This window comes from Pistacia vera, unplaced genomic scaffold, assembly GCF_008641045.1.
Source record: "Pistacia vera cultivar Batoury unplaced genomic scaffold, PisVer_v2 Contig137, whole genome shotgun sequence".
Lineage (NCBI taxonomy): Eukaryota > Viridiplantae > Streptophyta > Magnoliopsida > Sapindales > Anacardiaceae > Pistacia > Pistacia vera.
The window spans coordinates 229318-301406 of NW_022195434.1; positions in this window are offsets into that span (position 1 = coordinate 229318).

Sequence of the window (72089 nt, forward strand, 5' to 3'; positions counted from 1 at the left end):
GCAAATGCATGCCTTCTTTGATTTTTGTTTTTGCAATATTTAAAAAGTACACCTGCTATTTCAAAAACATCGGTCCAACCAGTGTTTTACAGTCTGCATATTAACAGTTATTTATGTTTCATTAATATATTCATTTATCTGGTGTTTTTTTATTTAATGCATTTTCTATTTTTTTTAAGCTATGTTCACGCCCATTGTCTGTCCAACAAGCTATCAGCGTAATCGTTTCAGCTTTCTCTTGTGTCGGTGCCGATTTTCTTTCGAAGGGTTTGAAGCTTTCGTGTCAACATCTTCTACATTGCCGATTCAATTATTGTATATCTCACCCCTTTTTCAATACTATTCTTTGTTTTTGGTAGTAGTTTCATCTGTTTGTTTGTGTAATCTATCGTTAAAATTTGTTTAATGTTATAGTATACAGTTGTATTTGATGGGCATTCCTACGAATTGATGTTATTTCTATGCAATTATAGCACTTGTAAAAAAAATTTGATCAAGCCTTATTAAAAATGAAAACCTAGTTTTACCATTCATAAGAAATTAATACTTGAAGGGTCACAAAAAGGAAGAAACACAATTTTTTTTGTTACAACTACTTTTATAGAGAAATTTCTTGTTTCAGAATTTACATGTTTGAGATAACGATGTTTTTATTTTCTTTTGCCATTTGTTTTTCTTGTTAATATATTTCAGTTTCATATTTGATCTACTTTATTATGTAATCTTTGGTAGAATGGAAAAGACGAATCAATCATCAAAGATGGTAGAATCACAAACTGAGGGGAAAGAAAATGCAAAGAATTTATCTCCAAAAACTAAACAGAAGAAAGTTGGTAGAGGTCCTGGTAGGCGCTTTGCAAGACTCCAAGGAACAGTTGTGGATACTCACAATGACAATGTTCAGCGTGTGATAAAATCGGTGATTTTCACTGACAGTGACCACGAAGTCGAGCTGCAATCACCTCAACAGATGAAACAGGCTGAACCAAGTAATACAATTGAAAATTTGAAAGGAAAGGTTGACCATTTAATACATCTAATAAAAAATCAGCAAACCAGATATAGAGATTTGTACTTCAAATCCCAAAAGAAGTATAAAGATTCTGGTAGAATATTATTCGCTTTTCTAGATGATTTCAAATGTTATATCTATTTAAGTACTTGTTAATGATTTTGTTTTCACTCAAATTCAGGTTGAAACCTTAACAGAAGAAAATCATCAGTTGGCTTTGAAGCTACAAAATCCATTTGGAAAACTAGAAGTAGTATGACTTTTACAGATTATTAATCAGATACGCTGTTGTATCAGTTTTATAAACTCACAATATTTTTGTAGCAAAATAATGTCTTTCCACAAACTATATTTTATATGTGAAATTGGTGAAAAGAATTTGAACACTTGAGAAGATCAGAAAAATTGTGTTTATTTTATTTGCTTGTAGATAGAGAAGGACACTAGATTATGTCTAGAATTGATGAACAAACAGAAGAACACGGTCTTGCCAACAAATTCAATAGAAGTTTAATATACATTCAATGTATCCTCTCAACCAGCGCATGAGCATCAACCTCGTCGCAGAGGTAGATCCCCATCGAGCAAGAGAAAGAATATCCACAAATGAAGACCCAATTCGTTTATGTATTTAATCTATTCAATATGAAATAAGTACTTTATGAAAATTTCTATGTTGTTTCTTTTGGATTGCTTTTATAGTTTTTATGTGAACTTAAAAAATGTTTGGTTAGCTTTTTTACATGAATATTGCAATGTTATATTGTTTCTTTTGGATCACTTTTATAGTTCTTTTCCTCTTTTGTGATGTCCCTAATATGTTGTATAAAAATGGTCTAATTATATTTTCAGCATCATCCGCTTGTACAATTGATACTATATTTGCAGACATGTTTCTGACATTCGATGTCAGTATTTCGTAGTGAATTGTGCATGATATTTAATATTACCTGAATAATATTGAGACTAACTATTTAAATTTAAAATTTCTACTGACCTTCCATAATTTCTGTAACTTATAATAATTTTCAAGTTTGACATTGTCTACTAAAACTTTTCTCACAATATAGGATTCATATATTTCTTTAAAATCAATAACCTCCAGTCCAGTTCTCAAAACAAACTTCTATTCACACAGTTCATTCAAAAACTTTGTTTGTTTAATAATTGAGAACATGATAATCCAATTAATTTCTGGATTACTATATCAAACAAAATAAAAGTTATTTCGGCAATTCCATTAAACTTACTCATATCTATATTTTTCTTGTTATAACATTAATGAAAAATTTACTAAAATTAAATGGAGAATGGTCCTATTACCGGACCAACCATAAACATATGTTATACTTATTTTATTCATTTAAAACAGTAACAAAAAATTTAATAATTTGAAAACTACAATTGATTAGAAATTTCATAGTTTCATTATTATTATTTTTTTAAAAATAAAGATTTTCAGATATAAAAGTATTTCAAACTATTAATGTTGTGATAATTTATCTTAAAAATTTGTATTTCCTCAATAATGTATTACTATCAATTAACTATAATTCAAACAAATCTTATCCCATAAATAAATATTGACATAAAATCACATGAATTTCAGGGGACAGCATGCATTTAATTCTTTCATAGTAACATCTATGAAGTAATTCACTGTCTATTTCGGCTCAAAATATCAAAACTAAACCACAACGTTTTATACTAATTGTAGTAAACAATATGTCGAATCTACAATTATACCTGATTATTAATGACATTTTTTCATTTCTTTTGTTGTTATGCATTATATAATTTGATCATATTTCATATTCCAACCATACAACTTGATTGTTCATAGAGTCAAAGGTTCAATTTTGTTATTCATGAGTGAAGGGTGCGATATTTTTTTTTACACGAAATAGTTTGTTCACTGTTTTATACTAATTGTGGTTTAATGTTATATTTATTTATGTTGGCATCCATCAATCAAGATAAAGCATTTTCACAAACAAAGTCCCAATTACATTATATACTTAATCTATCAAATGTGACATGATCACTTTATCAAGACCTCAACTTTTTTTTTTTTAGATTGCTTTTTTAACCCTTACTGCTGCTTTTAACATTATGATAGTCACTTTATTTCTGCTCATTTCCTTGTTCCCTCTCTATTGACGTGTCTAACAAGTTTGTACAAGAATTGTCTATCATGTTTTCAGCATCATCAACTTCAACTTTTGCCACCATTTTTCCAGACACATCTTTGATTTTTTGTGTCAGTATTTCGTATTCAGTCACGCCTGACATCAAGGATTGTGATCCATATTCTCAATTATTTGCTTATTGTTTTTTACAAAACATTGATATCACTTCAATATTATGAAAATTAACTATCTAAGAATAACAATTATATTGACCTTTTGCAATTCTCGCAACTTATATTCATCCTCAAGATTCTCATCAATCGGAAAAAGTTTTGTGACAATATAAGATTTGTATCCTTCCTTCAAATCCATAATTCTCAACTTGATTTTGAAAACGAACATCTGTCCAAACAACTCACTCAAAACTTTTGGGATATTCTTCTGATCATTACCTTGTTTGTTCAACAGTTGAGAACATGATAACCCAACCAATCTCTGGGTTATTGTATCAAACAATATAAAAGTTGCTTTGACAGTTCCAGCTGACACTCTCATTTCTACCTTGTATATGTTATAACATCAACTAAACATTGTTACAAATAAATGTCTGAAATTGAATATACTTCTTATTGCATTGACAATACATAAGTATAAATAGTAAAAAATAAACAATGATATACCTCATCTAAGGAGATTTCGATTCCTTGTTGCATTTGTCACGATATAAATAGGTATTAATACCAGGAATTTTCTTCTTGCAATAGTTGCAGGAATTGTAACACCAACCATATCTATCATCAACTTTGGTTTTCTTGGCCTTAATTGTATACTCCATCACCTATACAATTGTAATTTCTGTTCACAAACTATGTTATAATAATCTATTTAACGTTTTAGTGAATACTGTACCTCATCAAAATCATGCCACATGAGATTGGTAACATGTTTAAGTGATGTTCTATTCTCAAACATTTCATTCTCAATCGAAACTTGATTTAGAATCTTTTTCTGTAATTGAATTACTGACAGAATTCTCATTCTAAAATAACAAAGAGTAGATAAAATTTTAAATATGATTGTATTCGTGAAATTACTTTAAAAAACTATTTCTCAAACACATACTCTTTCTGTAGAGAATGCACCTCCTTAATATCCAAATTTATATAAATTCTAGATGCCGAAGTTGTGTTGAGATATAATCTTCCTATATGGAAAAAAACATAAGTTAGTAATCGAAAATATATTAATTTCATGTAATATATTTTTATTACCTTTGAAATCTTTAACATTTGTTGAAGTGACTATTATGACAATTGGGTTGATACTTGCTAATTGCAAATCTTCACCTATTTCTTCAGAAAACTTTCCTCATAACGTAATGTCAATTGCTTCTCTGAAATTAATATTAGTGTAAACTATTTAAAGTGGAAGAAGAACGTAAAAATATTAACAAAAGAATTTACTCTGCCATCTGCAATCTGATGCCTCTTTTTTTTAGTCTTTGTCAACTTGATCTCTTCATTTTATCCTACTGCATTCAAAACTCCAATGATATCTACATATAATTTATCATATTTGATGTACAAAAATATTTCTCACGCATTTAAAATACAAATATTCAAATTAACTATACTTGATAATAACCTGGTATCATTTGTTCTATTCTGAAGATCATGAAGACCAATAAATTCAAATTTATATCTCAGAATAAAAATTCTCGGTTCTTTTATTTCTTGTACAATTGTGATCATGAGAAATTGTATACGGTATATACCATCAACGGGTTTGTAAGAGGTAGCAAATGGTATGACTTTTATATGTCTGATCAAATATATTGACCCTTCATGAAGCTGATTTTTAAACTTTGCAATCCTATTCTTTGGTATCAAGGCATGAATTACTTGATTCTAAAAAACCAACGAAAATCACAAATTTAAGCAAACCTATATAAATTGGAAATAAAAGTCTTAACATTATTTTCAGACTATATTTTATACCTGTTGATCAATCAAAATCATGTCAAGGCTCATAAGTTCGTAACCCATTATGAAATTCCTACATTCCCACAATCTAGATACTCTGACAGTGACTATCCAATCATCTCTTGATTCATCAATATCTTTAAGAAAATATTAGACATTGTTATGACTTGCCTGCAAAAAGAAATTCATCCTTAATACAATTTAATAAAAGCAATAAAGATTCCCAACTGAGATTTTACAACTAAAGCAAATGTTGTATCACAATTATAAATAAATAAAATAATGTTTCAGTTTTATAATATAATTCGTACTATAAATATTTCTTATCACAATTTAATAGTATGCAGAATTTTTTGTTCAGTATTGACATTTTAAACTCCAAGAAGAACTTACTGATTTATAATTGTCACTACAATATTGTTTATCAATTTCTTTATTACAATTCTATAATATTATTATATGCAAATTAATAGCTTTTATAGACAAATTCATAATCCAACAAATACAACTTTACAATAGAAAGATAAAAACAATTGAAGGTATCACATTACCTGTAATAGGAACTATATCTCAAATATGCCAGCAATTTGTTTGTTTTATTTATTATTATTATTTTTTTTTTTTTTTTGTTGGGAACAATGATCTAATGATGTACTCTCAAGTACCTTTACTTATTTCTCTTAATCGTGTGCGACAACATAAACAACTACATATTAATTTCAAGAGTTATGTATAAAACCTTTCACATTCAGATTAATGCTCCTCACACTTCACATTAATTTCGCATTAAACATAATACATAGCAAATACAATGTATTGATCTCTTTCAGATAAATATTTATCCACAAAACTGCATCAACTTCAATAACACTTAATAAACAGCGTAACAATAATAACAAAATTAAATAACCAGTGAGATTTTTTTATTTTTGTAATTTTTTTCTGTAGACAGCTATAATTCTTATTTAAGTTGCATTTGACACAAACTTATACTATTATGTGACATAAACGGTACCATTTATTTCATCAACACTTTAACAAAAACACTACATTAAGAACGACATTAAATATCAGAATACCAAACATCATTATAATACCGAACACATCAATAAAAAAGGAAGTACATTAACCCGTAATTAAACAAAAATTCTAATATCCTGACCATTAATAGTAATATCACATTGAAAGTATCACATAACAATACAATGCACCCATCGATTTTGGATAAATAAATAAATATATATATATATATATATAAATATTTGCAACGTCAACACATTGCACCTATAAAATTAATAATAGTACAAATCCAACGCATCAAAAAGGAGTAATTGTAAAGCTACAAAACACAATATCAAGAGACTAACACCATTAAGAACAACAATAAATATGAGAACGCAAAACATCATCAAAATACCGAACATATCAATGAAAAAGTAAGTGTACAAACCCATCGGGCTGCATGATTAGTTTCACAGTTTTTTTATTACAATTTATCCGCATACAATACCATGACTCAGAAACCACACCTTTGATTTATTGAATAAATTACAGCATAGCAAATGGTTTATTACAATGCAAATCATAAACTTTATCGTTTGTAGTCTGATACTGAAATTTTCAACTGAGAGAGACATTGAGTCACTTCAATTTTTTTTATTAATATTATAGTTCGGCAGCTTTGCTGATATAAACTAAAAGAGAAATTAAGCCAATTTATTTTTTATTAATATCATAGTTCGACATCTTTAAAAAATTGTCTAACAAATTGTATGGAATTTGTTGCCTAACCATTGTCCATAATTATGATTGTTCAAAGCCTGCTGTGGTCTATAACTTCACTGTCAAACCATCAATTTGGCTATAAAATGGTGATAGGGAAAATACCGATTGTGATATCATTTTTTAAGAATGCTTGGAATTTCGATAGATAAAGGTGTCATCGAGGTCTACATTCTATTGCCGAACCATAACCAGGATGTAATTAATTGCATTTATAATTTGTTACAACTTTTCTAGGATCACTGCTAACCCATGAATTTGAATACTTATCCATGATTTAAGGATGGCCAAAATTTGGATAGCTTGATATATCAGAAAGATAAACAATTCCATTTGTTCCTCTATTAGTCAGTCCTAGGTTATTTTTATAGTCAGACCAAGTATTAGGCAGCTTGCCTGATGCCAACTTAGAGAGACGTTAAGCCACTTGATTTTTTATTGATATTGTAGTTCGGCATCTTTAAAAAAATTGCCTAACAAATAGTATGGAATCTGTTGCCTAACCATTGTCCATAACTATGATTGTTCAACCTATCCAAATCTTTACATCATCAAACGGTTGGTATATCAGATGGAATTCGTAGTAGTCAATATACGGTGATTTGCTGGTTGTAGTCAATATACGATCCACAATTTATCCATAAGGTATCATTGAGGTCTACATTCCAATGCCGAACCATTATCAAGATATGATTCGTTGCATTTATAATTTGATATAACTTTTCTAGGAACACTGGTAAACTATGAATTTGATCGGAATTTGGACACCTTGATACAATTCCATTTGTCCCTATATTGGTCACATTCAGATAAATACTCCTCACACTTCACATTAATTTCACATTAACAATAATACATAGCAAATACAATGTATCAATCTCTTTCAGATAAATATCTATCCACAAAATTGCATCAACTTCAATAACACTTAATAAACAACATAACAATAATAACAAAATTAAATAACGACTGGGATTTTTTTATTTTTTTATATCGACAGATGTAATTCTTATTTAAGTTGCATTTGATACAAACTTATACTATTATGTGACATAAATAGTACCATTTATTTCATCAACACTTTAACAAAAACACTACATTAAGAGTGACATTAAACATTAGAATACCAAACATCATCATAATACCGAACACATCAATCAAAAAGGAAGTACATTAACCCATAATTAAACCAAAATTCTGATATCTAGACCATTAATAGTAATATCACATTGAAAGTATCACATAACAGTACAATGCACCAATCAGTTTTGGATAAATATATATCTATAAATATTTGCAGCGTCAACACAGTGTAGCTATAAAGTTATTAATAATACAAATCCAACGCATCAAAAAGGAGAAATTCTAAAGCTGCAAACATGATATCAAGTAACTAACACCATTAAGAACAACATTAAATATGAGAACACCAAACATCATCAAAATACCGAACACATCAATAAAAAAGTAAGTGTATTAGCCCATTGGGCTGCATGATTAGTTTAGCACTTTGTTTATTAAAATTTATCCACATAAAATACCATGATTCAAAAAACCACACATTTGATATGCTGAATAAATTACGGCACAGCAAATGGTTTATTACAATTCAAATCATAACCTTTATCGTTTATAGACTAATACTGAAATTTTCAACTAAGAGAGACATTCAGCCGCTTCAATTTTTTTATTAATATTATAGTTCGGCAGCTTTGCTGATATAAACTCAAAGAGAAATTAAGCCACTTCATTTTTTATTAATATTATAGTTCGACATCTTTAAAAAATTGTACTAACAAATTGCGATGATACATAACTAAACATGCACCCCTTTTATAACCCTTTCTTTAGACCATCCGAATACCAACACAGTTAAATACGAATTCAATACGAAGAAAGTTTTCCAATGTTAATACAATGCACCTATGTAATTATAGATAGCAATCCTAGACAAATGTCATTAAACCACAATTAGTAATAGTAATCCAATACACATGTATACTTGTTATTAATGCACATCTTTGGAATGCCAATGCAATGCATCTGTATTATTATTATTATTATTATTATTATTAATTATTAATTATTAATACAGATCCCATCTTTTAATTAATTAATAATGATAGATGGAGCAATAAATACCAATTCAACGTGTCAAGATAAAGCAATTTGATTGGGTTGTCACTCCAATGTGTCAAAATGGAGCAATTCTAGAGCTTCCAAAATGTACCATATGGCAAACAAACCACATGGGTATTCAGCTTTATATATATATATATATATATTGTATGGAATCCGTTGCCTAACCATTGTCCATAATTATGATTGTTCAAAGCCTACTGTGATCGATAACTTCACTGTCAAACCATCAATTTGGCTATAGAATGATAATAGGGCAAATACCGATTGTGATATCATGATTTAAGAATGCTTGGAATTTTGACAGATCAAGGTATCATCGAGGTCTACAAGCCATTACCGAACCATAACCAGGATGTAATTAATTGCATTTATAATTTGTTATAACTTTTCTAGGAACACTGCTAAACCATAAATTAGAGTACTTATCCATGATCTAGGGATGGCCGAAATTTGGATAGCTTGATATATCAGAAAGATAAACAATTACATATGTTCCTATATTAGTCAATCCCAGGTTATTTTTTTATAGTCAGACCAAGTATTAGGTAGCTTGACTGTTACCAACTTAGAGAGACATTAAGCCACTTAATTTTTATTGATATTGTAGTTCGGCATCTTTAAAAAATTGTCTAACAAATAGTGTGGAATATGTTGCCTAACCATTGTCTGTCAAACCATCAATTTTGCTATAGAATGGTAATAGAGTAGATACCAATCCACAATTTATCCATAAGGTATCATTGAGGTCTACATTCCATTGTTAAACCATTATTAGGATATGATTGGTTGTGTTTATAAGTTGTTATAACTTTTCTAGGAACACTGCCAAACCATGAATTTGATCAGAATTTGGATACCTTGATACAATTCCTTTCTAGGAACACTATCGAACCATGAATTTGATCGGAATTTGGATATCTTGATACAATTCTATCTGTTCCTATATTGGTCACTTTAGGAATATTTCATTGGCACGAGTCCAAAGGAGAGGATAGTAAATATTTTGTTAAACCTACAACCTAGAAAACATTATGAGAACGTCAAGATGGTTAGACCTTCCGGATGCCAATGCAATGCACACATACTAACAAAAGAAGTAAAAAATCGTCATCCATAATGGGCAGCATGATTTGTTTGTTGTAATTCATTGTCATAAGATATCATGATCCAGAAAGCAGACCTTTGATATATTGCCTGAGTATTAATAAATACATAGATGATTGGGACACATACAGTTGAATACATCAAAATCACTGTATATTGACTACAACCAACAAATCTTTACATCATCAAACGTCAAACCACAAATGTTCATGCAGAAAAAATAACTTGCACAATAACAATTATCATAATCCAACAACACCAAACCCGAAATAACCAAATCTCTTAATCAACATCACCATCATGTCGGGATACTAACCATGACACTCCCACAACATGAATCGTTGACACACACAATGACCAAATTCGATACAATAACATTCCATTCATAAATCACAAAATCGAATCTTAACTACTATCGGATTTTGCTACCTTGTGACAACAATGCACTGAGCAGCACAATTAGATGATAGTTGAGGGCAGATCGTGTCACCTGAAAACAGAGTTAGCAAAAACAATACTCACACGAGCCTTGTTAACATAAAACAATCCATAAATGTTTCATGTAGCTCCGTCCCAAAACAAATGCTTACATATTGGCTAGAACAAACATATAGCATGGTCCAAAAGACAATTCTTAATCTTTAGACAAAATACAAACCATGAACATTTAATGTTACTCAACGTCAACAATACATGGAAAAACTAATTGCCCCTCATATGAACATACCGATAACAAATACTCACTGTTTGGCCGAAACTGTAAGCTAAAAATAAAATTAGCAAACATCAGTGAACATATAATTCACGCTAATCGATTGCAACTACAGACATACCAAATCAATGACCTTACCAAAGACTTAATAAACACAACTTGGTACGGAACACGTTGGCCATTGTATGAACACGTCAACTTTTTTCCCAGTAACCTGAAAACGAAATCAACAAAGTCAAGGAATTCACATTTTATGGCGATCGATCGGTAGAAGAGATGCACCGAATCAATGACTCTACCAAAAAAATAATAAACACAAAATCCTTATTTCCTTGAAAACAAACATAACAAAATGTAATCGATCTTCATGTTAACATTGTTAAGGAACAATTATCCATTCGTATAAAAACTGGTACCTAAAAACGGAAACAACAAAAGTTAATTAATCTTCATATTAAAATTATCAAGGAACACACTTGCCGTTCGGAAGGAATAACACAATCAATCATTCAAATAAATTGGCTGAACAAAAACAATCATTCAATCTAACAATAACCATTAAAATAGTTGGGAGACATACTTACAGTTTCGCATTAAAAAAGTTAGAAGATATACTTACATTTCAGAAGAACAAATCAAAATAACAACTCATCTAACAGAATCAATCGGACATCCTACTCTATTCAATGACAATTCATGAATTTTTTACCTGTAAACAACAACAAAAACATACATAGATAAAAAACCATCGATCAAAATGCACATAAAGAACAACAATATTATTTTCACAAACTAAAATAACCTATAAACAATTGACAAAAGACCAGATGTATTGTTGACACCAACTAACAAATTGCGATAATACACAACTAAACATGCGCCCCTTTTATAACCCCTTATTTAGACCTTCCGAATAGTAATGCAATTAAATACGATTTCAATACAAAGAAAGTTTTCCAATGTCAATACAATGGACCTATATAATTATAGATAGCAATCCTAGACAAATGTCATTAAACCACAATTAGTAATAGCAATTCAATACACCTATATACTTGGTATTAATGCACATCTTTGGAATGTCAATGCAATGCACCTGTATTATTATTATTATTATTCATTATTAATACAGATCCCATCTTTTTAATTAATTAATAATTATAGATGGAGCAATAAATACCAATCCAATGTGTCAAGATAGAGCAATTTGATTGGCTTGTCAATCCAATGTGTCAAAATAGAGCAATTCTAGAGCTTCCAAAATGTGTCACATGGCGAACAACCCGCATGGGTATTCATCTTTATATATATATGTGTGTGTGTGTGTCTGTGAATCTCTACTTAATAATTTACGTTTTTGTATCAAAATGGTATCTTAAAATAGTATAAGAACTAAATGTCTCAAGTTCGAATCTCTTATGTTTTAAGAGAAAAAAAAATCACATTTCAAATGAGAAATATGTTAGATATGTCTTATTGATCAAGAAAGACAGACCATAAATGGTATCTTTAGGAGTAAAACACAAGTAATAGAAGAATGTTTTAGATACTTACATATGTCTTGATGAGGCTATAGTAAATTAAAATTTAACTTAAATTGTTTACACAAATTTAAGATTAGTTAGAAGATACAAGAATTAATGACAACTTTAAACTGTTGTTTTTATTTTACATCAACCACGTTTCTCATGTTTTGAAATTAATGTATTTAACAATTTGCATTGTTGCCATGTTGTNCCACCTGTCCTATGGGCCTAGACAATTTTTTTTTGTAAAGTTTCATTTTAACTCTATATTTATTATCAATTTCATATTAAATAAGGCGTTTGTATATTTTACAGTGGTTAAAAGGAAATTGGAGGAGGGACCGGCCCTGGGCCCGGGCCCTTTTTCCCTTGGGCTTGGTTCGGTCCTCTCAAGGACTAGTCCTAAGACTGGTTTTTTGGGTTGGGCTTTTTGGGTTCGAGCTAATTCTCACCCCTATGAATAAGTAAAAACTATGGACAAAAACTAATGGTAAGTAAGGTGATTGGATAATTTACATAATTAAAAGATTAACTTGTCAATTTCACAAACTACAACGGAGATGATTACAATAAACCACTTAAACTAATTGACAATTTTACGATTAAACCAATTATTGCACCACTTTTTAGAATGAGAGAATAAGAATTCAGATATAATTTATTTGAATAGTTAAAATAATCTTGAATATTATACAATAAACTATAAATTTTTATATATTTACAAAATTTAATAATACTCAATTTTATTTCTCAAAAGTTTCTAGGGTTTTAATAATAGAGCCACGTCTCAGTCCACCATTGAAATTTCAACGAAGTCCTATCAACTTTGTCTTCAAAAAGTTTATTTACCCTTCAAAAAATTTGAGGTATAATTTTGATATATACTAGAATAAATGGGGTTTAATTAACACTTCCCTTGTGGTTTTCAAAATTGACAAATTAGCTCCTTGGTTATACAGATTATCCAACCACCTCCTCTATACGGATTTTGACTACTAACAGACAATATTACCTCTACAAAAAATTTTAAAAAATTAAAAAAAGGTCTAAAACAAAAAATTCTTAAAAATACCGAAAAATCTTAAAATTATATTTAATTTTTTAAAAAACAAAAAGAATAAAAAATCATAAAAAGTTTTGGAAAAATAATTGAAAGCCTACCAAGTTTAAAAAATTTCTTAACATTTATTATTTTTTGTTTTTAATTTTGTAAAAACTTATTTTTAGGTCATTGCATAAATAAAAATTGTTTAACAGTTAGTGTTAACGTAAAAACTGACGATAGAGGAGGTCGTTTGACAATTCACATAACCAAGAGACCAATTTGTCAATTTTGAAAACTACGTGGGAGTTGATTGGTTTAGACCCATAATAAATACACTTCAGTAGTTTTCATATATATATATCCTTTGCTTTACAGTTGGATAGCCTTAAGACCAAGAAAACGTTTTCTCGCTTAAAGTGTTTCTGTAAAGTCACTTTAATTTTGAAGTGATGCTATGGGTACTAACAGATGGGTACTAATCTGTATACTAATTAAAGTATAGTATCTGTACTATACGTATAGTATCTATACTATACTTTAATTAGTACACAGATTAGTACCCATCTGTTAGTACCCAAAATATTATTCTTAATTTTGTGGTAGTAGAAAAAGGTAAATCATCGTTGTGGATAAACCCATAATAAATTTAATGATTAAAATTTGTCGACCCCAATTAAAGCTGAGTTTCTGTCGATAAATATCAGCTTCTATACAGTATATTTTAAATCATTTCGTGGTCCATTGGAAAAGATATTGCAGCTAAATTTAAAAGAGTTTGGAGCGATTTTGTTTAGGACTTTAGAGAGTTGGAAAGTGTAGGGGCCATCTTGTATCATTCTCAAATCTAATTATTTAATTTGAAATTTATTGTCACTGCACACAGCGAGATCATACGTAATTATGTCTATGAATTATTTAATATAGTGTAAAGTGTAAACAGAGGATTATTTAATTTGGTGTAAACACGCAGAGGATTATAGCTACTGAGAGTTGGTACTTTAACAGGAAATACATGCATGCCATTTCCATAGAAAGCAAAATTTAACATCTTTCTATGGAAGCATGCTCTGTGTTCACNAGAGGATCTAGCAAATCCCTCTTTGGTTCTTTTAAGATTGTCTTCGTGTGGACTACGCAGGTTCGATCCTACACTTGGATCGGTAGCAAAACGTTCGTCGACAAATTTGGAGGAGCCTTCAATGTACGTTTGTTTCTCTTAACTCATGTTGAATATTTATGCAGATTTTATTTAATATAAATTGTTAAAATCATACCCTTGATCTTGGCTCATGTAAACGATCCTGTTATTTTATTTTTCGTTTCCGCTGCGTATACGGGACCGTTTACTAACAATAATTGTGTAGGTGTAGAAATTTAAGAAAGAATAGAGAATAAAGAATAAAGAATAAAGAAAGAAAGAATAAAACACTCTAAGAATAAAGAGAAAGGAAGAATAAGCATTAAAGAATTAAGGAGTGGTAAAGAAGAGAAAAGAATAGGTTGTTGTGATGGGGAACCGTGAGTGCTAAGAAGAAATTCCCACATACACGCCACCTTAATTGAGTGGCATAGGAAGAAGAAGAATTGTACTACCCGTAAGAGTGTATGTGGATAAGGGTTGTACCAAGAAGAATTCATACATGCGCGCCACCTTAATTGAGTAGCCTAAGAAGAAAGAAGAAGTTGTACGGTCCGCAAGAGTGCATGTAGATGAGGACTGTACTCACTCACACAGCCAAGGTTCCAAATCCATGCATCAACCGAGTCCGGTCGGCAAAGAATAAGAGAGAAAAAGAAAGAATAAGAGAGAATAAGAAAGAATAAGAGAGAATAAGAAAGAATAAGAATGAGAAAAGAAAGAATGAGAAAAGAAAGAATGAGAAAGAATAAGAATAAGAAAGAATGAGAATAAGAAAGAATGAGAATGCTTGAACAAGCCAAGAGAAGAAAAGAAAAGAAAAACAAGAAAGAAAAGAAAAGAATAGAAAGAAAAAGAAAAGAAAAGAAATAGAACAAGAAAATAGAAATAAGAAAGAAAAAGCATTATTGCATATGCATTTTATTCATGCATATTGCCATGAATTTCATCATGGTTAGGAAGAATAGAAAGAATAAGAAAGAAAGAACAGAGAGAAATAGAAAGAAAGAAAAGAATAGTGAGAGTAAGAAACAGAGGAAGAAACAGTGAAAGAAAAGAGAAGGAATTAAGTAAGGAAAGAACCAAAGAAGGAAAAGAGTTAAGAGATTTACTTACTGAGCATTTTTATGCTCACCCCGTTGGTTTTCCATGTTTTTGCAGGACATAGGTGAGCAGCGATCGGAGGGACGTCGACAAGCGGAGAGGATTGGCATTACTGTCCACCGTTGCTAAGTTTTTGTACTAGATATTTTGATATATGTAAAGAATTATGTTTTGTAAGTAAAGAAAAATTTGGGCCCAACTATTTTCATATACTAAGTATGTATGTTTTATTGTATATGTTATAAAGAATACTAGTTGTTTTATTGTATATGTTATAAAGAATACTAGTAGAAAGAAGTCATTACATGCGGAAAATAAAGAACACGGTCATATACATGGTTTGGCTAAAATCTACTTTTAGCCTACATCCATAGGACCTTGTCCAGATCGAAGCAATTCACTAAGTTAAAAACACATTACAGGATAAAGTTCAAAGTTGATCTAAGATACAATAAAAAGAACTCTTTGTTCAACTTTACACTTAGCACCACACTCTGAATCATTAACGTGTAGCAACTCCTTGGATCTTCTTCTCCCTGGAAACACACCTGAGAATAGCTTGTGAACCACCAAGCTTCAAGCACCGACGCCACACACCAGCATCAGCAAAAAAACCACATTCCAAGAGCCATCAAGTAAATGAATGATATGGTGAGATTTTGGCACACAATGGAAATGAACCTATGAACCTTAAGAGAAACAATACTCTAAGAAATTTCAAAGTACAATGAAATAAAAGATCAAAAGGTTAGATTCAAAGACGCAAGATGAGATGATATATAGTGTAGGGTTTCTTGCTTAACACATATGTGCCACGTCAGCCAACAAAGGGTTGACCCATGTGTTGTCTAGATAAGGAAAGTATTCCTTTTTTTGGTTTGGACCACAAAACGGATCAGGAAAGATAACTTTATTCCCTAGGACCACTTAAAGATACTATGACACATGTAAAAAGGTCCTAAAAAGTTAGAGACAAAGATAAACAATGTCTTTTTCACTTTATCAAACATACAACTCGTGTTGGGTTACAAATATCTGAAGCGAGAGTGTAACCACAAACTATTGTGTACAAACACTCGAAACGAAACAAGCCAAGACACAAGTCTGGCAGCCAATATGCACGCAGAACTAATGTGTACACATACGACAAAAGAAGCAAGCCAAATCATAAGATTGGCAACCAGTGTGGACACATAACTGTTGTGCACACATAACTCATAACTTTGACAAATATGAATATTCCACATTCTTATGAACAAAGAACATAATAAAAGAGATCAAGGGCAAACCCATTTCAATCAACCAATCAAACCTACAGATTTGCAAGAAACAAACATACAAACAAAAAGAACCAAAAGCAACACAAGTATGAACACAAGGTTAGCCAATGAAACATCAAGGTAAAATAACTAAAAGGTTCTACAGAAAGATAACAAAAATAGCAGAAAGAAAAATAACTAACTCCCCCATGGAGAGATAACAGCAAAACAGTTCATAGTTTAGCAATAAACAAAACAATTTTTTTTTTTTTTTTTAAATTCACTCCCCTATAATGCTTACTCCCCCTCTTTGTTCATAAGTCTTGAAGACTTTCGAGAGGGTAACGATGTACTATTAGCTTTCCTCTTGACTCTTCTCTTGGGAGGAGTAGTGATGGTGACATGAGTATCCTCCACTTTAACATTTGGGGCAGCATTAGATGTGGTTTCAGCAGTTTCATGAGAGGATTCATCTTCTGTCCAAGTTCAGTCTAAACAGGGGAAGCTTCATATCAGACTCCATTTTGTCCATCCGAGCATTGAAGGAAAGATGAATCTCCTTCACATATTGGAGAACATTCTCCATGGAAGTCTCCAAGTCCTGTATAGCAACAAAAAGCTTAGACTGTCAAGTGTTAGTCCTTATGTGTTCACTCGAGGAGGTGGAAAGAACGTTCCCTGATGGTTGACGAAAAGATTTCTTGGTGACAGTCTTTATTTTCAGCAAGGGCTCCACTTCATAAAATTTTGGTTTGTAGGTGGAGATGATCTTGTAAATGAAGGAAGAAAAGGGTAAAATCTAGAGAGAATGTGCAGATTGTGCAGCCACCCTAACACTTGTGAAAATCAATGCGGCTAAGTTTATTTTCTTCCCTTGTGCAATCCCATATAGAGGTTGTGCTCTTTCTAGTCTAACAGTGGAATTGTGCATTGAGGGAGACCGATTAGTAAGAGAGATCTTAAACAACAGGCGAAAAAAGGATGTGAGTGCACTAGGCTGAAGAACTCCACTTCTTGGCCATACAGTAATTGAACCACTAGTTATAACCTTAACAATTTGGTCTAATTCCAAACTGGTCAAATCAAAATTTTTCTTAACCTTTTTCAGATCTAAGGCATTCCTAACTACCTCTTCATTGAAAAGAACCCAATGACCTCTAACATAAACTGTTAGAGTAGATGCCCTAGAGCCAATCAATTATTGTAGAATTGACTCTTTGTAATAATGTTCATTAATCAATAAAAGGCATTTTATTCTATATCGCGTAAATCATTATTATTACAATATGTATTGATATATGTCCTTAGAATGGTTGAACCATGACGAGGGTATCAAGTGTTTCAAATCTTGATAGTGAGAACCCTATGAGCACATATGGTGGCCATTGTAAAAACGTCCGTAGCCCCAGTATTATTCTGAAGTAAGGGCACAAATAATATGGTAAGGCTATCATAGTGTTGAACTACCTTGTCGAAAGGCAGTGACTGATCTCACTTGTCACAGTTGTTTGGTGACAACCTGGTGCAACACATGGGTGCTTGCTGTAAGTGAATACACAGCAGCAAGTTCACTGGACTGACCCACCAGAGGATTCCATATGGATGGTAACCCTAGTGTCTATGGAACAAATCCTCTAACGAGTGGTGGTGCATGTGATCCTTAGACTTGAGATCACCAGAGCGTCTTGTGCCCCGATTGGTGCAGTTTGACACTAGCCTAACACAGTTCTATTCAGAGCTGTCAATACGGTGGTGATTGGCTGCATCAAGGAGTGTATCAAGACTATGGTGGATAGACAGAGGATTCATCACTTCCGGGTACGGAAGAAGTTATCTCACGGCACAATTTAGTATATGGCAATGACACTAAAACTATGGCCATAGTGGGATTGAGTTGTTGCTCTATCTAGTTTATAATACAGGTCATTGGTCTAGAAAGTGAATACATAATATTGAGAGTAACCAAAGGTTGACACTATTTCTATGCCTTCGTCTCGTCGAGATAATGTATGATGAAAGGATCAAATTGTACGGTAACCATATCGTTGACAGATAGCTACTTTGATGAATCCAAATCTATCGGATGGTCATGATGCCTTGCTAGGGGCCAATCTTGGTCTGTGTATTAGTGAGACGATTAATTGGTGTTAATCACGATATTATACACTACCAATATGATGAGGAGCCTATGGGTCACACACATAGAAGATAATTTAAGACTCTGAAAGAAAGAAGGGCGTTTTCGTATTTTTGGGCGAAAGGGTATTTTGGTAATTTCACAATGCAATTAAATTTGCTGAGGTCGTAGCCTTTTATTTAATTTGTTAGAAAAAATAAATAAGTGAAATTACATTTAAATATGTGTTAGCATATATTTAAATAAATTATCATTATTGTTAAATGTTAATATATATATATATATATTAAATATATATTAATTGATTTTAATTGAAAATAATGATGAATTAAAATAAATATCTAATTGGGAGTGTTTGGAAACATGGGGTGTTTGGGTTGGAGCCCAAGCATATTCCATATGGGAATAGGGCAATTAAATAACACTATATAAGAAAAGTGTCAATTAAAACTGAGTAAGGTTTTTCATTCATTCACGTTTGATTGAAAAAGAAAACACACACAGCCCCCTTTCCTCTCTCTCCCACGCCAGACTTGGTTTTTGCTTGAAATCAATTTCTCTTTATTTCTTCTTGATTTTTAAGGCTAAAGAGGATCTAGTAAATCTTTTCTTAGTTCCTTGTGATTGTCTTCGTGTGGACTACATCGGTTCGACCCTACACTTGGGTTGGTAGCAAAACATGTTTAGAGGAAAAATTGGAGGAGCCTCCAAATGTGCGTATGACTTCTTAAACTCTCGATTAATTTTCTGCAGATTTCTACTTTAATATAAACTGTAAAATTATACCTTTGATCTTGGCTCTTTGGAACGATCCTTGTGTTATGATTGTTGTTTTCCGCTGCGTATATGGATCGTTTCCTAACATAAACTCTGTCATTGTGCACATCAGAGTTTTGTTCAACATCATCAAGGCCAAAATTGGTGTTAAACTCTTGAACAAGAGTTTGAATGGGTGCAGTCAGACCCGAGACAAATTTAAGCCATTTTTGTTTCTTCATCATGGCATGAAACTCATCAAAATCATCTAACCTAACATTTACCTCGCACACAATTGTCTTTTTGACAGTGTGACTCTTAAATCTATCCTCGGCAGCAAACAAAACAAAAGGAGAGATTTTACCAGTTGAAGCCTCTTCCATGATTGCCTTCCCTTTCTTCTTCGCCATATTTGCTAGAGTTAGGGACTTTGATGGACCAGCTTTTGTAGGAGCACCTTGCGAGATTTGACAGTGGTAATAGGAGTGTTGTCGAGGTGTTGTCAAAAGCCGAAGGGGATTTTTCTGGTGACTTTTCAAGTGAGGCAGGTGCATACTCATCTGGTGAGCAAACAAAGTCCTAGTGATCACTGGAAATAGGGGAAGAGACAGGTGAGGATGAGCAATTGGTTTCTTCCTCGTAGGATTCCTCTAGAGTGGCAGAATCAGACTCCGATGGGGTTTGCTCTTTCGTTGGCTTTTTCTTGAGGCTATTGGATTTCTTTAGGTCTTGAAAACCCTTTTTGAGTGATTCCTTCGTGGCCTTTCTCTTCAGGTTTTCAATTGCTTTCTTTCTTGAATCCATGAGAGAAAAACAAAAAAATCAGAGAAGATTTGAGAGAAAATTGTGAAGAACAGAGAAAACAGGCAATGTAACAGGGTTTAAAAAAATAAAGACTGACGCGAAAAAGATTAGGGCAAACATTTATGGCAGGCGATGATTCTGAAGCCCTAAAGAGAGTTATACCAAAAATAGAATTCTATCCTAAGTGAGTGTACATAAGCAATCGTGTGAGCACACAACATCCCAAAAAAACATTAGAAAATTTCAAAAGACTAGACTTTATTGAACAAATTTAAAAGCATAGGAATTTAAAATGATGAAATGCTTTGTATGAATTTTTGAAGGACAAGACAGTCAATTTGTGCAAAACATCGTAATAGATCAGATTTTCAATCTTAAAAGGCACAATTTCTCATAAGAAAGTTGTCAACATAATGCAATCAAAACAACACTTTCTCAAACACACATGAGAAATAAAGTCATATAAGCTTGTCTAAGTGTGTCATAGTGTCCTCAAGAGGGTTAAATGACACATTGGTCAATTAATATTTTGCAAGAGAAACTCCCCCTTCCCTCATGCCCTACTAATTTTTTTTTTCTTTTGCATTTTTCTTTTTCAACATAGCAAATAAAGATTTTTCTTTTCATTTTGATCAAAGGGCAAATAACTTTCAAAAAACATAACCAAAATGTAGCTTTCACACTTGCAAGAAGGTAGTCCTCTTAATGGTAAATTTTCCAAGACATATAGGTCTCCACAAATTAGAAAATTACTCAAAATAACTTTCACACTTCAAGTAAGGTAGCTCATTCATAATGGTGACAAGAATGGGCAAACAACTCATGATGAGATAAGGTCATGTTATAGAGAGTCTTAGTGGACACAAGATACCAGAGTTAGCATATAGATAAGAGAAAATGAATGAAAATTAGAGTGTTAGCACAGATCAAAGGACTTGACAAACAAAAATAAAAGTTGCATGTTCATACTTTATTCATTAACTGAAATGAAAAACTACTCAAGTTGAAGTAGTCCAATGGACTTCCTTAAGAAAACAAAAGTATCATAGTTAAGTGCTTTTGTAAAAAGATCAGCCAATTGGGATTTGTGTTCACAAGAGCAAGTGCAATGATGTTCTCCTCAACTAATTCTCTAATAAAATGATGTCTTATGTCAATGTGCTTAGTCCTAGAATGCTGGGCTAGATTCTTGGAGATGTTAATGGCACTCGTGTTATCACAAAATATTGTCACACAATTTTGATCAACACCATAATCAAACAACATTTGCTTTAACCATAAAATTTGAGTGCAACAACTCCCAGCAGCAATGTACTTAGCCTTGGCAGTGGATAGGGAGATTGCATTTTGCTTTTTGTTGTACCAGGCGACAAGATTGTTTCCAAGGTAGAAACATCCACCCGAAGTACTCTTTCGATCATCCAAACTTCCTACCCAATCTGCATCACTATGTCCAACCAAGCAATTGTTAGAATCAAATGAGTACTAAAGACCAAAATCATATGTACCTGAAACATATTTCATGATTCTTTTCGCTGTATTCAGGTGCAACTTAGAAGGATTAGCTTGAAATCTAGCACAAACACCAACACTAAAACTAATATCAAGCCGATTTGCAGTTAAGTAAAGAAGGCTTCCTATCATGCTTCGGTACATCTTATTGTCAACCTTTTTACCATGTTCATCTTTGGACAGCTTAAGGGTAGCACAAATCAGGGTTCTAGCATGCTTTGCATTATCTAGACAAAATCTTTTCAACATGTTTCTAGCATACTTTAATTGGGAAACAAACATGCCATTTTCCATTTGTTTAATTTGAAGTCCAAGAAACATATTCAACTATCCTACCGTACTCATCTCAAACTCATTTTTCATCAAACTAATGAATTCTAGTGCATGTGAATGAGATGTAAAACCAAGCACAATATCATCAACATAAATCTGTGCACACAAGATTTCACTGTTAGCACGTTTGATAAAAAGGGTTTTGTCGGCATTACCTTATTCATAGGTATGCTCAAGAAGGAAAGTTGTCAACCTTTCATACTAGGACCGTGGGGCTTGTTTCAACCTATAAAGTGTTTTCTTCAATCTAAAAACATGATCAGGTTTGTAGGGGTCTTGAAAGCCAATCGGTTGTTCAATATACACTTCTTCGGTGAGCATCTCATTCAAGAAAAGGCTTTTAACATCCATTAGGAACAATTTTATCTTGAGGCAGCAGGCAACAGCAAGGAACAAGCGGGTTGACTTAAGTCATGCAAGCGGGGCAAAAGTTTTATCAAAGTCGATTCCATCCACTTGAGTATATCTTTGGGCTACTAGCCTTGCTTTGTTCTTGACAACATTACCAAATTCATCAGTTTTATTTTTAAAAATCCATTTGGTACCTATTATGTTGATTCACCCAGGTCTCGACACAAGCATCCACACATCTTTCCTTTCAAATTGTTCAAATTCTTCATGCATGGCCTCAATCCAATTTTCATCTTCCAAAGTTTGCTTGGCATTCTTTGGTTCTACAAGAGACACATAACAAAAATGGTTAATTTTATTTTGTCATTACCTTCTTGTAACCATTACCTCATTTGGATCTCCAATCACAGTTGAAGGTGGATGAACTTTTTGAACCCATGTTGGTGGATCTTTTCTTCTTTGGTTTCTCCTTTGAATACTCTCATTAGAAAAATCAACAACCAGCTCAATCCCTTCATGTTGCAATGATGAATCAGAGGATGAATCTTTGCATGGAGCAGATCCAATTGTTGTAGCACTAGAAGTGGGTGACAACACATTTGAAGAAGGCTTAGGTTCAAGTGATTTAGTTGTGTTCACACCATCTTGTGTGAACACACGAGGAGCAGACATGTCTTGAATTTCACATGCTCATGAATATTCTAAAAAATCTTCTGCATCGCTAAACACAAATTTAATGGATTCTAAAACTTTTTCAGAATGCATGTTATAGATCCTGAAAGCACGGCTATTGGAAGAATATCCAATAAAAACTCCTTCATCACTCCTAGAGTCAAACTTACCTAAATTCTCTTTATCATTCAAGATGTAGCATTTGCATCCAAACACATGAAAACAAAAGAGATCAGGTTTCTTACCTTTCCACAATCATAGGGAGTTTGAAAAGTACCTTTTCTGAGATAGACACTGTTAGAAATGTGACAAGCTGTGTTGATAGCTTCTACCCAAAGTCTTGTAAGAAGCTTTTTGGCATTAAGCATCACCCTAGCCATCTCTTGGAGTACTCTATTTTTCCTTTCCACAACACTATTTTGTTGAGGTGGTTTTGGTGTTGAGAATTCATGGAATATGCCTTGCAAATCACAGAAATTAGCAAAATCAGCATTCTCAAGTTCCTTTCCATGGTCACTCTTTATTCTCACTATCATTATAGCCTTAGAACTCTTCTCAACAAGCAACCTTTTAGCGAATTTTTGAAATGCATTGAAGGAATCAGATTTCTCACGTAAGAAGTCAACCCAAGCATACCTTGAAAAATCATCAATACAAACCCATACCTCTTACCTCCTAAACTCTCGATTTGCATAGGACCCATTAGATCCATATAGAGCAATTCCAAAACACATGAGGTATTGAGATTAGATAAAGCTTTATGAGCTTTATGAGATATTCTAGTTTGGTTACCTTGTTGACATGGACCACACACAATACCTTTTGGAGGTTTAAGTTTTGGTAGTCCTTTAACCACTTCCTTCCTTACCAAGTTTCTCATGCCACAAGTTTGTGGAATCTATTTTTGAGCTGAAACATGACACACAGTTAGAAAGCAAGTAACAATTGACATTTGACCTTTTTTTTCCTCAAGTAGAGAAACACCTTTATCATTCAAAATTTGACACTTGCCCTTTGAGAATTAAACCACAAAATTTTTGTCACAAATTTGACTAATACTAATCAAATTAGATTTTAAACCATCAACAAGTAATACATCTTTCAAAGTAGGAAAATCAGGAAGTACAATTGACCCTTTGCCAAGTATTTTACCTTTCTTTCCATCTCCATAAGTGACATGCCCACTATTAACTGATTCAAGTTCAATCAAGAGAGATTTATTACCTGTCATATGCCTTGAACAACCATTATCTAGATACCAAAGATCATTTTGAAATGCAAGCAAAAAGGTATGAGACACAAAACCATTCACATCAGCCTTAGGTCTCCAAACTCTTTTGGAAGAAAAACCATTGTTAGCATTATGATTTACATTAGCAACAAAACTATGGTTTTTAAGAACTTTTTGCAAATAAGCACTAAACCTGAAGCATTTGGGTTTGATGTGACCTTTCCTGTTACAAAAATGGCAAATAGGAATGAATTTTGATACCTTTATAGCCTGTCTCACAGCAGTACCTTCAGTAGGAGTTTTAGTGGCCTTCACAAACGTGCTTCCACCAGCCTTTGATGTGCTAGCACAAGGACTAAAGCCCAAACCTTACCGATCTCTAAAGGATTTTCCTTGACCAAACACTTCATCAAGCTTAAGAGAACCTGCATTCAACTTATCAATGATGGCCTTAGCCTCAGCTAGTTTAACAATAAGAACAACAATCTTTTTGAACAAGGCTTTCTTTTGCTTCAACAAAGTAGCATTTTCAATGCCAAGAGATTGCAACTTTTTCACAGTCTTTAGCCATTAGTCATACATTTTATCATATGCCTCTTGTTGCTCAGCATCAATATCAACAGTGTCATCTGAAACCTCACTCTTACCATCTTCTTGGTTCACAGTGAAGGCTAGAACATTCTCATCATCGCCCAAATCATCTTCATCACTCTCATCATGCTGACTTTCACTCAGAGTGGTAGCCATGGCCTTACCTTTCTTCTTTTTCAGTGTGTTAGCACACTCATATAACCCCTCATATTCAAAACACTTGATACCTTGAATTTTTTTATTTTTTTTTATCTTCTGAAAATCTATTTGTAAAGGTACCAGGGGTTTGATGGTCATATGACTTTTTCAAGGGTTTTCAGCCATAACTGTCAAGAGGCTTTTTCATGTTTTTCTTAAGAAAATTAGCAAAATTCTTTGTAAATAAAGCACAATTTTCATCATCCAATGAACTAAAATCACAATCATTAAAAGGGTCAAAATCAACGTCATGTTTAAGAGCCAAACCTTTGCTCCGTTTATGTTTGTCCCAACGTTTTAGATTTAGTTCATAGGTTTGAAGAGAGCCAATGAGTTTATCAATGTCCATAACATCCACATCTCGACATTCTTCAATGGTGGTGACCTTTGACATAAACCTTCGAAGTAAAGAGCAAAACACTTTCCTAACAAGTTCAGTATTAGTATATGTTCTTCCCAAAGCAAAACGTTCATTTGAAATATCACAAACTCTACCATAAAAATTAGTTATAGCCTCACCATCATCCATGTTCAGATTTTCAAAATCAGTGACAAGTCTTTTAAGCATATTTCTTTTAACGACACTAGTTCCCTCATTCTTGACTTGAAGCTTATCCCAAGCATCTTTAGCAAGTTCATAGTTAACTATGACTTTCATTTGGTTTACATTAACATCATTGAAAAGAGCATGAATGGCTTTAGAGTTATAGTTTGCAAGAGTTAACTCATCAACAGTCCAGACAACAAACGGTTTAGGTCTAGACACGTCATTTTCAACAACAACCAGGGCTATCCAACCATTCACAATTGTGGACCAGACTTTTTCATCTATAGACTTAAGAAAAGCATGCATCCTAGGTCTCCATGTATAATAGTTAGGTCCTTTTAACAGAGTTGGTCTATGAGCAAACCCTCATTCAATAAAGAAACTCATGACAAAAAACAATCAGACAAATGTTAACACAACAAACGGCAGTGCACACACAGACACACAACATATATAAAGAAAAAAAAACACAACATAGATCAGATTTCGTCCAAATACAGGACCACTTAGATGCACACAAGAACAATCAATATGGGTAAGGATCAATTAAAGCAACTTATCAGTTCATGCTTTGATACCACTTGTTAAGAGAGTAAGTTGTTGGTTAACTAACTTTAGTGTATGGTTACCCATTTTAAGTGTAGCAGAAGTATTACCAAGTTGATTGAGACATTTCCAATTTAACCACATCAAACACAAGTGCGGAAAATAAAGAACACAGCCATATACATGGTTCGGCTAAAATCCACTTTTAGCCTACATCCATGTGACCTTGTCCAAATCGGAGCAATCCACTAAGTTACAAATACATTACAAGATAAACATCAAAGTTGATCTAAGATACAGTAAAAAGAACTACCTGTTCAACTTTACACTTAGCACCACACTTTGAATCCTTAATGTGTAGCAACTCCTTGGATCTTCTTCACACCAGGAACACACCTGGGAACAACTTGTGAACCACCAAGCTTTAAGCACTGATGCCATGCACTAGCATCAGCAAAGGAACCACATTCCAAGAGCCATCAAGTAAATGAATGATATGGTGAGGTTTTGGCACATAATGGAAATGAACCTATGAACCTTAAGAGAAAGAATACTCTAAGAAATTTCAAAGTACAATGAAATAAAAGATCAAAAGGCTAGATTCAAAGACGCAAGATAGATGATATATAGTGTAGGGTTTCTTGCTCAACACATATGTGCCACGTCAGCCAACAAGGGGCTGACCCATGTTTGTCTAGATAAGGATAGTATTCCTTCTTTTGGTTTGGACCACAAAACAAATCGAGAAAGATAATTTTATTCCCTAAGACCACTTAAGGATACTATGACACATGTAAAAAAGTCCTAAAAAGTTAGAGACAAAGATAAACAATATCTTTTTCACTTTATCAGACATGCAACTTATGCTGGGTTGCAAATATCTGAAGTGAGAGTGTAAGCACAAACTGTTGTACACACACACTCGAAACAAAACAAGCCAGGACATAAGTCTCACAACTAGTGTGCACGCAAAACTGATGTGCACACACACGACAAAGGAAAAAGCCAAATCATAAGATTGGCAACCAGTGTGCACACATAACTGTTGTGCACACACAATTCATAAGTTTGACAAATATGAATATACCACAAATACCAGTGAGGTACCACACCAGAAGTATCACTAATCAGTATCTATAACACTACACTTAAAAAATTTTATACAAAGAATCTCATACAAAATTGCGTTATAGCCGGGTTGGCATTGTCATGTCATATAAATTAAATTAATTAAATTTGTTCTATTATTAATTTTATCTATTATCACTCTATTCCCATTCTTATAGACGTTTCTACTCCTTTTCAAATTTGTTTTCTCTATGAAAAAAAAAAATATCAGCAACACTATATCAAGGAAAAAAAATGCCCTTTCTATGATTTCTTTTACATTTGCATCCATCTCTGCTTGTGTAAAGCTCTTCACATATTAGAATATGAATTTATCTCTTAATTACTGTTACAAGTATTTTTTTCAGAGTTAACGACATGTTCCCGCACTTAGTTTCATTTATTCTAGATTCCCACCCTTAATTAAACATTGTCAATGATTGTTCAACTAAGGGTGGGAATCTGGAAAAGTGACTTGGGATTTTTATCGAGCAGGTGGCGAATACGACTTCGGGCTTGGATTTCCGACGAATAGAAAGTCAGAAACAGCCAAAAACATACCCACACAAACTATAACACAAGGAGAGTCTTTTGGTGTAGTCCGATGATGCTGGTTTCTCTCTAATCGAACAGAATGCGACCAAGAAGATGCCCAAAATCGCAAGGTGGCAAGTGTGGGAGTGGCCGGAAAAAAGGGAGTGATGATAGGAAGTAGGGGTATGGGTGTTGTAAAAGAGGTCATAGGGAATCCAACAGTGGTTTTAGAAGTTATTTTAGAGTTCGAGATCGGTTGGAAAAAACCAAAATCTGACGGCTATGGTGATGTTAACGTGAGCTGTTTCTTGCTAACATGAGCCTATTTTTGGCTTAAAAGAGCACCAGCACACATTAGCGTGCTAACGTGAGCCTCACTACAATAGACTGTTAAAATTAGGGAAACGATGTTAATTTAAGGGTGGGAATTTGGAATAAATGAAACCAGGGGTGGAAACTTGCTATTTCGCTAAACCTTGGGTGGGAACATGTAGTTTACTCTTTTTTTTAATATGAAATTGTTTCTATAGTTTTAATCGTAAACAATATGTTTGCTAACTGTTTCAGCAATAAATTTGTCAATCAATGTAAAATCATATTTTTTTCTATATTATATAAGTACACCGATGAATCATTAACAATCTATTCGACAATTTCTATCTGAGTCTCCCATCGTTCGAAAACAATTATTGCCTTTCTTCTAATTTCTTGACTTGCTAGGTTTAAGAAAAGATATTCCTACAAGATCAATTCAAAAGGAAGTGGATTTCTACAATATTGGTGCAGAGGAAAAGAGATTTTTGCAACATCCGTTCTGAAGGAAAAAGATTTCTACATGATCGATGCAAAAGGAAAAAGATTGCAAAAAAGTAAATGAGAGTTTATTGACAGAACAAAGTCGATTTGGAAACAAGGTAAAAAAAAAAAAAGCTATTTTAATTTATTTAAAAAAAAATATTAAAGTGGCGATGATTAGAGTGTAAAAATAAGTAAAATTAATTAAACTACTTTAATTTAGATGATGTGGTTATTGTATAGGCAAAAAATCATACTGGACCTTATTAGGCCTAATAACGAAATACACGCTAAATACGACCTAGTGCCTTAGCCCAATTCCGATTGGGCTTATGCTTAAATCCATCTTGTGGATTGACCATCATATGGGATGACCTACTTTGTAAGAAGGTCCATTCTACGGGTCAGCCCATTCTACAAGCTGGACCATACCACGAGTCAGTCCCTTCCATGAGTTGAGCTACTTTACGCATTGGGCTTCTCTACAATCAGGCCACCTTATGAATTAGGCCAACTTACGTTTTGGGTTGAACCATGAGTTGGGCCTTTCTACAAAAGTAAGCTAAATCAGGCGCTAGCCCATTAGCCCACATTCATCCCAAAATAGGAATCAAAATCCTATTTATTTTCCAATTCATTCAAGATCCCGAATCTTACAAGAATTGGTATTTCTAATCTGATAAAAGTAAGTGACAAGACTTCCTTCCTAATTTGAACTCTTATACCAAGTAAGACTCAGAGTTCTATCTAGGACTAAAGCCTCATTGGCTCACTATATAAATAGGGGTCATGTCTCTCATTGTAGACTCACATACAACCCATAGCCCTAGCTCCTAAATTCTTGCTCTTAAGAATCGTCGTCTTTCCTCGCCGTAAAGCTTAGTTCCAACTAACTTTACTACCCTCAGCCGCTGCAAAGCTGTGCTTCAACCACTTTGTGTTTGTCTTGCCCTAGCCACACTTACGGTAAACCCTTTCTTGCTCTCAGCCCTCACTAAAATGTCTTCAATCATGCTAACTTGAGCGTCAAAGTGCTTACGGTAGACACCACACCAATGTCCCCCGGCCTTCATGTTCTTTCCTTTGTCTTTACAGGTCCATCCGATTGTCAGTGGCTTGCTTCACACAAGATCTATCCATTTCGAATCAACCATAGATTCTACCGTCTATAGTTAGGTGCCCACCATAGGGCCTTGATAATCATTCGTCTTTTGAATACCTACTCCGTTCGTTCTCGCTACGTCTACTCAGCCATCATGATTGGAAGCACTGAAAGCAATAACAAGTGTCAAACCTCGGAAGCTCAGAACAATGCCATCCATGTAGAAAACCAAGCCCTCCAAGACAAGGTAAACCAATTCTACTCTCTTGATTGGACATTGAGTTAGCAATAGGCCTCCTTATCTCGTACCCCCATCCGTCCAAGGCAATTGTTCACAACCCTGGTCATGGAACCCTAGCAACCCAATCTCATCTCCATTCAGCTCCAACTACTACTACCATGACCTCCCTAGCTGAGTCGACCTAGACTGATTCGACTCAACCCATCAACCTCCTCCCAGCCATTGACTCAATCATACAAACAACCCCACTCCAAAAATACCAACTAAACACGCCCTTCACCATTCCTGCAAACACATCCCTTGCACTCAATAGTTGGTCCATCCTACCAATCGGTCCTACTCGGCTTGACCATACACATCAACCCAAATGTGTTCCCCCACTTACAAAACACAAACCTCTTCACCCCATGGAAACTCTCTTTGGACAAGCCTTAGCCAAACGGTTATCTGAGATGCATGGAAGCCATGATCCAATGTATCTCTAGCATGTCCACACCTTTTAAGAAGAGTCAACCCCAAAGCTTTGTTGACTCACCCTACGTCAACAAGGTAGCTCTCACAGAGATGTTGCAAAAGTTCACCTTCCTCAATATGAAACTCTATGATGGAACCATTGACCCGAATGACCACATAGCCTCCTACAAGCAGAGGATGATCACTGCCCTATCCCTTGCAATCTTTGAGAAACATGCATGTGTAAGAGCATCGACTCTAGCCTTGTGGGACCAACCCTCCAATGGTATACCAACCTTCCTAACAACTTCATAACCTTCTTCGCTTAGCTTATGGACACCTTCATCGAACAGTTCGCCATTAGCAAGAGACTTGAGAAACTCTCTAACGACCTTTACAGAGTTTATCAGCATCATGGAGAATCACTCCAAGAATATGTGGGCTACTTCAATAAGGAGAAGATCTCCATCCCCTATTGTAATCAAGAGACAGTGATTGACGCCTTCAGAAAAAGGACTCCTCCCTGATAATGAGCTCTACAAAGAGCTCATCAAGTTCAATTGTACCACAATGGAGGACGTTTTGGCTCGAGCTTTATTTGAGAGAAGGTGGGAAGAAGATGAGGTGAACTGAGCCAGATACTCATCTTATGATGATCGCCACTCGAAGAAAGTTGAACGACATCACGACATTTGCTCTGCCAAACCATATCCCCTACCAAGAAGAGTCCCTAACCGTGATGACAGATGCCCGTTTGACACTAGGCACCCAATTGATTGCCAATTGACTTGACCCTATGAGAGAACACTCATTCCTATAAATCGAAATAAGATCCCTAACTACAACTTGAGTATCGAGTGGGTCAAGGTAGTGGCCATCATAAAAGAAATGGGGACTACCGTCAGATGGCTGGCCAAACTAAAGAGCATTAGGGTCAAGCGAGACAGTACTAAGTGGTATGAGTTCCATAGCGACCACAACCATACCATTGCCTACTGCATTGCTCTTTGATTTGAAGTCGTGGAGTTACTAAAGATGGGGCACCTCTGAGGTCTCCTAACTGAGAAAGGAAAGAGTACCCTTTTCAACAAAGACCATCGAGTCACACCACTTCCAAAGGAACCTACACCAGAGGGAATGTGTCACGTGATCTCAGGCCGCTCGGAAATAAGTGGGGTGATTTATTCCTTTGCTAAGCGCCATGCTTAAGCCACAGTTAACCTCGAAGTTTGCTCATCCCAACCACTATCACAAGTACCGACCAACCAACCAAACATCCAGTTTGAAGATAACGAAACCATGGCCCTTGTCAACCCTCATCACGATGCTCTTGTCATCACCCTCCAAATAGCCAACATCCTTGTTAAGAGGATCCTTGTGAATGGCGGGTCCTCGGCCAACATTTTATTCCTTGATGCACTCAAAGTCATGGGCATTGATGAAACAAACATCTATCGTCAGTCCACCTTCCTTATTGGCTTTAGCTCGAAGCAAAAATACATTATTGGGGAGATGACCCTTCTGGTTTATGCAGACGAAGCAACCTCCAAACCACATTTATGGTATTATATTGCCCTTCCTTTTAAAATGTGATCCTTGGTCGGCCATGGATTCATGGCATGTGAGCCGTCACTCCACCTTCCATCAAACCATCTAGTTTGCTACTAAGTGGGGAGTAAGAGAGATATGGGGTGATTAGAAAGCCTCGCGAGATTGTTATTAAAACGCTTTCAAGGCTAAGCGTGGGACCTTTTAGCAACTATAGTCCTACTCGGTTGGAAGAGTTAAGCCGAGCTGAACCAATCAACCATAAAAGAGTTGGATAAGGTCTAGATACACCCAGACCACTGGGACTAAAAGACCCAAGTGGGAGCCCAACTCTGACTTGACGTCCAAGAAATGCTCATTAACTTTCTCAAGTAGAATTGGGATTATTTTGTTTGGTCCCATGTTGACATGATGAGGATCAGCCCCGAGGCAATTGTTCACCAACTAAACATTGACTCTACCACCCTCATATGAAGCAAAAGAGAAGGAGGTAGATGTTAGGAAACAGTCCATATACGTAGTGGAAAACAAAATCATAATAACAAGGATCGTTTCCCATTGAGCCAAGATCAAAGGTACAATTTTACAATTTATGTTAAAACAGAAATCTGCAGAAATTAATCATGAGTTTAGAAAAACATACGCATGTTTGGAGGCTCCTCCAAATTTGTCAATGAACGTTTTTGCTACCGATCCAAGTGTAGGATCGAACCCACGTAGTCCATACGAAGACAATCACAAAGAACTAAGGGGGGATGTGCTAGATCCTCCTTAGCTTTAAGATCGAGAAGAAAAATCAATGAAATTGATTTTAGGCAAAAATGAATCCGCCGTGGGAGAGTGTTTAAGGGGCTGCTATGTTTGTTCTTTTTCAAAAGAAAATGAACTAATAAAATCTCTTATCTTTTTACAAATAATCTTTTTCTTTTATAGTAAAACTTTAATGCCCTATTCCCATATGGACTAGCCTTGGGCTCCAACCCAAACACCCCATGTTACCAAACACTCCCAATTAGATATTTTATTTTTATTTCATCATTATCTCAATTAAAATCAATTAATATATATTTAATCTATATTAACATTTAACGATAATGATGGTTTAATTAAATATATGCGAACACATATTTAAACGTAATTTCACTTATTTAATTTTTTTCTAATAAATTAAATAAAGGCTACGACCTCAGCAAATTTAATTACACTGTGAAATTACCAAAATACCCTTTCGCCTAAAAAGACGAAAACGCCCTTCTTTCTTCCTGAGTCTTAAATTATCTTCTATGTGTGTGACCCATAGGCTCCTCATCATACTGGCAGTGTTTAGTATCGTGATTAACACCAATTAATCATCTCACTAATACACAAACCAAGATTGGCGCCTAGCAAGGCATCATGGTCACCCGATAGATTCGGATTCAGCAAATCAGCTACCTGTCAATGATATGGTTACCGTACAATTCGATCATTTCATCAAACGTTATCTCGACAAGACGAAGGCATAGAAATAGTGTCAACCTTCAGTTACTCTCGATATTATGTATTTAGTTTCTGGACCAATGACCTGTATTATAATCTGGATAGAGCAACAACTCAATCCCACTGTGGCCACAGTTTTAGTGTTATTGCCATATACTAAATTGCTCTGTGAGATAACTTCTCCCGTACCCGGGAGTGATGAATCCTTTGTCAATCCACTATAGTCTTGATACACTCCTCGATCCAGCCAATCACCACCGTATTGACAGCTCTGAATAGAATTGCGTTAGGCTAGTGTCAAACTGCACCAATTGGTGCACAAGGCGCTCCGGTGATCTCAAGTCTAAGGATCACATGCACCACCATTCGTTAGAGGATTTGTTCCGTAGACACTAGGGTTACCATCCATATGGAATCCTCTAGTGAGTTAGTCCAGTGAACTTGCTGTGGTGTATCCGCCTGCAGCAAGCACCCATGTGTTGCACTAGGTTGTCACAAAACAACCTAGACAAGTGAGATCGGTAACTGCCTTTCGACAGAGTCGTTCAACACTATGATAGCCTTACCGTATTATCTATGCCCTTACTTCAGAATAATACTTGGGCTACGGACGTTTCTAGAATGGCCACCATATGTGCTTATAGGGTTCTCACTATCAAGATTTGAAACACTTGATACCCTCGTCACGGTTCTACCATTCTAAGGACATATATCAATACATATTGCAATAATAATGATTTACGCGATATAGAATAAAATGTCTTTTATTGATTAATGAACATTATTACAAAGAGTCAATTCCACAATAATTAATTGGCTCTAGGGCACCTACTCCAAGAGTAGAGAAACTATTAAGCAATGGGTAAGTCCGAGAAATGCCTTCTCACACTACAACCCAGAGAAGACTGCCTTCATCATCGAAAGGGGTATTTAAGGTGATATAGTTCGACTTAAAGAATGTCAGGGCAACATATCAGCGGCTTGTAAACAAGATGTTCACTGGTCTATTAGGATACTCCATGGAAGTGTACATTGATGACATGTTGGTGAAGTCATTGATAGTCAACCAACACCTCGATCACCTTAAGCAAGCATTCAAGGTGCTAAAGAATTATAACATGAAACTGAACCCAACTGAGTTCTCATTCAACATCTCTTACGAGAAGTTCCTTGGCTACATGGACACTCAGTGCGACATAAAGGCCAACCCTAATCAGATCTATGAGGTGCTAAACATCCTCTCACCCACTTGCATCAAGGACGTTTAACATCTCACCAGAAGGGTAGCTACGCTAAGCTAGTTCATCTCAAGGTCGGCCGGGAAATACAACCTGTTTTTTGCCTCTCTCAGAAAGTCTAAGAAGTTCAAATGGACTTCAGCCTACAAAAAGGCACTGACACAACTTAAAATGAACCTCACCGCTATTGCTCTTCGAGCCAAAACCAGGGGAACAACTCTTCACCTACTTGACCATATCCAAGATGGCCACCTTGGTCATGCTAATCCACGAAGAAAAGGGAAAACAACTACCTATCTGCTACACTAGCAAGTTCTTGCTTGATGTCGAGACTTGCTATAGCCAACTTGAAAAGCTTGCACTCGCTTTGATCACCGCCTCCAAGAAGCTTAGGCCACTTTTAGTGCCACCCCATAGTAGTCCTAACCACCTTCATGTTGAAAATGATTCTTTATCAACCAAAGCTTTCAGGTTAGCTCACGTAATAGATATTGAGCTGAGCGAGTTTGATGTCTTCTTCTAGCCATGCACTAGCATCAAGTCTCAAGTGTTAGCTGATTTTATCGCCAACTTCACACCTAACACTTACATTCAAGTAGAGAGGGAGTTACTATGCCTTACAAACCGTGCATCATCTAAGTGGGCACTCTTGGTAGTCGGTTCAAGTAACATCAATGGTAGCTAACTAAAACTTGTCCTCACTTCTCTAGAAGGGGATATCATTCAGCAGTCCTTCAGTTATAGCCTCAGCACAACCAACAACGAAGCCAAATATGAAGCACTAATAGCCCGTCTCTCACTTGTAAAGGAAATGAGTATCACAAAGCTTGAGGTTAAGTCTGATTCATAATTAGTTGTGAATCAACTCTAAGGCTCCTATCAAGCTCGAGACTCAAAGATGACAACATACCTCAACTTGGCTAAGGAAGTTTAATCGGCATTTAAAAAGATCACCATCACCCGAGTCCCAAAGACTGAAAACACTTATGCTAATGTTTTAGCCAACCTTGGCTCGGCTCTTCAAACATCATTATTAGCATCTATCCCATTGGTCTCTCTCCAATGGCTAGTTGGTGGGAAAGGCTCGGTTGAAGTGTCACCAATCAGCTCGTACAACTTATGGATGACACCTATCCTTTAGTACTTAGAAAATGATAAGCTACCACTTGACAAAAAAGAAACATGTAGACTGAAAGCCAAAGCAGCTTGGTTCACCATTCTTAATGGCCTTCTGCTCAAGAGATCATTTTCAAGCTCATACCTCAAGTGCATCACCCTCGAAGAAGCTAAGTATGTGGTCGCTGAATTACATGAAGGCAAGTGTAGCAACCGTACTAGGGGACATAGCCTTGCCAATCGAGTGTTCATAATCAGCTACTACTAGCCCACTATGCAATCCAACTCAGCCAACTACACTCGACATTGTGATAGTTGCCAATGGTTTGCTCAAGTGTTGAACCTTTTCCCGGACAACTCATCTTCATCCTTACCCTTTGGCCATTCATAAAGTGAGGGATGAACATTGTTGGCAACGAGTGTTAAATGTATATGCTTGCGGTCACTAATTACTTCACTAAGTGGATTGAGGTCGAAACATTTGCCCAAATCAAGGACCGAGAGGTTAAGAACTTCGTCTGGAAGAACCCCATCGGTTGATTCGGCCTACCAAAAGAGATAGTCATCGACAATGCCTCCCAATTTATCAATTTGGGCTTCCAAGTTTTTTATAAACTTGGGGGATCAAGCTAAGTTTCTCCACTCCATGATACCCCCAAGCAAATGGAAAAGCCAAGTCATCCAACAAAACTAACATCCAGACAATGAAGAAGAGGCTCCAAAAGGCAAAGGGGGATTAGGCAAATGAACTCCTTGGAGTATTATGGTCCGATCGCACCACGACTCAATCATCAATGGGGGAAACTCCTTTCTCCCTAACCTACAGTTCTAAAGCAGTCATCCTAGCAGATGTATCAATTCCTTGAGCTCAGCTTTAGTGGCTTGATAAGAACTCCAACGAGCAACAACATTGCCATAACCTTGACATCATCGATGAACTCAAGGATTAGGCCTTCATTCGTAATGCCTTTTATCAACAAAAGATTATTTGACACTATAACAAGAATGTCTGAATCACAGTCTTTAAGGTTGGTGACTAGGTCTTATGCCAAGTATTTCAGAATACCAAAGAGATAGGAGCGGGCAAGCTTAGCCCCACTTAGGAAGGGCCTTATAAGATCACAAAAGTTGTTGGCAGAGAAGCCTATAAGTTGCAATCACAAGAAGGTCGAGACATCAACAATAGTTGGAATGCAATGCACCTAAATCTCTTTTTTTTTTTTTTTTTTTTTTTTTTTTTTCTTCTTTTTTTTTATTTTTTTTTTTTTTCACCTAAAAATGTATAATTGGGGATATGGTTGGCCTGTCTACTCACCCTAATTTGTTACAAGTAAACTCTACTTCAAGGCAGACTTATGTTTCTCTTTATTCAATAATAAATCGAGGTATATTAAATATTTTAAGAGTGTTAAGCTATTTGTTTACGAGAAACTCCTCAAAAGCTATGGGAGTCATCTCCTTCATGCATGATTAACGCCTCAAATGACCAAGTCACATAAACTAAATAGAGGGAATAACACTTAGAAGGAAAAAAAAATCAACACATGAAAAAAAAGGGGTCATGCCCCGATCATCGCTAAAGAAAGACATAAAGGGCTAAGTTAGGTACAATATAAGTGCACTCGACACTTCCATACAGAAACAAAATACAAAAATTACAAGTATGAAAACATAGACTAAGTCTAGTCTTGGCCATCAGGCCTATCACTTAGCTCAGCCCTTTCATCAATCAGTTGAGTCTGCTCAATGTCATCGGGGTCCTCTCTCTCAGCATTGCCATCACCATGATCATCCGGCTCATCATCCTCTTGGTCCACAAGATAGGTCTTGTAAATATCAATCTCATCATCTGAATCTGACTCGGTACTCTTACCCGCCTTGAATTGTTCCATAAGATCTGCCTTGTCCACCTCCCACTCGGCTTGGGTAGACTCCAATTCGGCTCTAGCAAACTGAAGATGGCCTTGAAGAGCAGCTCAGTTCTCCCTTAACTTCTTCTCTTTCTCCTTCTCCCTCTCCTTCTCTCCTACCTTCACCAATTGTTTCATTAATTGGGCATTGATGTTGGCCAAGTCTTAGTTTTTCTTTTCTTGAGCGAATACCAACTTCTCCAGGAATACTCATTGGAAAGGGCCTACAAACAACGAACCGAACTAAGTCAAACACAAACATAAAGGTAAAAATATCAAGTTTTGTAAGTCATAAGTATCTGGTACATCCGAGCAACACCCCACTCAGTTGCCTGGACAATGCCAATCTTGCTCAACCAACGATCATCCTCTTGTAGCAGCAACGAGTCAATCATCCCTCCCACAAAGGATGGATTGGAGTAGGCTGATGCATCAGAAGTTAACATGATCTTCACTACATCCTCATCGTCAACAATCTCCACCCTTTGCGATGGCCTAGTCCTTTGAGTAAATGGTGGAGTGGAGCCAGATGGTGTCTCATTAACAATCTATTGGTCTACAATAGGCTCTATCGTCCTCTTCCTTTTTTTTCCCTTCCCAGCTCTGTTGTTCTCCATCACTTCTTTGGCACTCGGAATTTGGAAATCTCTCTTCATTCTCTATTTTGTATGGGAGAATTCTTCGGGAGTTAGAGGATGGAGTGAAGAGTCACCAAAAGTAAGGAAGTTGGTGTATCGAACCAATAAGGTATACAACTAAAACCTTAGAAGTGGAATAGGGATACCTTGTTGGATCTCTACAACGTGTCACTACTTATGGCTTTGCCTCAGATTTGGCTCGGACAACACTTGATGATAATCCCTCTCTTCTACGGATAGCTCAAGGATCCTCTAGGTCTTCTCCTCAGCAAGCAACCCTATTAGCGCTTAGTTGTAAGACAAATTTTCAAAAGAAGGATCAATGAGATTTAGTACCTAGGTAAACACCATAAACACAATAGTTACTCACCCACTGCCTGCTAAAATGATGGGATCTCCCAGACTCCATTCGACCCAAACACCATTAGCCCTCCCACAAAGAAATAAACATTCTTTCGCTTCTTGTCAAATGTTCTTAGGCTGGTCACCAAGTGTTTTCTATCATGTCTGAGCATCAAAAGGTATCTACCCCTCTCCTTATCATGTTCCTTCAGGTAGTAAAAGTAAAGTAGTTCTTTGACTCCATGTTGAGTCTCACACATAAGCACTCCAAGGATAGCATCACTCTTTATACATTTGGCACGAGTTAGGTTGGGGCAATGAGATAGTGATCTAAAACTTCTCGGATCAACGTCGAGTTGGGACTGTAACCCATCTATCAACGACTGCTCATACATACTAATTCACCCTGGAATGGACCAATCCACCCTCTCATACTCGGTCAAGGCTTGGATATCTATGGAATGGGGGATCTTAACATGAACCAAATCCTTGGCATCTCGCCCTAGTTTAAACACGACAATGGGTTATTAGTTAACATACCACTTCCTGACCGGCTTGACTCATCACCATGACCACCACTGGGGAAGGCACTCTTTCCCTTCTACTATTAGAATCAGTCTCAGGCTTAGACTCCTCACTTGAGCCTTCATCACTCGAACTATTATCACTCAGCTCAAGTGGAACAAGAGCGACCCTTCTAGTTCCGACCGGAAGCTCTTCTTCCTCAAGCATGATTACATAGGTCATTGACTCCTTATACTTGTTGCTTCTAGACATGGTCACTTGACTCGGCCTTTCTCTTCACTCAAGTACTCAACTCAATACTTCAGAACACTAATACACTCCTTGCACGGCTCGACTATCTCTTTAGTTTACAACCACTGAAAATGAAATACTCACTCGGCCAGGCCTTAAGTCACCTAAGCATGAATCCTTTCAACCTTCACATCGTTCAACTCATACTACCTAAAACAGATCACAACAACGTCAAACAAACTTCATATGACTCGATTCACGCTCTTGCCTCCGTAGATCAAAAACTTATAACCCTTTCCACTCAACTCTTCCAAAATCCACAATCTTAATCAAGGTTAGTAGCCCACCCCTCACTCGGCTCAGCCTGATGCATAAGAGCACTTAACTTCCCTCATTCGACTCGATAAAAACAAAATGGATCGACTAATGGTTCTGTCTGACGCCCTTTTTTGCGACATTCCACTTTCCTTTTATAGAGATTGTGGCAAATATTCATTTGGTCCCTACACAATTGAAAAGTGAAAAAATCAACACCAAATAAATATTAAAGTTTGGCCCCTGAACAACATAAAAGAGATAGAATTAGCCCTAATCAATAAACCACACCCTAATATTGACTTACACAATCTCAAAATTCATTCCATACATGCACAAATTGTAAAGAAAAATTAGAATGTGATTTTTCATTAATAAATTCTTTAATTGCCTTAATATGATTTCATTTTCATTACACATGGGGTCTTTTTATCACCAAAATAAAGTCATGAAACTTACTCTTTGCTTGTCCTCAAGTAAGGTCCAAACAAATCTTTCATTATTCTCATAAGCCATACACAACCACATTCATCAACAACCAAGACATTTTGTTTTTGGGTAATTTGTATAAAAAACAAAGAATGTCACCTAATCGGGGAAAAAGCCACTGGCATTATGACTCGCACACAAAAAGACATGAGACGAAGAAGCACACAAGAAAACAAAAACTAGGATGTACAATCTTGATCATCATAGCCCGAACCCCAATAAAAAAAACAAAAGGCAAGGCTGCCTATACAGACCAAAAAGGACAAAACAACCCAAGTAACTAGCTAACTTAACCAGCAATAGAAGGGCTAGCACCAAATCCAAAGACACATAACATAGTACGACCATCCACAAGCAGTAGAAGCTCCAAGATTTGAAGCAATCAGCAAAAATTCAAATAGTAGTAGGAGAAACACGCAAGCTTCAACACCATTAGCCAAACAATCAAAAGCACAACAAAAATACCTCATAAAAATCCTACTCCAACCAACTGATAAAAGAAGAAAAACCCAAGGCATTCATAAAAGGTTAAAGTGAAGAATTTGAACATATCAAGTCAACAATACAATCTCAAATAAAGAACTAAAGTTTCTATTAAGATTTGTCTATCTTCGTTTACGCTTGTCAAACACACATCCCATGTTCATATCATAATGCCAAAATGTCATGCAAGACTCCCCAACTTATGTACATTCAACATAATGCTCATTTTCCACACAAGATTTTGACATAAATTTTCTTTTTCATTCACCACTTATTTTCTCTTCTTTTTCTTTCTTTTTATTGTCTTAAGTTCTAAAGCTTCCTAAAAGGTCCAGGTAGCGGGCTTTAGGTCAATGACTCCCAAACCAGACAACTATAGGGCATCAGGTGAAGAACAACCCTCAGATTTACTCACTCGAACCAACTAGGCTACAAGTCAAGACTATTTTTTTTTTTTTTTAAAAGCTCATGATCTATGTAAGGACTTATTAATCATTCTAGAGGACCCATGTAATGAGCATTGGGCCAACCGCTCCCAAGCTAGATAACTTTAGGGGATTAGGTGTAAAACACCTCTTAGGCTTACTTACTCAAGTCAAAATCATCAAGCAACATTTAAGAACTTTTGTTTTTTTTTTTTTTTTCAAAGACAAAGATTAACATTTTTAACTCATACAAGACAATAAATGAAAATTTGCTCAATGAGCATGTAAAGTATGTGGGAGACTTGCATAAACACCAAAACACATGACATTCATACAAAACAGTGTCTAACCACAATTATGGACAAACCTAGCACATAGCAGAAATAATAATTCAATATTTAAAACCATGTTGCAACAAATTATTTTCACAAACCTCACAAAACCTTCAAACTATTACCTCAATTGCTTCCAAAATGGTGATTATGCATGAATTCATAATTTTTTTTTAAAAAAAAAAAATAGCTCACTTTTTCCACTTTTCTACTTACAAGAGTGAAATTCAACATATTTTCCACAAAAACATAATCATGCCACAAAAATTTAAGCACAATCCATTCAGCACAATCTCGACAAAAGCATAATCAACAACACTCCACAATAACATCATCGACACTATCTCCACAAAAATATAATCAACAACACTCCACAATAACATACATACTTCACAAAAACAAAATCAATCAACACTCCCCAACTTAAAATGTCATGTCCTCTATGACTCAGAAAACACATCATCCTCCCAAAATAGTATCAAGTGATCTCAAATGACAACAAAATTAATCGACAATTAAGATATTTCAACACATTTGAGAACTTATCCAACAAAAGAAGCACAAAAGGGTGGAAAGATACAACCTAAGGAACAATGACAGGTTTGTCACCAACGGGGGTTGCAGAGCATGTTTAGGGGTAGTCCTCAACTAGACAATATGAGTTTCCAACCACAGCACATACGAAAATTCCTACAAAGACAAAAACAACAAAGAAATCAAAGCAATAAAGACATATTTACAAAGGTGGGTAGCCTCCTATAAGCACTAAGTTTGAAGTTCTAGGTGCGAACATAAAAGTTCTAGGTGATTGAAACGTTGGCGGTTCCTTACATTACCCTCGCAATTCAACGACAAGTAGGGGCTCATGAGGTCCCAAGAAGGCATATTTAAGGTTAATACACCTCTTCCATCTACACAAATCTTGTAAGAACTTAGCATAGGCAGGTATGTGCTTAATGGCATCTGGAAGTGTACCCCTGTATAAACAGCTCAACCATTTCATCTATCCTAGTGTTTTTCTTAGTGTTGGATGCATTATGTGACTTTAGGCATTGAGAAAAAGGTGTTGTCAGCATGCAAGATGCAAAGGATAGTTCTTGCTCCCAACTTCCTCATTTTCATGTCTTGGCACAGTTGACTCTATGATTGGTTCTCTCCCACTCATCTCGACTTGGTTCGTCTTTAGGCTCTCTATCTCTCTAACCTCAACATCTAATTCCCTCTTAGGCCTAGCTACCTCTCGGCCACTCCAAAGAGTCATCATGGCCTTAGCTTGTTCATGATACCCCATTTGGTGAAGTGTACCATAAAGATTACCTACAACTTGACTTGGCAAGTGGCCTTCTTCTCTCTTATTAACGGCTTCAGCTATTTGACCATCTAGGTCTCTAGCTTACTAATAGATTGAAGATGAGAATGTATTATCTAGTAATGCTACTCTAAGTCAGCTTTATATTCTTGCATGGTTTGGAGCATGTAGACTTTATGTTCCTACATAGTTTGGAGCATTTAAGCCTCATTGACTCCAGTCAATCAGGCACTAGAGTGAGCTACTAAACGGGGGGTCAAATCATAGGTAAGGCAGGTGGTTGGACCAAATGCATGTCTCTATAAATGCCATGCTGATTGGAAAAACTAATCCTATTATGGCATATTATAAGAGACATTCTAAGGTCGTTGTTGCTTCCATGCAAAATTAGGATGGTTATGCCACTCATAATTATATGTGTTCAAGTACGAATCATTTTGTCTCTAGAAACCTTATGCAGTCTGCACATGCTCCTCAAAAGTGTCGAGAGCTGGTTCCTTAGATGTGTACTTAATAACTAAAAGGTCCAAAGGCATAGTAAAGACATCCAGACTTGTCCTACTAGGTGGTGGTTGCCTAGAAGCTTGCCCTTGTATGGATATGACCGTGTCAAATTCATAGGCTAAAGACTCCAACTTGGAATTGATATCATCCAAGTGAGATACCTTATATATGCCATAATTCCTAGGTGGCTGCCTTATGATAGGAATTTTAGATGCCAAGGGGTGGTGCATGGAATAAAGATTATCACCCATCGTTGTTTGTTCCTCTACAAGTACGCTCAATTTCTAAGTCTAAGTGGGTTATGTCTGGGTGACATGACTATCTATCATGCATTTACCAATCAAGAACATCGAAGGTTCCACAAGCAACCACAACAAAAATTTCAAAGAAAAGAAAGAAAAACTATACGCAAATCCTAAAAAGCAAAGTCAAAAGCACACATAAAGAAAATGAAAACTAAATTAAAATTTCATAAACCTCTAACCAACAAATTCACATAACAAATAACACAAGAAAATAGCTAAAACTATCAATCAAATTAGACCAATTACAAAAAAAAAACAAAAACTAAATCTTATGAACAAAACAAATATGCAAAAATATTAAGCAAACTATCAACTAATAAACTACCACTCAAATAATTAACTAATAAATAATAATAAGTGTTTTGAGTTTGTAAATACTTTAATTTTAATTTTTCTGCGTTCTTTAATTTTCATTAGGACAGATTCATTCGTGTTTTTCTTTGTTTTGCGGGAAAGTTACAATTTGGGAAATGTTGCAGCCTGCCATGTGAAGTAGAATTTCAACGTGAACTAATTGTGATATTTTATTACCATTTTAATTTTAGTCTCATTTTATTTTTAGTCATTATTTTATAGTTTGGTTGGTTGCATGTTTGGAGTGATAGTTTATTAGTTGTTAGTTTTTCCTATTATTGTTGTTTATTGTGTTTTGCTTATGATCAAAAGCACGTTGCTTCCCAGAAACAGTGCCAAAATTTTGTCAAGCAGGTCGTCATTGCCAAAAAAATTAATCCTAATTACCATAGTTAGTAGTAAGAAGGGTCAAATCCACAGGGAGGAAAGACTAATGACCTAATGTATATTTGAGTTAACGAAAGTAAAATTGGCAATTCGATTAATTAACTAATATCCTAAGAAATTAATGATGGAAATAAATGAATAACATAAAACACTAATATTAAAGGCAATGCCCTCACAGATTTAGTTCAACCCAAGATTAACTCCCACAATTTTCCTTTACTCGCTCTCTAATTTCCTAAACCTACAAGGCTAGGCAAATCACATAAAATTGCTTTCCAGGAATCTAGGTATAATCTATCTTGTTTCTCTACTAATTTAAGCACAAATTGATTGGTTAAAGACTATATCTAAGTATTATCTATCCAATCTCCCTATTGATTCAATCAGAGATCGATTGGTTAAAGACTATCATTGACTAATCGAAAAACGCTACAACTTAAATACCACTAGTTGGTACAATGGTAACAAATACAATCCATCAACCTTGTATCATCCAACCAACCAATTACACAACAAATGCATCCAAAGCAGAAATGATATTAAGCGCTAATACAACTTGATTGCAATCACACGCAAAGCAATTTAAAGCCATAATCAACATTCAATAATCTTAAACCAACATTCAATTGCGCAAAAAGTTTTATATCAACAAACGTTCTCTATGGACATAATCAATTCTCACAAATCATGCATCAAAATATATTAAAGTATCATAATCAATATGAAATGAAAATAAATATAATCAGAATACACAATACTTAACTAAATGTCCAATGTCGAGCTCAATCCAACTAGCTGAGAACTACCGAGAGGAATCATAAGTGTCAATCCTAATCTCGTCTACACCGTAACGGGCAATCGGGAGCTCAACCGCTCATGGTGACAATGAACGGGTACTGACCATTGTGGAGAACAAGTAACTGATAACATGATGATGTGCTTCATGGGTGAAAAAGACCAATGAAACACCTGGAAGTCGAACGGTCACAACTTGCTGGAATCTGATGGCTACTCACAATGACCAATGGTGAAATGGAAATCTAAGGGTACCAGGAGGTAGATTAGGTGATGGGAAGTTCAATCGGTAGCTAGAAAGGTGAAAAGTCATAGAAAAAGGTATGAAATCTGATGTGGAAGCTAAGCAGTCATCGGAGTGATGGAATACGAACGGTCATTGGCTAAACATTACGAAATAGACGTTGATCGGCAACGGGAATGCGAAAGGATGTTGAAGAAGGTACGACCAACACCTGGGAAGATGAAACATCATTGGAAAATTGAAGGAACATGGTGGTGGCGATGCAAGATAAATGGCAATGGAAAAGGAACGGCCGGTGTGGAAGGAGGTGATGAGGACGGCCGATGTTGGAGGAAGGTGAAGGGTCATTGGCCGACGGCCAATGGGGGGTTAGGGTTTTGTAGTGCAACAGTTGGCTCCCTTTTTTGAGACATTCCACTTTTCCTTTTATAGAGATTATGGCAAATATCCATTTGTTCCCTGCACAATTGAAAAGTACAAAATCAACCCTAGATTAATATGACAATTTGACCCCTGAACAGCATAAAAGAGACAAAATCAACCCCCATCAATAAACCACACCCTAATATCGACTTACACAATCTCAAAAATCATTCTAGATATTCACAAGTTATGGGAAAAATTAGAATGTGATTTTTCTTGAATAAATTCATAAATTCTTTTATTTCCTCAATATGATTTCATTTTAATTATACATGGGGTCTTTTTATCACCAAAATAGAGTCAATTTCATAACTCCAACATGGTGACAATTTTCGACATGGCACAAACTAACATTGTTTTAGTGGGGTATGATTGACTTTAATCGTATTCGTGTTTGCAAACTCAATATGTTTATTAATCATGTCGTATTAAATTGAGAGTCTCAACCAGTGAACCTATTTAGTAACACAATTAACTAAACATGTTGGCTCAACCCACAAATACATTTATGACACAATTAGTGGATTAAAACACAAATTATAATGAAATAATAACTACAATTTTAATAATTAAAACAAATAACTATAATTGAAAAGTTGAAATTTATTTATTGATTTTGTATTTTCTACCTTAAGCTTAAATTTATTATCTTCTCTTTTGTGTGTGTGTGTGTGTGTTTTATTTGATAGTACAATTTGTGAGAAAAATCTAAAGGCAATGAGAATTCGAGAAGAAAAACAGAGGAAGAATGACCTCTTAACTAAATTTTGCTTATTCGTCTCTTAGTTGGAGTACAAATGCTTATATACAAGTTCAATCAATGAGTTGAACTGAGCTAACATTCATTAACAAACATAGAATAGAAAACTGCGTCGTTTACATGAGATATAACTCCTTAAACTATGTCATTTTATAGGGAGAGCATCCAACTCCTTCTAGCTTTCATTCTTAACATTTTAACCCAACAACTTTGCATAGTCAATATTCCCCCTCAAACTAAACTGCGTATCTTCCAGCACGCTGTGCACTTTCTAGCACTTTATTTGTTAGCTGCATAGTCAATATTTCCCCTTAAATCAAACTATGGATCTTCTAGTGTTTCTGCAAAAAAAAACAAACTGTACTTTAACTTTGCACATCTGATGCTACCTTTAAATTGTATTTACAGCACAATTTCAACTATTCAGTACACCAACACTACTAATTCTGCAGATCTGATGTTACCTTTAGTCTACATGTAAATTTCACACAATTTACTTAGTAAGCAAACTTTCAATCATTTAGTATACCAACTTCACCATGGAGCATCATTAAACAAACCACAGCAGCTATGTATTTTCCGGAGGACTTGAAATGCAATCAACATCAACAAAGACACACGTCCTTGCCTATACTAGAATTTAATTGTACCATCTCAGCAGTAATGCATCCATACAATTCACTGTTGTTCAAGAGGAATGGCATTAAGCTTCTTTCTTAACTCAGTAAATTGAGCTGCTGAAAGAGGTTTTGTAAGACAATCGGTAATTTGAAGTTTAGAGGGAACATATTGAATCACCATTTTCTTAGCCAACACTTGTTCTCTTATATAATGGGCATCAATCTCTATGTGTTTGGTTCGAGCATGAAAAATGGGATTAGCAACCAAGGCCCTTGCACTCACATTATTGCACCATATAACTGGAGTATTGTGAAGAATTGTACCTAACTTAGAGAACATATTTTGTAACCAAGCCACTTTTGTAGGTGTGTGAGCTAGGGCTCTATATTCTACTTCAGTTGAAGAGAAGGCTACCACCTTTTGTTTCCTAGAGCTCCATTGGATGAGATTAGGTCCCAAGTATACATAATAACCACTTGTTGATTGTCGATCTTCTAAACTATTTCCCCAATTGGCATCCGCATAACATTCAACATGTAGGAAGCTAACTAGTTTAAACTGAAGACCATAATCTAAAGTACCTTTAACATATCTAAGTACCTACTTGCAGGCTTGCCATTAAAGTTCAGTTGGAGTTTGTAGAAATTGACTAAGTTTATTAACTGTAAAGCTAATATCTGGTTGGGTTAAAGTGAGGAATTGTAAGGCTCCAATTGTGTTTCTATATAAACTAGGATGATCAAATGGTGGGCTGTCATTGGGAAATAACCTGATGCCTAAAGCCATAGGAGTGGAGCAAGCATTGGCTTCTAGCATCTTAGTCTTGAGAAGAAGATCTCATGCATAGTTAGACTATTTAAGGTGGATACCACTTGCTAATCTACTTGCTTCTAAACCCAAGAAATACTTCAAGGAGCCCAAAGGTTTTAGTGCAAACTGAGTATTAAGATCCTAAACTAGTTGGAGAACATAAGTGCCATCAGAACCCGTAATGAGTATGTCATCCACATACACTAGGAGATAAATGAGACCAGAGTTGTGCTTTAGGATGAACAAACTTGAATATGAAATTGAGTTGATAAACCCTTTATCGATAAGAGCAATTTTTAGCTTGTCAAACCATGCCCTAGGAGCTTTTTTAAGGCTATACAAAGCTTTATTTAATTTGCAAACAAATGAGGGATGTTTAGCATCCTCAAAACCAACTGGTTGATGCATGTAGACTGTCTCATTCAGCTCACCATTTAAAAATGCATTATTCACATCAATTTGTTGAATGTCTCATCCATTTGTCATGGCTAAGGTGAGAATGATTCTGATTGTTGAAAGGTTGACAACTGGACTGAAAGTCTCAAAATAATCCAATCCAGGGGTTTGCTGAAAGCCCTTGGCAACTAGTCTAACTTTATATTTTTGTAGGGACACATCTGTATTGAACTTTGTTCAGAATACCCACTTAATACCCACATCTGATGAAAGGACAAGAGACCAAGTACTATTCTTGATTGAGGCTTCAAACTCACCTTGCATAGCATTTTTCCATTCATGATTTGCAAGTGCTTCAGTGACAGTGGTGGGTTCAAGCACTACAAAATTCTGGCTAGCTATGAATAGAACTTTAGGAGCTACAGACTTATCAGCATCAAGAGAGACTGTAGATTTATTAGGAGCATTTAAAGGAGCTGCCAAGGTAGGATCACTAGTAGGTTTTGCAAGCACTGTGGTGTCAGGAGGAATATAGGCATCAAATTTTGATCTTGTAACCATTGGGTGGACATTAGTGATAGAAGGAACCCGAAGAAGTGAACTACCATGAGGTCTAGAGGAGTGAAGAGCACCCGTAAGATAGGAACTCGGTGAAGATCTTGTTGAAGGCTTAATAGAATGAGAGGATACAGTGGAGTGTAATAGATAGGATAACAGGGCAGCAGAGGATGAGGGAAGTGTGTGATCAATTTTGGAGGTATAATTTGGTGGAATGTAATTTGGAGGTAAGATAGGAAGATAGGACACATGTTGGGGTTTATCAGATAATGGGGAAGAAGCTGACTGAGGTTGGTCTGAATATGATAAATCAGGTTTATCGGGTAATTGGGAAGAAGCTAATTGAAGTTGTTTTGAAAATGATGAATCCGGTTGTTGTGGTGAGCTAATGATGTGATGATTGGGTAATGATGTGATGATTGGGTGATATTGATGGTGAAATGGGCGCTGATGAAGTAGATGTTGTTTGAGATAGTAATGGACCTGTAAAATGCTTACCAGCTGTTGTGATGTTAGGTGAAGTCCTGAGCTAAGAATTAGAAATTGCAGAGGGGACAGAACCACTTAAGGAGGGACTGTGAGAGACAATAATATAGGGAAAAGATGTAGAGGACTGTTCTAAAGATGTGGCGTTAGGTGATAGACTAGAAGGTGCATGTAAAGTAGACTTTGAACAAAAATTGTTAAATAAAAAGGGAAATTCAGACTCATTGAATTTTGCACTAGGAGTAATGAATATTTTTCCATCAGACCTAAGACATTTATACCTGTTAGAGTCATGAAAGTGACTCTATTTTGGTGATAAAAATACCCCATTTGTGATTAAATTGAAGTATATTGAGACAATTAAAGAATTTATGAATTTATTCACGAAAATCGTTTCCTAATATTTTTCTTATGAATTTAACGTGTTTGGAATGATTTTTGAAAGTATATGAGTTGATATTAGGTTGTGGTTTATGGATTAAGGGTGATTTTGTCTCATTTATGCTGTTTAGGGGGTAAAATGTCATGTTTTAAGGGGCTAATTTTGTCACTTTTCAATTGTGCAGGGACTAAACTGATATTTTACATATTATTCTATAAAAGAAAAGTGCAGATCGCGTTTTCCAGGGGGGCTGTTCACCCAGTTTTCTGGCAACGCTTCGTCTCCCTCCGGCGACCCTTCGTCTTCTCCGGCGACGATCCATCTTCCCAAGCACCGATCCACCATCAGCCACCGCAAGCTGCCACCGTGAAACGCCACACAACACCGCGACGATTCGACTTCCCACCACCTCGTCGTTTCGTCTTCCCGACCAGTTTTGGCCGTTTTCCGGCGACGTTCCAACTCCCCAAGGGTAGATCTTCATTCCCCACGGCCGGATCTACACTTCCCTTGCTTCAGCCGCCGCGAAAACCGTCGGAATCCGCGATTTAGCCACCGCGACTCTTCATCTTCCAGGCCAGATCTTGCTCATTTTCGACGACTTTTCACCTCCCCAGGACCTGATCTGAACTCCCCATCACCAGAGCTTTCCATCGGTACCTTTGGATCCCATTTCCGCCACCGTTTTCCGGAGACCTGTCGAAAAATTAACGTTTTCCTGCTAGTGTGTCTGTTCGTATTCTGGGCTGTCCGTTGGTTGTTTTCGGCCCTTCTTCGCATCATATCGCTGTCGGTTACCTCCTCTTCGCCATGATCAGCTCCGTTTCCACTGTTTCAGCCTCCATCATCACCACCATGAGCGGCTAAGCTCCGGGTTGTCTGTTACGGTGTAGGCGAGATCGAGATTGACTCCACTGATCTCCTCATCAGCTCTCGACTAGTTGGATGAGCCCGAATATTGGATATTTGGTTAAGTTTCTTGTATTCAGATTATATTTATTTTCGTTTCAGTTTGTTTGCGATACTTTAATATTATTCTGATGCTCGACGTGTTGAATTGATAATGTCCATTGAGAACGTTTATTGATATATAACTTTTCGCATAATTGAATGTCGGTTTGAGATTATTGAATGTTGATTATGACTTTAAATTGCTTCGGTACTGATTGCAATCCAGTTGTAGTAGCGTTTAATATCATTTCTACTAGGAATGCATTTGTTGTGTAATTAGTTGATTGGATGATACAGGTTGATAGGTTGTACTTGTTAACGTTGTACCAACTAGTGGTGTTTAAGGGTTTAGCATTTTTCGGTTAGTCAATGATAGTCTTTAACCAATCGATCTGTAACTAAGACGACGGGGAAACAGGATAGATTATGCCTAGATTGCCAGGAAATATTTCTATTGATTTGCCTAGCCTTGTAGGATTAGGAAATTGAAGAGCGAGGAGAGGAATTGTGAGAGTTGGTCTTGAGTCAAACCGAACCCGTAGCGACAACGCTTTTAATATTGTGTTTTAGTTAACAATTTATTTAATGCTTTTAATTTCCTGCAAGTAATTAGTTTCTTTATTTTTAATCAATCTTTTTGCCATTTTCTCTTTCGTTAACTCAAATATACATTAGGTCATTAGTCTTGCTCTCTGTGGATTCGACCCTGCTTACCGCTAACTACGGTACTTAGGTTTAATTTTGTGACCGTGACGACTGGTCTAACAATACCTTTTATGCAATAGACTATAACCAACAAAAACACACTTAGAAGAATGAAAATCAAACTTATGGGAACTAAAATTTCTAAGATAAGGGAAGCAAACACATCCAAAGACTTTTAAACTATCATATACTAGATCTTTAAGAAACAATTTCTGATATGGTGAACTATGATTAAGAACACTAGAAGGTATCCTACTTATGAGAAAAATAGAAGTTTCAAATACTAACCACCAATATTTAAGGGACATGGATGCGTGCGCAAGCAAGGTAAGACCAATTTCAACAATGTGTCTATGCTTTTGTTCACTTCTACCATTTTGTTGGTGGATATACGCATAAGAATACCTAAATGTGATGCCTATTTCTTTAAGATAAGGAATGAGAGCCTTATACTCTCCTCCTTGATCAAATTGCAAGCAATCTGGCTTTTATCCAAATTGTCTTTTGTCAAGATGGTGAAATTTGACAAAATAATGATTTTACCTCAGCTTTGGTTTTTAAAGGGAACAACCATGTAAACCTACTATAATCATCTAAAAACTGAACATAGTATCAAAATTCTTCTGTAGAAGGAAAAGGGGCAAGACCCCACACATCAGTATGGACTAATTCAAGTGGGACATTGGCTTTGGGGTTGTGATGGAGAAAAACTAGTTTGGTGTGATTTTCCCAGCTGACATGCATCACAAAATGATACAGTGGAGGAATTAGGAACTTCAGTGCTTTGACAACTTGAACTAGAAACAGATTTTAATTGGGACAGAATTTTGTTCAAGACAGATGCATGAGGGTGACCTAACTACTTATGTCAAATCATATGATCATGGGAATGTCTATTTACAGCAAGACAATGCAAATCAGGAGTGAAATGGTTGCAATCATCACGCAAAGTTGAAGTAGACAAAAAAGCATCAGATTCAGGACAATGTGAAGCATTATGTAATGATTGTGTTGTGATATGGACACACCAGATTCAAACAAATGTGAATTGCTGGGTGAAGCATTATTTTGTGAAGAATTATAGCACACGTTGGGTGCAATTGTACCAGTTTAAACATCAGAAAAATCAGGCTGACAGATTTTATTGCTCTATAATGCATTACATTTCAAAGCTAATGCAAATTCTACTTTATTTACAACATTTTCTAAATTAAAAGAAGGTGCAAGAGACTTTTTAATGACAGACTAATTAGACTGATCATTTAGTGAACAAGTTGTGAACTGAGAAGAAGTAGTGTTTGAAGAACATTGATATGGAAAAATAGTTCTAGATATACAACTAGAATCAAACAAATTATTTTCTTACTCAGAGTTTGCAGTAGCAATAAAAGTAGAAGAACTGGGTTGTTTATATGTAGTTTAAGCAAATGGAATGTTGAGTTGATACAACCTTCCTTTAAAGTCCCCTTGCAATAAAATTGCTCTTGTGGACTTGTCCTTGACAACATAACAATTAGAATCAAATTCCACAGTCACATTGTTATCCTCTGTGAATTTAAAGATACTTAGCAATTTTTTTTTTGTAATTTTGGAAACACAAAGAATATTTTTAAGATGCAAACACTTAGATTGTAAAGCACTTGGTAAAAGAGAGTGACTAGTATGTGAGATAGGAAGATACTCACCATTACCAACCTGTAGTTTTTCTGTTCCATCAAAGACCTTGCCAATATTCAACTGTTTCAGGTCAAAAGTAGCATGATTTGTCGCACCCGAATCCGTATACCACATGGGATCAACTGGAGAATAAACAGTAGCAAGGGCAGTTGGAGGAGTATTCTGAGTCTGATGTGCTGAAGTACTATTGTAGTTGCTAGAAACTCCAGGAACTAATGTGGAAGAGGAATACCGAGCACCATGTTTAGATCCAATCGAAGCAAAGTATGCTTGACTGTTGACTAATAGTTGTTGGCTGGGAACACTAAAGCTTGAAGAAGGATTAAAGTTGTTATATATATGATCAGCCAGAGGATTATAAGCATGTTGCGACCCACCCTAGTATTGTTGATGCACAGACCTTGGCTGAATATTCTGACTTACGAGAGGAAGCTACTTAGTGGAAGAATGAAAGGTGTTGACAAGTTGTTGTGGCAGTTGACTAGAGTTGGAGAAATCCTGGTAATTTTGATTCTGAGAAGGATTCATAGGCGATTGTAGGTTACCATTATAAGTAATGTTAAATATGTGATAACACTGAACTGCTAAATGTCCAGCCTTACTATAGACCTGACAGATCAGCCTATTTCTTCCACTACTTCGACCTCTCCCTCTGCCATAAGGCACCAGACTAGCATATCTTGGACTGAATGTAGTAGCTCCATAATTGAAAAATGGTTGAGTTGCTGGGATATGGTATTTTTTAGGACAATGAGGGTTACTAAGAGAGTTTAGTGAAAGTTCAGTGCTAGGGAAATTGTCGTGTACTGACTTGGGATTATTTTGGTTAATCTGAGCTACTGAATGTGGACCATTAAAACCACCAGAACTACTATGCAGAGTAGCATTTGCAGAACCAAGAAAGCTACCAAAATTGCTATTCAAGGCTATATTTGCAGAGCTATTGTATAGATCTACTGAGTTAAATTTCTCCAAGCGTATTTCATACTTTTAAAGCAAGAACTAAGCTTTTTGCAAAGTAATCAAATCAACCTTTGACTCAAGTCTTGAGGTGAGATTAACTACCACAGCATCATATTCAGACCCCAAACCATCTAACACAAACTATATTAAGTCTTCATCAGAAATAACTAAGCCACTCGCAGCTAAACTTTCAGCTATCTCCTTCATTTTTTAACATAATCTCCTATAGTAAGACTCCCTTTTTGTGTTGTTTGAAGCAAATTCTTGAGATGTAAAGCCCTAGCTTTCGAATCAGTAATAAACCCACTCTCTAGGGCAAACAAGATTTCAGTGGAAAAACGACATTTGGATACATAGCTTAACATGTCCTTTGATATAGAAGCCAAGAGCCAACTTACTAAGCATTTGTCTGTTTTCTTCCATTGAATATATGCTGGATTGATTTTTTCATTAATAAAATCACTACTTGCCCTAGGTTCAGTACCAATTGAATTTTGTTCATTATCAATTACAAGACCACATGGTATAAGAGGTGGAGGACAAGGAGATCTACCTAGTAGATGATCTTCCAATTCATGTGACTCGATCGTGAAAAGGACTTGAGAGCTCCAAAACCTGTAATTATTCCTTGTTAGTTTTGGGCTTATAATCTGCAAGCTTGATGCCACAATAGAGATAGTTCGAGTTGAGGAGTCACGAAGCATTCCCTCTACGTTGTTAGGCAATGGAAATGAGGAAAATTCTTTAGCCATTGACGTAAGTCAGGGTGTCTAATACCATGTGAGAAAAATCTAGAGACAGTGAGAATTCAAGAAGAAAAACAGAGGAAAAATGACCTCTTAATTGAATTTTGCTTAACCGTCTCTTAGCTGGAGTACAAATGCTTATATATAAGTTCAGTCAATGAGCTGAACTGAGCTAACATTCATTAACAAACATAAAATAGAAAACTACGTACGTCATTTGCATGGATATAACTCCTTAAACTATGTCGTTTTATATGAAGAGCAGCCAACTCCTTCTAGCTTTCATTCTTAACATTTTAACCCAACAACTTTGCATAGTCAATACAATTTTAGTAAAAATTTAAGCAAATTAAATGAAAAGTATTTATGTTAAAGAGGACTTTAAGTATGTCATAAATGAGTTAAACGTGTCAATGCAATATGCGTGTTAGAAGAGTCAAGTGTGTCATAAACGTTATAAATGGTTATAATTAAACGTTTCATAAACATATTGAGTCTTGTTATGACACGAATATGACCCGTTTATTAAATAGATTGTAGCAGCAGTATCCTTATTGAGACCTCTGCATAAATAATTAAAGAGGCTCTATTTGGGGTAGGGTTTATATAACACGACGCAAATCTATCACGGCATATCAACCCATTTGCCACCCCAAATTAGTATTTAATAGAATAACTGACAAGTCTTAAACACACTTTTTAAGATTGAAAAAAAAACACACACACACACACACATACAAAATACACCAAATATCAGTTTCTTCATTTTAGATGAAATGAAATTCTTTAAGGAGAAGATCCCGTTTTTCACAATTTCATTTCCATTAACATTTTCAATAGGATATTCAAAAGTTACTTGAAAATACACTTTTTGAATGTAAATTGTTGATTTCCACTAAGAAAATTATCCGAAAAATTAAACAAATAGGGGGGAAAACAAAAAAAATGTTAGAGTGAAGCACACAAAACACTGTCGTTGTGCATTTAGTGGAACACTGTCGTTTTACTCTTGTCATCACAAAGAAATTCAGACCATTGAAGGACATTAAAATCTGACGGCCAGGATCCATTCTACCCAAAACAGAATGCAAAAAACGACTTTACCTTGCTGTTGTGTTTTTCAGTTTTGCTGCTGGGTTTTATTTTCAGTTTTGTGTATTCTGTGAAAAATAGATCTGCTCTATATCATCTCTTTTCTTGGCTGTAATCTTTGTGTGGTTGGTTGTAATCACTTGTAAGGGTTGCGTTTTCTTTGAGTCTTGAGGATCTAAGTTTAGAGTTCTCATAGGAAGATTTCAGTTTGTTGTGTGAGAGATATACGCTGTTTTAGAGTGGATTTGGGTGTAGAATCTGTTTGTATCAGATTGTATTAATCTTTAGTGCAGTGAGCTCCTGAGTTTCTTGAGCTCAACATGGATGTAGTTTATCCTATATAAGATAAGCGAACCACGGTAAAAATTCGTGTGTCCTTTGTTCTTGATTTCTTTACATTCTTTGTTTGAGTGTGGTGTGTGAAATTGGTGGATGATTTTGAGTGATAGTAGTACAGATTATCTCAACAGTGGTATCAGAGCCATCAATTTAGGGTTCGTCAATTTTAGGGTTTACTATTGAAATTAGGGTTTGATAAATTTTTGGGGTTTCTTGATTTCAAGATTCAGTGAGGTCTAGAGTTAGGAAATCTTCGAAAATTAGTCCTTAATTTCTTGTGATAACCACAAATTCGAGTGAAACCCTTGTTCTTCAAATCTGTCTGAAAATTATCAAACACCATTACCATCAGTTACACAGAATGAGTACCACACAGGTTGAAATCACACACTATGATGGCAAAGTTGATTTCAACACATGGAAGAAGAAAATGAAGGCACTTCTGTCACATAACAAAGTGGCAGTCGCACTGGAGAAGGACCAGACCAAATGGCCCGAGGAAAAGCTTAAAAAGAAAGCCGAAATTGACGAGGAGGCATACAATCTCATCATCATGAATCTAGCCGACAATGTTCTGCGAAAGGTAGATGGTGCTTAGACACCGTTAACTCTCTAAGGTAAGCTAGAATCACTCTATCAGTTCAATCTGCCCCTAATCTTGCTTATTTGAAAGGTATAATGTTTTCTTATAAGATGGATAGTGCTAGGACCATAGAAGAGAACCTAGATGAGTTCTTGAAAATGACCCTTGTACTGAAGGGCACTGATCAAGAACTCAGTGAGTCTAGTTTAGCCATGATTCTCTTAAATTCCATTACTGAAGAATATATGGTTGTCAAGAATGCCCTATTGTACACTGGAACTGTCCCTAGTATAGACCTAATTACATCAGGTTTAAAGGCTAGAGAACTAGAGCTTAGGGTCCAGAAGAAAAATAACAGTAGTCTGTTTGTGAAAGGAAAGGGAGATTCTAGGCAGTCTGGGGGTAATTCTCAGTTTAATACTGGTTCTGGAAATAAAAAGAAAAACAAGAATACTCATAAGGGAAAAGGAGAAACAAGGAAATGTTTCTTCTGTAACAAGACTGGTCACCTAAAGAAAAACTGTTATGAGTGGATCAGGAAGCAAAAACAGAATAGTATAGAGAGCAATATAGCCTCTAGTAAAACTAATATCCAAGAATCTGAAGTGTTGACTGTATCTAGGTCTGAAAATGTAGAAGAATAGGTATTAGATTCTGGGTGCTCATTCCATATGAGCCTCAATAGGGAGTGGTTTCAAAAGTTTGAAGCTGGTGAGTTAGAGACTGTTTACATGGGGAATAAAAATGCCTACAAGGTTCAAGGGATTGGGAGTATAGTTCTAAGTCTTGATAATGATAAATCTGTCAAATTAACTAGGGTGAGATATATACCAGAACTGAAAAGAAACTTGATTTCCCTAGGTACATTAGATGAATTAGGTTGCTGTTATAAGGCTGAAGATGGTTGCCTAAATGTGTATAAGAATAAGAACTTAGTTCTGAACGGTGTCAAACGGAATGGCCTCTACATCCTGTGTGGTAATTACTGTTCAAATTATGTTAATTCTGCTTTGTTCACTACTAATCTTACTGTTACAGAAAAGTGGCACCTCAGAATGGGCCACATGAGTCAAAAAGGACTCAACATTCTGAGCCAGCAAGGTATGTTTGGTAAGGATTCTATCGATACTTTAATTTTTTGTGAGACATGCATATTAGGTAATCAACATAGGGTGAGTTTCTATATAGGAACTCACCTGGCCACCAATAACCTAGAATATCTTCATGCTGATTTATGGGGGCCTGAAAAAACCAAAACACATGGGGGAAGTAGTTACTTTCTGTTAGAGTTGATGACTATAGCAGAAAAGTTTGGGTTTATCTGTTTAAGACCAAAGATGAGGCTCTAGCTAGGTTTAAGAGTTGGAAAACATTAGTAGAGAACCAAACTGATAGGAGAGTTAAAGCTCTCAGAACTGACAACGGCCTAGAATTCTGTAATAGTGAGTTTGACCAATTCTGTAGTGATCAAGGAATACTTAGACATAGGACTGTGAGGAAGACTCCACAACAGAATGGAGTTGCTGAGAGAATGAACAAAACTCTATTAGAAAAAATTAGATGTCTACTGTTCACATCAGGTTTACCAAAATCCTTCTGGGGTGAGGCCCTTAATACTGCAGCTTATTTGGTTAATAGGAGTCCCTCTAGTGCCATTAATTTCAAATGCCCAGAAGAAAAATGGACTAATAGGAAGCCCAACCTAGGTCACCTTAGAGCTTTTGGATGTGCTGCTTATGCACACACCAGTGAGGGAAAATTAGAACCTAGGTCCTTGAGATGTATATTCTTAGGTTACCAAGAGGGGACTAAAGGGTATAGGTTGTGGGAAAGATAGGCACCATGGGTAAAAGTTATTATTAGTAAAGATGTTATTTTTAACGAAAATCTTTTTCCTTGTAGAATCTCTAATAATCCTGCAGGTACCTCTACCACTGAGGAAATTAGTCAAGATCAATACAATGGAACACAAATTGAGGTGGCGCAGGTCAAAGTTCAAACTGAACTGGAAAACCAAGAGCAAACACCTGAAATTTCAGATCTGGAACATGAATCAGAGGATGATCAAACTGAAATTTCAGAACAGCCCCAACAGGAGTCACTGGAACAATACCAACTCACCAGAGACAAAACCAGGAGAGAAATCAGACCTCCTGCAAGATACTCATATGCTGACTTAGTGTTTACAGCTTTGGTTGCAGGTGCTGAAATTCAGAGAACTGAACCAGACATCTACGATGAAGCAATAAGGTCCAAAGACAGGGAGAAATGGCAAGCTGCCATGGAAGAGGAGATGCACTCCTTGAAGGTAAATGGGACCTGGTCCCTAGTACCCTGTCCTAAAAAACAGAAGCTTATTGACTGCAGATGGCTGTATAAGGTAAAGGAAGGTATGGCTTCTATTGATCCTCCTAGATTTAAAGCTAGGCTTGTAGCAAAAGGCTACACCCAAAGGGAAGGGATTGATTTCAATGAAATCTTCTCCCCTGTAGTCAAATATAAAACCATTAGGATCATGCTATCTATAGTTGCACATCTAGACCTAGAACTAGAACAGTTAGATGTTAAAACTGCTTTCTTGCATGGTAATCTTGATGAAAAAAATCTTCATGAAACAGCCTATGGGTTTTATTGATAAAAACTGTCCTGAACATGTTTGCCTGTTACACAAATCCTTGTATGGGCTTAAACAAGCCCCTAGACAATGGTATAAAAGGTTTGACACCTTTATTACCAGTATAGGATTCAAAAGAAGTGAGTATGACAGTTGTTTTTATTGTGATTTAAATTCTGGTATGCCTATATATTTACTGCTTTATGTAGATGACATGTTGCTAATTAGTAAATCAAAAACCAGAATAAATGACTTGAAGTCTAGGCTGAATTCTAAGTTTGACATGAAGAACTTAGGTAGTGCTAAAAAGATCCTAGGGATAGTTATTGACAGAAAAAGAGAGGACTGTGAACTAAAACTTCAGCAGTCCTCCTACTTACTGAAACTGGTATCCAGATTTGGAATGTCAGATTCCAAGCCAGTATCCATGCCTTTAGCTAGCCATTTTACACTTAGTAAGACACAAAGTCCCAAGACTGAATCTGAATTCATTAAGATGGAAAAAACTCCTTATGCCAATGTGATAGGATCAATCATGTACGCCATGATTAACACTAGACCTGACCTATCTTATTCCATTTCACTTCTTAGTCGTTTTATGTCCAATCCAGGTATAGAACACTGGTTAGCATTGAAATGGTTACTGAAATATATTAATAGTACAATATATGTTGGGCTGGAATATAAGAAAGCAGGAAACTCACTTGATCTTGTGGGATATGTAGACTCTGATTTTACAGGAGACAGGGACATAAGGAAGTCTACTACCTCATACTATTTCACTTTGGGAGGAAATTGCATAAGCTGGAAGTCCCAGCTTCAACCCATTGTTGCCTTCTCCTCCACTGAGGCAGAATACATTACTGTAGCAGATGTATTCAAAGAAGGATTATGGCTTAAGGGGATCCTATCTGAGGTGATGAGAAGACAGTAGTGTTTTCGGACAGAGTGCACTTCACCTGAGTAGAAATCCAGTTTACCACGAAAGGATGAAGCACATGGATGTTAGATATCATTTCGTGAGGGATTTAGTGGCTAAAGGAATCATAGACTTGAAGAAGATATCAACTCAGGACAATCCAACTGACATGGGCACAAAGGTAGTAACTATCACAAAGTTCAAACACTGTTTGAACTTGCTGTTTATAAAATAAGCAGCAATAACAGAGCTGAGAAGGATTCTTGGGAGGTAGCTGCACTAGAGGAATTAGACTAAGTGTTTGGTTGTGTTTGTGTTTTTGGAGCTTCAAGGTGGAGAATGTTAGAGTGAAGCACACAAAATCCCGTTGTGCATTAGTGAACACTGTCGTTTACTCTTGTCATCACAAAGAAATCCAGACCATTGAAGGACATTAAAATCTGAGGCCAGGATCATTCTACCCAAAACAGAATGCAAAAATGACTTATCCTTGCTGGTTGCGTTTTTTCAGTTTTGCTGCTAGGTTTTATTTTCAGTTTTTGTGTATTCTGTGAAAAATAGATCTGCACTGTATCGTCTCTTTTCTTGGCTGTAATCTTTGCGTGGTTGGTTGTAATCACTTGTAAGGGTTGCATTTCCCTTGAGTCTTGAGGATCTAAGTTTAGAGTTCTCATAGGAAGATTTCAGTTTGTTGTGTGAGAGATATACGCTGTTTTAGAGTGGATTTGGGTGTAGAATCTGTTTGTATCAGGTTGTATTAATCTTTAGTGCAGCGAGCTCTTGAGTTTCTTGAGCTCAACGTGGATGTAGTTTATCCTATAGAGGATAAGCGAACCACGGTAAAAATTCGTGTGTCTTTGTTCTTGATTTCTTTTTTCATTCTTTGTTTGTGTGTTGTGTGTGAAATTGGTAGATGATTTGGAGTATTAGTAGTACAGATTAACTCAACACTTTCACTGTCCACCGCTCATTATCCTAATTGTCAGTTTTAAATATCTTCAAAAGTGTGCCTATTTGTGAAAAATTGTCTATTGGTATTCTGACTATTTGCATTTATCCTGCACATTACAATGTTAATTATTATTGCACATTATTAAGTTAACACAAAATTTTCTTGAACCTTTCGGTTCCCACAACCGATCACCCGAAACGTCGTTAACACGTATCATCAATAAGTGTGTCTATTTATGATAAGTTGTCTATTAATATTTTGTCGTTTCACATTCTATTATTTCTATATAAAGATAAGAAAATACAATTTCAATCATCATAGAATTACAAACATTGTTTTTGTTTCAAAATTTATTTTAAATGGCAGAATCTTCACAAGCAACCACAACATATGGTAATAAACATTGAACAATGTCTGCTATATTCATTGTTATATATATATTCTCATATTTGTCAGTTGTTTACAGATCGAGCAGGACTGTCACACACACAGGCAGAGATAACAGAAATTCTGAAGAACGTTAGCACTAGCATGGACAATCTCAATGGTGCTAGCGCAAATTTAAAAGATATTATCCATGGACTGTTAGAAATAATGAATTCGACCATGGGTATTATCTCTTACTTAACTTGACGTGAGTTCTTGATTGCTGTTAAAGAACTTGAACTCAAAATCTAGCAGCAAGATGATTAGACAGCCGCATTGTACACAATTTTTTAATAAATAAAGTATATTCTATACATATATATTCTTTAGTTTNATGGAAAAAATTCCTTATGCCAATGTGATAGGATCAATCATGTACGCCATGATTAGCACCAGACCTGACCTATCTTATTCCATTTCACTTCTTAGTCGTTTTATGTCCAATCCAGGTATAGAACACTGGTTAGCATTGAAATGGTTACTGAAATATATTAATAGTACAATATATGTTGGGCTGGAATATAAGAAAAGAGGAAACTCACTTGATCTTATGGGATATGTAGACTCTGATTTTGCAGGAGATAGGGACACAAGGAAGTCTACTATCTCATACTACTTCACATTGGGAGGACATTGCATAAGCTGGAAGTCCCAGCTTCAACCCATTGTTGCCCTCTCCTCTACTGAGGCAGAATACATTGCTGTAGCAGATGTATTCAAAGAAGGATTATGGCTTAAGGGGATCCTATCTGAGGTGGAGCTTATTGATGAGAAGACAGTAGTGTTTTCGGACAGTCAGAGTGCACTTCACCTAAGTAGAAATCCAGTTTACCATGAAAGGACAAAGCACATGGATGTTAGATATCATTTCGTGAGGGATTTAGTGGCTAAAGGAATCATAGACTTGAAGAAAATATCAACTGAGGACAACCCAGCTGACATGGGCACAAAGGTAGTAACTGTCACAAAGTTCAAACACTGTTTGAACCTGCTGTTTATAAAATAAGCAGCAAATATCAGAGCTGAGAAGGATTCTTGGGAGGTAGCTGCACTAGAGAGAATTAGACTAAGCTGTTTGGTGTGTTTGTGTTCTTTGGAGCTTCAAGGTGGAGAATGTTAGAATGAAGCACACAAAAAACGCTGCCGTTGTATCTTTAGTGCAACGCAGCCGTTTTATCCTTGTTTTAAAAGAGACTGAATCCAGACCATTGAAGAGAAAAGCATCTAACAACTAGGACTTATTCTACCCAAAACAGAATGCAAAAAACGACTTTACCTTGCTGCTGCGTTTTAGTCTGCTGCTGGGTTTTATTTTTTAGTTTTGTGCATTCTGTGTAAAGAAAAATTTGCTCTGTATCGTCTCTTTTCTTGGCTGGAATCTTTGTGTGGTTGGTTGAATCACTTGTAAGGGTTGTGTTTCCCTTGAGTCTTGAGGCTTTGATTTACAGTTCTCATAGGAAAGATTTCAGGTTGTTGTGAGAGTGAGATACACTGTTTTGGAGTGGGTTTGGGTGTAGAATCTGTTTGTATCAGGTTGTATTAATCTTTAGTGCAGCGAGCTCCTGAGTTTCTTGAGCTCAACGTGGATGTAGTTTATCCCATATAGGATAAGCGAACCACGGTAAAAATTCGTGTCCTTTGTTCTTGATTTCTTTACATTCTTTGTTTGTGTGTTATATGTGAAATTGGTGGATGATTTTGAGTGATAGTAGTACAGACTATCTCAACACGCTTGAATACCCAAACATTACATTTCATTAACAGTTTTCGTTACAAATACTATTCACTGTAAAGACAAAAAATACTCTTAACTGTTTGATTTTAATTTTTTATATTATTATATGTCAAGAAATCCTCCTCTTTTCTCTTTGTTCGACAAATTAGTAATATACAGCTTCGGCCAAACAACCAATTTATTGTCCTCTCCATTATTGGTATCTACAGGAACCTCGCCATTCTCATCGCCGCCCACTGACCCTCTCGTGGTGTGGTATCTATCTTCCTTCTCCGGCGACGATGATTCTCGATTCTCATTTGAACCCGACCAGAGTATTTCCTGTATCCAAACATAAAATTAAAAACCACTCAACACACATTCAAAGCACAATCCTGTCAATCTCCATTGTTGTTAGTTTTGTTAAGAAGAAGCTAGTCATGAGCCGCTATTATGAAAACCACTAAACACACATTCAAAATTTCTTTCATTTTCTTGTTTTTGCAGCTTCACAGCAACCAAACAGAGAAAAATTGGAAACAGAATACATATCACCAAAAAAATAATAATAATAAAGTTAAAAAAAAATTGAAATCTAACATCTTAAACACAGATTATCCAAAATTGGATTTTTCTTTGTTTTTCAGGTGAATTTCACGAACGGACCAATAGCTATACTCTCTGGTCTAGATCCTCGTCCACTCAGTTTGGTTAGCCATTTCTTTGCTGTCGCAATCTACGGTGTGGGACGTTTATTGCTTCCCTTTCCTTCACCTAAACGCATGTTGATTGGTGCTAGACTGATTTTGGTACGTATGTCTACTGCTTGAAACTTTAAGTGGCCTAAATAATTTATCAATAATTTGTCTTATCTGTTCCTTTTTCAGGATGCATCAAGTATAATTTTCCCGATTATAAAGGCTGAAGGTGTAAAAGAGATGCTCTTCCCTGCAAGCATACCTACACATTACGCAGTTCAGGATCTATGCTTAAGTTAGGTGAAGAAATATGAGAATCGTCAAACAATTTTTATTAAATTGTAGGATTTGTTCTTAAAATATTACAGAAAGTTCCAATTGTACTGAAACTAGACATTCTTTGTACAACAGTCTATTAACACTCTTCGTATACTGTAAACTATTGTTTATTCTACAACATACCTTTTTACCGGCAATGAACTTATACTGTGATTATGTATGCTGAAATTGAGGGAAAAAAAAAAAAAAAAAGGGTAGCTAATGCTAACTGAAGTTACCATATCCGTAGGGACTTACAATGATAGGCTAAGTTTATCCCGGTGAATGTGTATTACAGTGATAAATACATTTTAATACATGAAAAAGTTCAGTGCAGACAGTATCATGTTGTGTGGAAAGAAAATAAGGAGTCAATCCTAATGTTAGTGAGCAGGGGAATTTAAATTATGGATCTTCATGAAATGGAAAACATTGCGAAAGACATTTTTTCGTTCAGCAACCATAAGGAGGAACAGATCAATAAATCCTATTCTGCAAGAGTACTCAGTTATTGCAGATTTTAGTCTGTTGCAACGACCAAATATGGTGTTTCTTACAACTTTGCTTGTTTGAATAGTTTTTGCTAGTTGAGAAAACAAGAACTATAAGGTTGAACTTCGAAAACCAAGCGGGTGTTTTCTACAGACTACAATTAAGCCTTCGAATATCTCTTCATTATTTTATCCCGCATTGTTTCATTAGATATACAAGACAAAACCACACACAAAGTTTATTAATTTATTACTTAGATTGTATCAACGATTTACCTATTCCAGTATTTCTTTTTTGAGTAACACTAAATGTATAAATTCTTCCATATAAACTAATGTGACAGAAAGTGAATAGATGAATTTATACAAAAAATTAACTTAATAAATGTTTAATTAAATACATGAATGATGTGATAATAAAAGAGTTATATTACATCAGTTTATATACAAAAAAAATATACTTAGTTTATATATGTAGCACGACTTTTCTTTTTTAATTCCTAATTTCCATCAAGTATTAACTAGATTTCTCATAGATTACCGGACATGGAAAACGTCTCAAGATTTGCAGTGCACACTTCAGCTTGTCAAGATCTATATACGAGCATTTTAATAAAATTGTACCAGTGTCGCGACCTTATTCCGCAATGTTGTGACAAGAGCAGCAAGTGTGGAGAGCGTACGAGGTTGAGTGATTTCGCAAAGCATTCACATGGGGTATGACAACTGAGATGTCAGGTGTGTTTCCTCCTAGCACATTGTCAAGGCTTCATAAGACTCTTTAAAAGGGAGGTGCTTCGTGAAAAAGGAGTGTAGGAGTTGTTCTTCATAGAAGAAGGGATTAGGCCATCCCTGCACAAACTGGTCGGGAGCTGGAGTCGCTTCCCTGATGAATCCATGTGTCACGACCTCATTGTTGGAGTTGCCAACCACTTCAAGAATAAGGGGCCACGCAAATGCATCAGGAGTCCTAATATATAAACATACTTTTCTCATGTATGAGTGTGATAGCAAATCATAGGGTAAATTACATTCATTGTAAACGAGGGAAGTGGGCAGTATTGCAATAATATTGACTCTATTGGACGTAGCCTGTTAATTGGGTGAACCAAGGTAAATCGTGCGTATTTGTTCTTTCTTTTTACTGTTTATGGTTTGTGTGTGTTTACTGTTTTTGTTTTCATATTGCTCTTAATTCTTTCAATTGGTATTAGAGCCTTTAAGTTAGTTAGATTGTGATTTAGAGATGACGGGATCAAAGGTTGAAATTTAGAAGTTCGACGACAAATGCTTCGAGCTTTGGAAATTACGGATGGAAGATCTACTCATTGATAGGGATCTGTGGGATGCAATTGCGAATGATAGGCTGATAGTCGGGACAGCTGCTGCTATTACGAGTGAAATGTTTGGAACTACAGTGTCAATTACGCCTGGGTTTGTACCTACAACGACATCTGGAGGAGAATTATCAATGGTTGATCGTGTCGCACTTGCAAAATAGAACAAGATGGATCAGAAAGCCAAAGGTTTGATCTGCATCTGCCTTGAGGACTCCGTTTTAACGAATGTGATGGATCAGGATACGACTAAGGGTTATAGCATAGGTTAGAAAATATGTATTTGAGTAAGTCTTTGGTGAACGCGCTGTTCCATCGCAAGAAACTCTACAATCTCTGTATGCATGATGGGGATTCTTTTACTGCACATCTGGATGACTTTAATACTCTGGTAAATCAACTGCTGGCTATGGATGTACAACTTATTGAAGGTGAGAAAGTGGTCATGTTATTATGCTCACTGCCATATATGTGGGACAACTTGATTGTTGTGATTGGTGGTGGAAGATCGACATAGATGTCGTGGGAAACTGTTTGTTCTACATTGCTAATAGAGGATACGTGGCAAAGAGGTTCAGAGGGTTCGTTTAGGGATGCTTTAACTCCCAAAGGATGAAACTTTGATAGAAATTCAAATAAGTCTGGCGATAGGGGAAATTCACGAGGTAGGTCAAAGAGTAAGGATAAATGTAAGATTAAATGTTGGAGATGTCAGGAATTCGGGCATCTAAAGAAAGACTGCAGAAACAAACCTGTGAAGGGGAAAGAAGTTGAAACCTCATCATACAAATGAGAATTAGATAGAGACATGTATGTGGCTACAACGTGTATGGTTGGATCAGACCAAGCGGTCTAGTATGTTGATATTGGTGCATCATTCCATATGACACCTCACAATGAATGGTTTTGTGAGTATGAGACATATAATGGAGGTAACGTTTTGTTAGGAGATGATACGACTGTGAAGATTATTGGCCGTAGGAAAATCAAACTAAAGTTGCATGATGGTTCTGTGAGGACGTTCCCTGAAGTGATGCACATTCCTGGTATGAGTAGAAATCTGCTTTCTTTTGGAACGATGGCTGACGCAGGAATAGTATTTAGTTGTGACAGAACATCTTTCAAGATGACTCGAGAATCTATGATTATTGCACGAGGAATTCGACATGGCACACTATACAAGTTGCTGGCATCAATTGTTAAAAATCCTTTTGTGGGTGGTTATGTTTCGGAAAAAGAATTAGTTGAAAAAGAAATTGGTTCTGCAACGCTGTGGCATCAATGAATGGGGCACATTGGGGAGATGGCTTTGCCTACTTTGGTGACTCAGAAAATGGTGGAAGGGATTCCTAACTATTCCATGAGTTTTGGGTTTTGTGAGGAATGTTTACAAGGCAAGTAGAATTAGGTCAATTTTCAATCCACAGGCACAAGAGCAACAAAAATTCAGGGGTTAATTCACAGTGATGTTTTTGACCTTACTCTAGTTGAATATATTGGAAAATACAAGTATTATATATCTTTCATAGATGATTTTTTCTAGATACTGTTGGGTTTATTTCATTCACAGCAAGTTTGAAGCTTTAGAGAAATTCCGAGAATTTAAAGCACTAGTTAAGAACTAGTTCAATAAGAAGATTAAGGCTTTGGGAACTGATAATAGTGGGTAATTTTGTTTTGGTAAGTTTGAGCAGTTTTGTGCGGCACATGGAATTACAAGGCAGAAAACTACACCTTACACGCCTTAGTAGAATGGAGTGGCTGAACGTCTCATTTGGTCATTGTTAGAGAAGGCTATTCGTATGCTGAATATGGCATATTTGGGGTCTGGGTTTTGAGCAGAAGCTACTGCAATGGCTTATTATTTGAAGAATTAGTCTCCCACTTTTTCAGTTAAAGACATGACGCCTTATGAAGTTCTGTATGGTAAGAAGCCTAATATGTCCTTTATTTGGGTTTTTGGTTGTGATGCATATGTGCATGTGCCAAAAGAAAAGAGAACCAAGCTTGGCAGTAAATCCGAGAAATGTCAGTTTGTGGGGGCAAGGATGGCATCAAGGGGCACAAGTTGTGGAATCTTGTAAATACAAATTTTTAGAGAGGTAAAACAACGAGTGGCAGCTCCTGAAGATCTTAAATAGTCAAAGAAAGTTCAATTTGATGTGACTACAGTGGAGTAAGAGGATGAGGTAATTCCTAATGTTGTTGCAGAGATTGATAAGTTAGAGTCTATAGAATCTAATCATGAGCATCAATTTGATTGTGTGGCTGATGAGGGCTCTCTGGATGGTTCAGATGATGGTTCTAATGAAGAAGTTGTGGTATCGCCAACTTTGAGGAGATCTACAAGAGTTAGAAGGGCACCAATTCGTTACTCTCTAAGTGCCCTAAGTGGATTGCTTGTTTGAATGTGACTGGTGATGAACCTAGAAATGTAAATGAAGTAAGAGCCATTGAAGATGCAAATTTATGGGAGCTTGCGATGAATGAGGAGATGCAACCACTGGACAAGAATAATACACGGGTCCTATGTAAATTTCCTAAGGATAGAAAGAAAATTGGTTAATAATGGGTGTTTAATAGAAAACTGCAGGCAGATGGAACAATTGCAAAGTATAAAGCGAGGCTCGTTGCAAAGGGATTCTCGTAGATTGAGGGTGTTGATTATGGTGAGATTTTCTCATGTGTGGCCAAGTTAACATCAAGATTTTCTCATGTGTGGCCAAGTTAACATCAAGATTTTCTCATGTGTGGCCAAGTTAACATCAATAAAGTATAGTCTATCAATAATTGCCACGTATAATCTTGAAATTGAGCAATTGGATGTAAAGACTGCGTTTCTACATAGAGATCTGGAGAAGGAAATTTACATGAGGTAACCTGAGGGGTTTGTATGCAAAGGGAAGGAAGCAGTGGCGGACCTAGGATTTTTACCCAGGGGGGGCCTCCGTAGTTCCATAATTGTTTATCAAGCAATTAATGAAAACTTTAAAAAAATTACCAAACCTTAAGCAAAGGATATAATACAATATCAATAATCTGAAAGAAAGTAATGCAATAACACAATACTTTACTACTTGAATAAATCTATGAGAAGCAAAACCTTGAACAAATTATGTTGAAAATAACATCCAATTCATGAGGAAACACAAGAAAATTTTTACGTAGAAAAACCTTTTCAATTAAAGAGAGCAAAAGACCACGAAAATCTAATGATCCACTTAAATCTAATATAATTAAAAGAGTTCACAACAATCACAATTCAAAAAAATATTCTACACAAATTTCTTATTTCTCCTCTTTTTTTTTTTTTTCGCTCTCAAAGATTATAATATAAAATTTCATTACTTTGATCAGGCCTAGCCTAAGCTACAATCAAAACTTAAATTAAGTCAACATTATCTTGACTTTTAATATGAATTAATAAAAAAAGAGAAATTTTCTTAGCATAAACATAGATAATAACTCAAACTTCTTAAATGATTTTGAACAGTCAAACGGTGATGTTTGAAATGTAGGAAAGTGATGGGTGAAGGATGAAGAATAACATTCAATAAAATATAGTTAAGTTTTAATTTGGGAAAGCATGAATATTCTTAAACACAAAACACAAAACAAACTCACAAGATCCATGCCTTTTTCCATCAAATTAGAATAAAAAACCTTCAAAAAATAAGTATGATTCAACCTTAAAATAAACTAAAATGAAATGAGCAATACACATACCTAAAACAAATAAAACAAAAAACGAAGCTAATTGTGGCACTTGATTAGTGAAACCTTCAACAATTTTAGTCTGCAAAAGTTTTAAGAACGAATAAAGAGAATGAGAGAATAAAGAATTTTAGAGATAAAATCATAAAAAACAGGTCGACATAGAAAAAGTGGTGAAAGTTTTAAACTTTTAATATGATGTAGGTCTGGAATATATATATTAATAATAAGTTTTCTATGAATCTTGATATATGTATAATATTTCTTATTTTTTTTTTTAAATCTAAAGATAGGCCTGATATATATATTAATAGAATTTTTTAATGGTTTATATAAACATTTTTTTTTCCAAATGTAAGGCCAACCCTCCAAGGGGCTGGGTCTGCCCCTGGAAAGAAGACTTGGTGTGTAGGTTGAGGAAGTCTTTGTATGGGCCTAAATAGTCACCAAGGGTGTAGTACCAAAAGTTCGATTCACATTCTTCAGCATGGCTTCAGTCGTAGTAATGTGGATCACTGTGTGCATGTGAAAAGGTTAAATAATGTTTTTGTTATTTTAACCTTATGTGTGGATGATATATTACTGATAGGGAATAACAAGGAGTTAATAAATTATATCAAGGGTTTGTTGGTTGCACAATTTGATATGAAGGATCTTGGAGTTACAAATTTCATTTTGGGTATGCTTCAAGAAGACATTATCATCCTCTAGGGCATCAAGTCTCTTGTTGGTTAAATCTAACAATTCCATAAATTGCTTCTGGAAAATTTTGAAACTTTGATTATACTGATCAAGTATCTCATTGATGGTCATAGTCTGACCATCTTGATTTTCATCCATCAGTTGTTCAAACTAATCAAGTCTCTCATTGATGGTCATATTCTAGCCATCTTGATTCTCCCCCATCAGTTCTTCCAATTGAGTGACTTTTTCCCTTTGTGCTTCCATCTCAACCCTTCTTGACATGAACAAGCAACAAGGAAAATTTAAAAACAAACCTGGATAAACTGGGCTCTAATACCAATGTCACAGGGCCTAAACTCCCTTCTAGGCATTGCTCGGGACAAGCACGCCAAGTGCTTATTAGCCTTCCCAAATGTCCGTATCCCTTATATTATGTATAAAGAATACAAGTATAACTAGAATGCTTCTGCAGTGTTTTCCCATTATTACAATCTGATCCTACACACACAGATATAACACTCAAGTTACAACAATGGCACATACACACATATCCCCCACAGCTTGCTTGCCTTATATACACATTGGCAAGGCAATTACATGATGATTACAAGAGCAATTACAACCTACATAAAAGTTGCCAAGCAATTGGATAATTACACAAGTTTATCTAGACAAACATAATTGTCTCCTAGCATTTGTCTAAGCAACCATGCAGCTTGCAACATTCCAACAAGATTTAAGACTATGTAACGATTTTTGGGTAACATATGTTATAAAGAGTTAACATTTCGAGACCGATTGATAATATATGAGAATGTTACTAAAGTATTGTTACACTTTACTAACATATGATCATTGTAGGCTATTGATTGATATTTTTTGGCCACCATAGCAACTGTCCCAATTAATTATTAAT